The 72089-nt window shown below is 37.9% G+C and overlaps 3 protein-coding genes and 2 long non-coding RNA genes across 5 annotated transcripts; 2 read left to right on the forward strand and 3 right to left on the reverse strand.

Annotated features, from left to right (window-relative positions):
* The first annotated feature begins 20105 nt into the window (after positions 1–20105).
* Positions 20106–23782, forward strand: LOC136224853 (laccase-17). The gene is made up of 6 exons (XM_066013284.1): positions 20106–20273; positions 20376–20527; positions 21630–21874; positions 21968–22096; positions 22382–23335; positions 23415–23782. The coding sequence occupies exons 1-6, from the start codon at positions 20172–20174 to the stop codon at positions 23543–23545; spliced, it is 1713 nt and encodes a 570-aa protein (XP_065869356.1). The 5' UTR covers positions 20106–20171; the 3' UTR covers positions 23546–23782.
* Positions 23783–25405: 1623 nt separating this feature from the next.
* LOC136222007 (chitinase 2-like) lies at positions 25406–26308 on the forward strand. The gene has a single exon (XM_066009485.1). It carries the CDS (start codon positions 25406–25408, stop codon positions 26306–26308), a length of 903 nt encoding a protein of 300 aa, XP_065865557.1.
* Positions 26309–26908: 600 nt separating this feature from the next.
* Positions 26909–28769, reverse strand: LOC136222008 (uncharacterized). Its single transcript, XR_010685459.1, has 4 exons — positions 28468–28769; positions 28123–28357; positions 27404–28021; positions 26909–27318 (listed from the first exon to the last, which is right to left on the reverse strand). It is a non-coding gene; the product is annotated as an uncharacterized lncRNA (long non-coding RNA).
* Positions 28770–42578: 13809 nt separating this feature from the next.
* Positions 42579–45584, reverse strand: LOC136224581 (BTB/POZ domain-containing protein At5g60050). Its single transcript, XM_066012947.1, has 2 exons — positions 44786–45584; positions 42579–43735 (listed from the first exon to the last, which is right to left on the reverse strand). Exons 1-2 carry the CDS (start codon positions 45368–45370, stop codon positions 42794–42796), a joined length of 1527 nt encoding a protein of 508 aa, XP_065869019.1. The 5' UTR covers positions 45371–45584; the 3' UTR covers positions 42579–42793.
* A 19990-nt stretch (positions 45585–65574) lies between these two features.
* On the reverse strand, positions 65575–66300 carry LOC136222289 (uncharacterized). The gene is made up of 3 exons (XR_010685589.1): positions 66247–66300; positions 66071–66160; positions 65575–65762 (listed from the first exon to the last, which is right to left on the reverse strand). It is a non-coding gene; the product is annotated as an uncharacterized lncRNA (long non-coding RNA).
* Between the last annotated feature and the right edge of the window lie 5789 nt (positions 66301–72089).

Consider the following 72089-nt stretch of genomic DNA (forward strand, 5'->3'; position numbering starts at 1 on the left):
GTAAACGAGGAGGAAGTGTAAGTTTTGGAGACAACAAAAAGGGTAAGATAGTAGGGTCAGGAACCATCGGAGGTAATCCTACTATTGAGTCAGTCTCCCTAGTCAGCGGACTCAAATATAACTTACTCAGCGTAGCTCAGCTATGTGACAATGGGAGAAAAGTTATATTTGATGCTACTGGATGTAAAATATATGAGGGTAAATCAAATGAGTTAATTTTAACTGCCCCTCGCATAGATAATGTCTTTATGCTAGACTTAGAGAAAAAGTTTTCAAAAACTGTATGCTTAGTATCAAAGGAAGAAAATTTTTGGCTATGGCATAGGAGACTTGGTCATGTAAGCATGGACCTCCTGGACAAATTAGCAAGAAAGCAATTGGTTGAGGGACTGCCTGAACTTAAATTTGAAAAAGATCAATTATGCCACGCTTGCCAAGCTGGAAAACAAACCAAACAATCTTTTCATAGAAAAAATATTGTCTCAACTAAGCGTCCGTTAGAATTACTACACTTGGATCTCTTCAGTCCAGTCCAGCCGCTGAGTCTGGGTGGAAGAAGATTCTCCTTGGTCATTGTAGATGACTTCTCTCGGTACACTTGGGTCATCTTACTGAGTAGCAAGGATGAGACCTTTGAGACATTTTCAAATTTGGTTAGAAAAATTGAAAATGATAAAGACCTAAAATTGGCTCACATCCGAAGTGATAATGGTGGAGAATTCAAAAACTAAAAGTTTGTTGAATTCTGTGAAGCTAGCGGCATTGACCACAATTTTTCTGCTCCTAGAACACCTCAACAAAATGGGGTTGTTGTAAAGAAGAACAGAACTCTGGTTGAAATAGTCAGGACAATGCTGGATGAGCATAGGCTTCCACAGTATTTTTGGGGAGAGGCTGTTAACACAGCGTGCTATATTCTTAATAGGGCTCTAGTTAGACCTATATTAAAGAAAACCCCCTATGAACTTTGGAAAGGACAAAAGCCCAACATTGGATACTTTCGTGCCTTTGGCTGTAAATGTTTTATTTTGAATACCAAAGATAGCTTAGCAAAGCATACAGAGTTTTCAATAAACGAACTCAAGTTTTAGAAGAGTCAGTACATGTTGAGTTCGACGAGACTAACCCTGCAGGTAGATACCAGCCACTGACCGAGGATGATCCACACTCAGTAACCGCTGACCAAGAACCAGCTGCTGAGACATTCACTAAAAGGCTGACCAAGAGTAAGAGTGAACCTAAGATTACTTTCACTGACCAGTCTACTTCTGCAGAGATTGTTGAAACACAGACAGCACAAGACATTAATCTACCTAAAGAGATAAGGATTCCAAGAGGGCACTCAGAGAGTGCAATCCTTAATTCTACTGGGAATACCCTAATGATGAGGAATCAACTCAGGAGGTACCTCAGCAATGTAGCCTTCGTCTCAGTTCAGGAACCTAAGAACTTCGCTGATGCTGAGGAAGATGAATTCTGGATGAGCGCAATGCAAGAGGAACTTGACCAATTCAGAAGAAACGATGTATGGGAGCTAGTGCCACATCCAAGGAGTCAGAAGACCATTGGAACAAGATGGGTCTTCCGCAACAAACTGGATGAGCAAGGAAATGTAGTCAGGAACAAAGCAAGACTTGTAGCTCAGGGCTACAGTCAGCAAGAAGGTATTGACTACGGTGAGACCTTTGCCCCTGTGGCAAGGCTAGAAGCTATTAGGATCTTATGTGCATATGCATCTTACATGAACTTTAAATTATTCCAAATGGATGTTAAGAGTGCATTTCTTAATGGAGTTATAAACGAGGAAGTTTATGTTAATCAACCTCCAGGGTTTGAGGATCCTAAATTCCCAAACCACGTTTATAAGCTCAAAAAGGCTCTGTACGGCCTCAAGCAAGCACCACGTGCTTGGTATGAGAGGCTGACCAGTTTCCTGCTGGCTAGGAATTATGTCAGGGACAAAGCTGATACAACCTTATTCATTAAGAGAAAGGGTAAAGATACCCTGCTGGCTCAAATTTATGTTGATGATATAATATTTGGTGCAACTAACGAATCAATGTGCAAGGAATTTAGCAAACAAATGTAGACTGAGTTTGAAATGTCGATGATGGGAGAACTCAACTTCTTCCTCGGACTTCAAATAAAACAAGGAAAGAATGGCATCTTCATCAGTCAAGCTAAATATGCCAAGGAGATATTAAAGAAATATGACTTGGAAAATTGCAAGCCAATATCCACTCCTATAGGCACTGACACTGTCCTATGCGCTGACGAAAATGGTAAGTCAGTAGACAGCAAATTGTATCGAGGTATGATAGGCTCTCTACTTTACTTAACAACCAGTAGACCGGACATTCAGTTCTCAGTATGCTACTGTGCTAGATATCAATCTAACCCTAAGGAATCTCATTACATAGCTGTAAAAAGAATCCTTAGATACTTGCAAAGCTCAGTGAACGCAGGTTTATGGTATCCCAACATACATGGCTTTACACTCGTTGGATACACTGACACTGACTATGGTCGAGACAAGCTAGAACGAAAAAGCACCTCTGGAGGATGTCATTTCTTAGGAAGCTGTCTTGTATCTTGGTTCAGCAAGAAGCAGGCGTCAGTAGCCTTGTCTACCACTGAAGCTGAGTACATTGCTGCTAGTCATTGTGTTGCTCAAGTCCTATGGATTAAGCAACAGCTTGAAGACTATGGTGTTCAAACAAAGACAATTGAGGTCAAATGCGACAACAAAAGTGCAATTGATTTATCAAAGAACCCAATTCAGCACAGCAGAATGAAGCATGTCAGCATAAGGCATCACTTCATTAGAGACCATGTACTCAAAGGTGAGATAAAGCTGACCTACGTCCCAACGGATGAGCAGCTTGCGGATATCTTCACAAAGCCACTGGCTCGTGAACAGTTCAGCATACTGAGAGAAGCCATTGGTATGTTTAATCCTCTTTAGTAAATTCCTGTTCTAAAATGTAAATTTATGTTGAGTGAATTACTATGCTGAATGATTTATGCAATTGCATGCTGAGTGATTGTTATGTTGAGTACTTAAGACAAAATACACATCAATACTGAGTCAATATGCACACCGAGTAGTAATCTTAAACTGAGAAATCATCCTTTCATATACTACTGACCACTCAGAATCCAAATCGCTTAGTATTCTAAACGCTGAGTGTTAGATCCGTTGCATTAAATGCAAAAGCACGCGTATAGCCACCTAGGATGACGTATGCACCGAATGTGTCATAAAAGCTAGGATCCTTGTCGATTGACAATCCCAAGGCAAAACTGACACATGGATTCGATAAGATCCACACTTCACCGCTATAAATAATGGGTAAATCCCCATTCTTTATTTTCTTTACACCTACCGAATTCTAAGGCAAAGCTTTCTCTCTAAAAACTCTCAAAGCTTCCCAAACTTGTTCTGAACTATGACTAAAGTTTCCGTCAACATCTCCGGTGCCGGTCACCCTAAGGCCAGCTCCGATGAACCCTCCAGGCAAACTTCTGTGCCTAAAACTACCAAGGTCACTACGCCGAGTAAAGGAAAAACTAGGCAAGCTACCTCCTCTAAAGAAAAACCGACCAAAACCAGAACCTATACCAAGGTCTCTGGTAACATTAGCGAATGGAAGGTGGACTTCTCACGATGGGTCTCTGAGTCTTTCGTAACTTCCGAGCAACCCTTCTGCGAATGGATATCGCAAAATGGATGGACCGAGCTGTTTTCTATTAGGGATCACACGTATCTTGACCTAGTAAGGGAGTTCTACCACAATCTCCGTGTTGCTGATGACAACCAGGACTATCTGGCAACTGTGGTAAGAGAAAAGACCATTTTCATAAACCCTAACTATCTGGCAAACTTGCTGAAGTTGAAAAATAAAGGAGCAAAGCTGAGAAGATCTGGAGATCATGAAGGTACTGGGTATGATGTCACCTTCTGTAAACCTGAAGGCCACTCAGGAGAAGTCTCCAGTTCCTCTATGGGTCAGCATCAAAAGATGGCTCACTATCTGCTGCCCTACTTCATTTATCCGAAGATTAACTGCACAACCTCAGCAACGAACTTTGAGCAATGCTTCATATGGCATATGCTGACATATAAGCCGATCAACATGCCAGTATTCCTAATTGCTGGGTTCCTGAGGAGCACTGGAACTCTAAGGTTGGGCTCGCTCATCACCAGGATCCTCATTGATCATCAAATAGACCTAACTGATGAAGTTAAAGCTAGAGGATCTAAAATCACAGCAGCTTCGCTGAGGGCTTTGAAGTTCAATCAGCCTCTGAAGAAAGGAAAAACTGCTGCTGCTGGTGAACAACAAGCTGAGGAAACAGCTGTCCCGAAGAAAGGAAGAAGAACTAAGGCTCCAGCTGCCCGCAAGAGGAAAGTTGTTGAGACCACTTCAAAGAAAGCAGAGCCTAAGGCAAAGAAGCCTAAGTCAGTTGCTGAATCAGGTCAGGAGAGACCTAAGTCAGCTGAGAAAAGGAGCAGGCAAGATGAGCCTGAAATTGAGGAAAGACAAGATGCTGATGTGCAGCCTCAAAAGAAGCAGAAGTCTTCTTCACTGACTCCCATTGATGCTATCCCTACTGACGTCATTGTTCCTGGTGACTCTCACTACACACAGTGTTTAGGAACTGTAGCTGAGCATCAAGAAGATGAGGTGCATTTGGACGATCAGTTCATTGCACAAGTTGAGGAAGAGCTAGATGGTGACAGTTCAGAAGATGATGAAGAAGAAGAATAAGAGGCCAGCGGTCAGGATGACGCTGAGGACAATGAGGAAACAACCAGTGAGGTTGAAGCTGAGCAAGCCAATTCTGAGTTGGCTGCTGGAGAAGAATAAGAACATGACCAACACAATGTTGATCAGGTACAAGAACAAGCTGACCAGCTTAATGCTGATCAAGAAGAAACTTCTCCATCTCACTCAGGAGAGTCTATTCAAGCTGACCCTCCTCCTCCTCACAGAAGAAGATTGGTTAAGGCAAGTCAGAAGACAGTCAGTGACATTCCTGTTCAACCACCAACCCTTCCTGACTTTGTTATTCAGAAGCCAACCCAAGACCCTTCTAAACTCAAGCTGAAATTTTTCAAAAGACAACCAACTTCTACTACATCGGCTTCCATTGAAAAGCAAGCCTCTGTTTCTTCACCAAAGGAACACGCCGAATTGAATGCTTCCGCAAACTCAACAAGTCAAGTTGAGTCGATTCCTGTCAATGTTGTTACCACAAGCATTCCACTGACTCAGGACATTCCTGCTCAAATCAGCACTGACAGCATAAGAATTACCTCTTCTGCACTCAACATATCTACCGATCAATCAGTTCTACCAGAACCTCAAGTGCAAATTGGAAACACACTTCCAGTCACTAACCACGTCATTCCCTTGACTCCTTTTCCAACCGGTCATACTTATGTCACTGGACAACTTAATGAAGGCTCTCAAAGCTACATAAATGCCACTGAGTCTGGCAAAAGAATAATCGACTCAGTACAAGCATTGATCAAAGACCTTCAACAAACTACTCCTCCTGCTGCTGGGTCTTCCACTATTGAGATAACTCAGCTTTCCCAAGTCACTCAGCTTCTCAACGAAGTTAAGGGATTCAAGGATTTGCTGAATGTCATCATTACCTTTCAAGCACAGCAAGCTAAGCAGGATTCCATTACAAAGCTGGCTGAGATCCAGCTGACAACAGTTCAACATCTCAATGCTCTTCACGAACAAGTTCAGACTTTGTCAGCTGTGAACACACGCTATGCTACTTCTGATGAAGTTAAAATGCTCTTTGCTCAGCTTCACACCGAGCAAATCAAAACCAACGAGCAAATGGTCTCCTATTCTCAGTGCTCAGTAGAGCAAATTGGTGAGGCCGTTCGACTGCTGAATCTGAACAAGCAAGAGATGGATACTGATGCTATGAAGCAAAATGAAATGCTGTCTATCACCAGACAAACCTTCAACCACATATGTCACAGTAATGTTCAGCGTCAATACTATGACACATACTTACTCAAAACATTCCATCAAGTCATTGCTGGTCTGACCGATGCACTTACATGGATAGGCAAATCTTCAACCTTCACAGTCAGCATGATCAGCGCTCCTGAGCTTAAAATACCCACCGAGGTCTCAGATAATGGAGTGGCTATTTTTGATGGTGTCAATGAAAGCGCCGATAGACTTAAAGCGCTGTCCACAGAACTGACCAGAGCCGTCCTTACCGACGCCTTTAGGATACCTCCTCCCGATGCTGCCAAAACGGGGGAGAAAGAATAAGCGAGAACACAGCATGAGTCTAGTCAGTCCAAACAGAAGAGAAATAAATAGATATAGGCTAGCTCAATATAGGCTAAGTATGTAGTCTCTATGCATGTCTTCAACTTTTGTTTGTAAATGCTGACTACCTATATTAAATATCAATACTTGCATCTTCTATTCAAACCATGAGTTATGAATTGTTTTTTATGCGATGCTGTGTATTATGTCATTATGTATCTTCAATTGAAATCAGCTATGTTTAATGCTTATAAAATTTAATGATTGAACCCAATGTTGATAACCTATTTGACATTGACTTACATGCTTATATAATATTGTCTTATAAAACTCATTGAACAACAAATTACTCAGCGCTCTCTGAATGCTATAACTTCCGCTTAAACACTGAGTAAAGTAGAATATGTTCCATGAGCTGACCTATATCTGAAAACTGACCTTAGACTTACTCGATTAAACCTTTAAATGTTTAGAGTAAAACTAAGTCAGTAGCTCAACCCTTACGGGGGAGTTTGCTAAGTTATATTAGGTCAACTATCATGGGGGAGCTCAATACTGAGTTCATCGCTGAATAGTTTTGTCAACATCAAAATGGGGGAGTTTGTTGAAACACCTTTCCACATAATTTTGATTTGACAAAATTGTTTAAGTATAATTAAAAACATATTCTAAACACACTAAGTTTAAATGCTTTGATTTATTCTACTAATGTGTTTGTTCAATGTTGAGTTAAAAATTGCTTATAAGACATAAGGATTAAAAGGCCCAAGCTCAATACAAGAGTCAAAGCCCAAGTCAAACTGTTCAAGACAACTCCGCCCGTGAATGTCAAAACGTTATCGTTGTGGAAAAAAACGCAACTCAGCGGAAGAAGGATCTAGAAGACCTTCAGGGAACAACTTCGGAACGAAGCTGCTGAGTTGATTCGACAAAGCGTACAAGACAGCAGCTGGCTAAGGAAAACTTCCAAACAAAGTATTTCCACTTTGGATAAAGTTCAGACGACACAGTATGCTGTCTAGTTGACATTACCATAAATGGAGAGACACTCTGCCGAGCTGACCAAAAGTTGACCGAGGACAGAAGATACTCAAATCTGATTGGCCGAGAGCTCTAAGCAAGTCAGGATGACAACGACAGAAAGCCGTTTCCCTCCAACGGTTATTTCGAAATTCGAAATGACCGATGCCTCAAGACGTCTCTATAAATAGTGCCATCAGAAGCTTCATTCAACACAGAACTTGATCAAGCCATTACGCTGACCAAATTTCTACGCAAGTTCTGCAAGCAAAAAGCAAAGCAATCTTACACTAAATTTCATATCTTTTGTGTAAAAGTCTAGAGTGATTATTCAATCATCTAAGGTGTCTTAGCAATCATTGTTTAGGACAAAACACTTATCATTTCTAGAGATTAGAAAGGAGAGGCTGAGTACTCGGTTATAGTACTCAGCGAGAGATTAGGATTGAGTAGAGGTATAGAGGAAGGTACTCTTGTTATACTCAGTTGCTAAGATTGTAAAAGGTTTGAGGCTCTACCTTTAAAGAGCTCAGTAGAGGATTCGAAAGCTCGGAACGTGTTCCAAGGACAGGACGTAGGCTAAGAAGCCGAACCTAGATAAATCTGCTGAGTAACGTATTTCTTACCTTAAACTCCTTATATATATTGCTTGCTTAAATAACCAAAAACTGACCAAGTAAAGAGGTCAAGCTAAGTTGTGCGCATCAAACATCTGAGCTCAGGAATAGACTCTAAGTGATATCTCCTGACTCAAGTCAAGAAACTGACCTAGTCACCAGTTGACTAAGCCAGTATCTTGCTGTTTACTCAGCGCCGCTGTTAAAACCTTTTCTCTTAAGAAAAGAAGTCTGCCCTAAGTTTCAAAAAGTTTAAATAGTTCCTAACCCCCCCTTGGAACTATACTTGTAACGTTATAAGGGACCAACAGCATTGAGTGACAATCGATGTTAAAAAGTGTAAAGTTCAGTGACAACACCATTAAAAATTGAAGTTCAGCGACCATAATGTTAAAATGGGTAAAGTTCAATGACCATGGGTGTAATTTATCCAATTATTACAGAGCCCTCATTAACGTATCCATTAGTGAATGACTTAGGCTCTGTTTGGTAGATAAAGTTTAGATATTAGTTGATTACATTAACTGCTAACTGATTACTTTGTTGTTTAGCTGATTTGACTAGTTGTTTGTGTAAACTTGTTTGGTAAAATTTAACTGATTGTATAAAATAACAAATAAGGACGTTAATATTTTATGGCTAAACGCGGATTAATTTTTTTTTGCGGATTTTGATGGTAAATTGGTGGATTTTAGGTGTAATTTTTTTAAAACTCCAAATTAATGTGTTTTCATAATAATATTATTTATCTTACCTTACTTTAATAATACTTCATCCAAACAAAAGCTAAATAGATTAAGTATGGAAGCGATTCATACGAGTAACATTCTAATAATAAAAATAATTTATTAATTTGGATATGTATTACAAAACCTTCCTCTTATATTTGATCCCAAAAGGAGTGATCTCTTTATCACAAACATCATGACCATGCCATACATGTCTAGGCAAATAGCGACGGAAATAGAAATAATGAGAACTGAAATGAGAAGTTTCCAAAACTCTAACTTGTGCAAAACCTGGTCTCCAATCATCTTTCCCACCCAACTTCAGATATAAATAGCAAATTGGTGACTCTACACATTTGCCTGTCACTTGAAATTGATCAACCATGCATGCTTGGAAAGGTTTTCTAGGCACATCATCAAGAACTTGAGGCTGTAACGGATCTAATTGTCGTAGATGCTTCGAGTTTAGGTGTTTAACCACGACATCGTTTGATTTTTCGTCGCCAAATCTTAGACTAACATGATCTGAAGTTTCTGCTCCTTTTGTGCATGTTGTTTCTATTGTAATTGCATAGCTGCAATTTCTCTGTAACAATTTCATCATATTAATTTATGTTGTAATCTTGATCATGAATTACAAAACTAATCATTGATATTTTATTGCTAATATAATTTATTAAAGTAAAAAAAAAAATATAGGGGCGAAATGAGAAATTTTAAAACAATAGAAAGGATGAAATTCATTCTCTTGTCTCAATTAGATGAATATTTCAGTGAAATAGCAACTTAAAGTGGTATTTAATATAAATTGATATTATTACCTTGATAGTAGTTTGTCCTCCTACAAATAAAGCAAGCAAAAAGGAGCAACATATGAACATTAAACCTCTGCAACTCTCCATGATGTCTGTGTTATGTTTGCCTTCTCATTATATGCAATATTTTTATAGCATTGTGTGTAAAGTCATTCTTTCCTTTGCCATGCTGAAAAGTATCAATTCTAATGCAATATTTTACTCTAACTAATTTCTTTAATGTGGATCATTTTTTCATTATTAGAGTAAAGCATCTTTCTTCAATCTAATTACTTTCTTTCTTTTTGAGATAACAAATCTTATGCCCAAGATTAAATTTTTTATTTTTTATTTTTGTTTTTTGGAATTCTAACAATTTAAATTTCTAGTTACTAGAGTGTCATATTATTGGGCCGATTAAGTTGGCTGAATCATGGGCCAGGTCTAACAATATGGGCCGGCCTTTTATGATTGTGTTTCATAATAAAAAAAGAAACGGGAAATTTACATACAAATTCATTTTTAAAAAATTATCTACAATTTATATCAAGTCATACGATTTGAATTATATCAAACTAATAAAATCATTACTTTTAATCTATTCTAAGAATTAGAGTTTATGAATTGGGCATCTAGAATATATTGTCTAGGGTTTAGAATTTATAAATTTGAATTTAAATTTTTTTAAATTAGAAGTAAAAACATATTTTATTTATTATTTATGATATATTCAGAATGAAGTTTAATAAGCTGAGTTAGTTGTAATTTTATATTTAATTATGATATTCATGTAGGAAGCCCAAAAGAAATATGGAAATTTACATGAAAAACAGTTTTAAAAACTTATCTATAATTATATCAAATACTAATTTTGAATTATATCAAACTAAAAAAATCAATATTTTTAATATATTTTAAGGATTGAGTTTATAGATAAAGGATCTAAGATATATTTTCTAAGGTTTAAAATTTATGAATTGAAATTTAGAAATTTTAAATTAGACTATATTATATATAAAAAATAGTAACATGTTGAGAATTAATTTTAATAATATGATGTAATTGTAATTTTGTAACTAATTGTGATACTAATGTAGAAAATCGAAGATATACTTACCTATCGGCCAGTAGTAATCTGAAATAGTAAAATGCTAAACACAATAAAAATCTTCAAACTGACAAAAAAAACAAATGCATTCCTATCATACTAAAATTTCACATTTTCATCAACATTAATATATAGGAGTCAAGAAAAAATTAAATAAACATTTCAAAAATCCAAAACAAGAAAGATACACGAGAAATTATACTATGATATCCATAATAGAATCTCTTTGTTAAAATATTCTAAAATTAAATTCTTTAAGGCAAAGATTGTGCAAGCTTTTCTAGCTATTACAATTGAAAAAAAAGAATATTCTAAAATGAAATAAATCAACATAAAGGGAAAAAAAATCAAATCCCTAGCTGATATTGTATAAAACGAATCAGATATGTGGGATCTCAATAACCCTCGGATCTAATACCACGTGTCCCAATTTGGATTTCCAGATCAGTAAAGAAGCTTCTATTGAATGTTCCTTCTAAAGGAAATCCCCATGCGGCTAGGTCGAAAACTCCATGTTATAAAGGCTTCTCCTAAAGTCTGACTCCCAGAAAGAGAATGAGTCTTAATACTAAAAGGATTCCAAGATGATAAGGGGTTCGATCCGGTCTTATAAATAGACAGGTATAGTCATCCTACAGTACGTTAATACTACAACCTACAACTAGTCCTTACTCTTTAACTTTTCCTAAGCACCTACTGAAAAGGCATCGGAGAGGGGTGGCCGGACTTTGTCCCCTCTTTGACCTTTGATTCTATTTTACAAGTTAAACTTGAAAGACTTTCGGCAAGATATTGAGACTCTCCAATACAAATTCACATGCACAGATATCAGCAGCTCAGTTACATGCTTCAATCTCTATCTCTTTGCAGCTCAAAGTGCAACCAAAAAGATAAAATATCTTAGCACAGTTTGTTTGGTCTCAAATAGTTGATATTTTGCATAGCTTTTCTAAAATAAAACAATTTGCAATCAAAAGAAAAGAAAATAAGGAGGAATTTTTAAAAATGCTAATAGAAATCAACAAATTAATTACAACACATCTTAAGAATAAAAGTATAATTTATACTCATAAGAAACTCTTCATATTGAAATACAAAAAGAAAGTTAAAAAAAAAAGTTTCAATAATAATACTAGAAAAAAAAGTTTAATCTCAATTTCAAAATCATACGATAGCTTATTAGGAAAAAAAAAAAAAGAGTGTATAAGTTCTAAGTAGGCATTCTACTTGAAACTCCCAACCAATAAGAATACATTGTGTGAATCCCGCAATAAGATAAATGGACCCCCACACATAATTTTAAAATGTATTGCGAGATCCACATAAACAATGTATCATCATCCATTGAGAGTTCTAAATTTCTTTTATTTTTCGAGACCAAAACATTCATCACTAATTGATACGGTTGAATCTTAGTAGTTCTCTAACGATGGTTGGAATCCTTTCTACACCTAAGGTAAGCAGAAAAATGAATAAGACGGGGTCGTCGATCTCACACTGATGCTTAAGTTACTAGAGTTTAGGAAGATAGACACTAAACAAGGACGTTGTTAAACCCAGCCCCAAATTTCCACCCTCAGCCCCATGAAAGGACGAAAATGCCCTTTCATGGGTTATGGGGGTGAAAAAACTATTTTTTTTCCTTTCCACCACGCGGGCGTGTGGCTATCACGCCTCACCGCGTGGTCGAGCGTGATAGCCACACGCCTCACTGTGTGGTCGGACGTGATAGACACACGCCCGACCACATGGAAAGGCGTGTGGTTATCACGTCCGACCACACGGTGAGGCGTGATAGCCCCACGCCCGACCACGCGGTGAGGCGTGATAGCCACACGCCCATGTGGCGGAAAGGCAAAGAAAATAGACCATTAAACCCGTAAATAGGCTGTTAAACCCGTAACTACACAATTGTACTTAAAACCTATAAATACCATAAAATCAAAAACAATAATATAAGTTCATGAATAAATATTATTAATTACAACACATAAAACTAATATAATCTAGTCCAAGTCGCTCTCCTTTCAGCCTATAGATTGTCGAAGTGACGAACACTCGGATCACGAAATGTACGCCATTGGGTGGCAATGGGAGGCACTGGAAATCTAGGTCTTAAATAAAGACGTATGTAGTGTTCATAACTCCCCAAATGACAAATAACAATCTCTCGCTCTGGTGGTCTTCCATCGTCCGAACGCATCGGCAGTATAGTGCAACATCCTAACTGTTGTGTAGTAAAAAGGAATATTACTGCATTCAATACAGATGCAGCAGCATATAAGTCATCCGGACTCACCATCCAGTGGGACTCACCACAACCCGTTCCTGCCCATCTAATACGCGTGAAGGCAGCATCGAATCCGTTCCAGAACACTGGCGCATACAGATCACGGTGTGCCCGCATCTCATTCTTTATTAGCACTCTCATCAGCTTCCACTCCTCCTGGTTATAGGTGATGACATCGGCTAATACACGAAATCCACAGATACCATCTGCTACAACATCATGGTATCTAGTAATAAATGGTACGATGAGCCCTTGAACCCGATGTAGATGGTGGTAACCGGCGATATCCGCATGAAATCCGGCTAAAAATATTAATATATGAAATTCGTGAGCGATAATATATTTACTTTAACTTCAACATATATATTACTAAAATAAAATATACCCGGCATCTCGTTGTTATGCATAGATGAGGATGAGGATCGGCCTCGACTACGACTACTCCTCGAAGGAGAGGACCGTGCACGACCTTGTGGTGCCTGACTGTACTCCCATGCACTCGGATTCCGCTTCGTTGATGAATTCCCCTTTGGTTTACCCCTAACAGTGTCTTTGACCTCAAGTTCTTTGAAGCCACTTTGATCCGGGTTTATCTGATCATGAATCATCATCGATATGTTACGCACCATTGAAGGATCTAATTTTTCAACCTTTTCCACAAGAGAGTGAAAAAACCGATGATCCTCAGACCCGTCAGCATATTCGGGACCAGTAACTGGTATGTCACTCAAACCTTCAAACGCAGGAGATCTCCAAAAAGGATGGATGCGGTCAGCACGAACCGATGTGTCCGTGTCAATATACGTTTTAAGCTCACATGCACATGGAATGCCATGAGTCATGGGCAACACGCATCCACATTCACTTACCACATCCATACTCAATCCGCGCATACGCTTGAGCTCATCATTCAGTGCACGCAAGCAGTAATGTGAAACGTGTAAGTCGAGATACTGGAAAGGTTCTCTACTGTGAGCCACCGCAGATGTTCTTCTCGAGTCCTCGAGTGAGTATCTAATTATATACAGTAAAGGATTACAAAACTAATGTATTACAATTTAAAAGATTAAATTAAATAACAGAATAAATGTCTTACTTGATTGCATCGATCTGAGCCTCAATGTCCTTGTGCACCTTCGCCCACACTGTATCGAGTGCACCAGTAGATGAATTCAACCACTGTTTCAACTGTGCATGTGAACTCTCCACTCGGCAGGTTGTGGTGTTTCCTAAGTGTAACACCTTGTTCGTCCATGCTCGACAGAACTTCTTTTTATGCACTAGCCATGTGGTCTCCACGTACTCTATCACACGAGGCCAGTTGGTAGTAGTATTCTTCATGGCTACCACTGCCGCCTCATATTCGGCTACTGTCGGGGCTTCAATTATACTTTTCCATTTGGAATTCTTAAAAATTTCACCAAAAACCTTCAAGCCACACAACTTGCCTACTCTATCCTCCACATCTTTATTAATATGCCATGTGCACAATAAATGATGACTATGAGAAAATACCTCACGAACCGGTCTCATCAGTCCTAACTCCTGGTCCGTAGCAATGGCTGTCGGATGCACATCAGGTTGGAGCAAAAGCTTCAATTTTTGTAACACCCACATAGAACTTCCCTCAGTTTCATCCTTCATGATTGCGTAGGCGATCAAGAAGTTTTTGTTTGAAGGCCTCATTCTAATGATCTCAAAGAATGGCATCTTATACTTGTTTGTTTTATATGTTGAATCCATACCAACAAACAAGTAATAAGATCGGAACAGTGTGATCAATGTAGGATGTGCCATAAATAAGTGAGTCACAACATTGCTTCCCGGCACCACTTGCGTCCAATGTACGTATTCCTTATCTATAGCAAGCCGATAAAACTGATCGATTACATCCCGACCCTCAAAGCTCTCAGTCCTGATTTTCTGCCTGTAGTTATAAACATGTCTTTGTGTCGGGCAATCCTCCGGATGTTTTTCTTTGATTGCAGCAAAAATAGCACAAGGCTTAGCTTGAGCTGCACTCATTTGATGAACAAGTTTTTTGGAACCCGGGCTTAGTCCGCTCATCTGTCTGTAGCCCTGACGATATACAGCCAACTGATGACAGTGCTATCCTCTATCTCTAGTAATCCCATTCACCACCCAACCGCCTAATTCAGCGATTTTCAAAACCTTTATCTGGAATTGGCAACCACAGTACTTTGTTTTTGTATCCCTCCGTACTACTTCCTCCATATCCATATCCCTTTTCCTTCTATAATTCTTAATACCACGAGCACATTTAACCAATATCCATTTTGACTTGCCCCCTGTCTTGTGCGACGCTATGGTTAACTCGAAGCCGATCCCAATTGCCATCTGTTTTGCCCAGTTAACAGCTTCATGATATGTTTCAAACGTTTGTTTGGGAAAAAACTGCGAACTGTAATCAATGTCGTTTCCGCCAAAATCTTCAAACGAAACCTCCTACAAATGATAAATAACGAACATTACATTCCAACACGCGACATTTCTACAACGTTGCGGTGTCTAAACCCGAAAAAACACCCACAAATATGCCCGGGCGTGTGAGCATCACGCCCCACCATGTGGTGGGGCGTATGAGCATCACGTCTCACCTTGTGGTGGGGCGTATGAATATCATGCCCCACCACATGGTGGGGCGTATGCACACCACGCCTCACCTCATGGTGGGGCGTAATATTCAAACGCCCCACCACAAGGTGAGGCGTGATGCTCACACGCCCGAGGTCCGAACCAGCGATTGTTTTTTTCAAAAAATTTACAGAAATCAATGGAAGTTCAATCGAAAAAATACCTCAACTTCAGGGACAGCGTCATTCTCGTCTCTTCGCAGTGATAATGGATCGCTCTCCATCAAACGTGTTGTCTTTGATTTCGGAACAAAATGTATTTGGAAGAGTTTGAGAGAGTTTGGGAGGGTTTAGAATTTTCAATTTTTGGCTAAAGGGCGGTTACATCTTTTGTCGGGGCTGGAAGTGTGAAATTGGGGCTAGGTATAGTAATCCACCTAAACAATTGAGAATAAATTATAATAGATGTGTGTATGTACCTGGACTGCATGATGTTGTTTCTATTTATAGGTTTCTAGGGGAAAATCTGGTAGTTGGTTCAAGATGCTCCCTAGCTTCATTGGAGGATATGGGTCGATTCCTAATGGTGGATGTAATTTAGGCAGTAAGTAATATGTTCAAATTGTAATTTCTTAATCCTACGCGTGAATCAAGGGTCCTATTCCGGAGTGGATTCAGAATTTATCTTATCGGTCATGTGTCCTGGTGGTCCTCCATTCTTATTGTGGTTTGATCTAGAGGTCCTTATTGCTTCATATGTGTTTGCTAGTTTGAGATGAAGACACATGTATCTTTAGTATATTTATTTGAAATTAGATGTCCCACCTCTTCTGCTTTTTAAAGCTCTTTAGAGCTTCAGTCGTCGACTTGTGAAACCTTCTGCAACTTTTGAAAAAGGGTTCAGTTTTCTTTCAATATAAACATTTAAGCGCCCCCATTGGCATGATGTGGTGTTTCACATAATACTTGATCATTTCCCCCTTCTCAGTAGGTGTCACATCGCGTCATGTTCCCTCGTGATGGCATCACCCCAGTAGACATCATTTTCACCACTTCTTGAATCTATAGGATGTGCGACACGTGCCCATAGACGCCCTACCTAGAAGTAAATAAGAGAAAATAATTTATGATTCCCAAGAAGGATGTTTAAGGATCCTCATTGAAGGATGTTTAACCACTCATTCTACGAATTTTATAAAAGGGATATCAAAGCGACACATTTCCCTCTTTTTGGCATATACTTCCTCTCAACTCTTCATTTTTTCAAGAAATCCTTAAGTTTACTTCTTTCTTATTTTCCTTTTTGTTGTATGAAAGCTTTGAGAAGGAAGAATTCTCGCAACCTAGAGATGCCCGTCCTCGTTGATACATCAAATCTCTTTCAGCAACTCCAAGATCATGGCTCCCAAAAGACAAACTCGGAAGAGATGCGGTAAGGATAAAAAAAAGGTGATTATAAAGAAGAAACAAAACCCTACATCTTGCGCCAAGGATTCCTCTTTGACAGCGTCCCAACTGGTGGAATTTTTCCGACACTACCCATAACTTAGCAAGATGGAGATGCACCTACCTAATCATGGCCAGTGCATTAACGACAGCTACAAAAATGGCGAAGATGACTTTGTTGGAGTTTATATTCAATTATTTATTTACGGCTACTTTTCAGATGTAAAAGGCAAACAAGAGGTCCTAATCAAACACTTAAAACTCTCCCTTTTGAAGTAAAAACACAAACATAAGTATAAAAATGAGCAACCAAACAGCTCTATAGTCCTGTTACATAATTTTCATTAAATATGAAGTTGAATTTGAACCCGAAATGATATTTTCAAAATTCTAACAACAGACTCCCTTGTGCATCTTTTTTAAATTGGGTTTCGTTTAATTAATTCAAGTAGTTAATTTATAGTGTATTATGTTATATTCATCAAATTGAAATAGTGTTATTAGGTAGTTGATTGTAAAAGAATGAGCTTATTGGAGCATATATTTAAAAAAGTAAAGTTTTATTATTTGTTTCATAAACTACTGTTTGATGTATATTTTTCAATTAATGTTTAGAATGTATAATTGTATAAATATATGTAGATATTTTCAAAATAAGCTACAGCTATGTATTTGAAAGTTGTTGCAATGTAGCTATTGGTGACAAGTATTTATAACATCCTCATCTTTGCTAATTCTACCATCCTAAACTATATTATTGTTAACACCATTTCTTCATAATTGTCCTAATAATAGTTAGTAATATTTCACTCCTACCTTTACTTCTAAACTTAGCAATTATTTCTTACTTATAACATTATCAAATACCTGTCCTTTCTTCTTTTATTCCATACAAAAATTGAATTATATATAAGGGTAAATATATTTTGAACTCCGGTTCAATTTCGGTTGAATCTTAAATTTTTAGGGAAATTTACATACAAATCCACTTTTGAAAAACTATTTACAATTATGTCAAGTCATAATTTTGAATTATGTCAAACTAATAAAATTATTATTTTTAAAGATCAAAGTTTATAAATTAGGGGTCTAGAATATGTTGTCAGGAGTTTGAGATTTATGAATTGGAGTTTAAACTTTTTAAATTAGGTTGTAAAATCATATTTTATTTGATACATATATAGAAAAAAATGACATATTGAGAATTAATTTTGGTGATATGATTTAGTTGTAATTTTGTAGTCAATTATGATATTCATGTAAAATGCCCAAGTTTTTAATCTTTTGTCTTTACCGGTCCGATTTTGACCACCATGGTTATTTTATTAAAACAAAACAAACTTTTACGATGTTATTAAATAGGCTTAATATATCATTTACCTCCTGAATTTGTCTAAAAAACTTGATTGATCCCGAACTTTCAAAGTATCTTGATGGACTCCTGAACTTGCATAAAATGTTCAATTAGCTCCCTGAACTTGCGTAAAATGTAATAAATTAATCACTCAGTTGTAAAAAAAAAAAATTAAATACGAAATATGTATTGCACGCGTCTTAAAATGTCATTACATAATTCACAGAATAGATTAAAAATGAAGTTTTTACTTACTCAACTACAAAACTTGTCTTCTCTAAAACTAGAACCGCATACCCCGATCTTGATCGTTTTACTTTTTTTAAGACACGTCTAATACATCTTTTATATTTAACTTACTTTTTTACAACCGAGTAATCAATTGATTAGATTTTATGCAAGTTCAGAAGGCAAATTGAACATTTTATACAAGTTCAGAGGGTTATTGGGACAATTTGAAAGTTTAGGGGGCCAATCAAACTTTTCAGACAAGTTCAGAGGAGAAATGATGTATTAAACCTATTAAATAATTGGCCAAACATACAGTTAAATCCCCATCAGTGATGGCTATATCACTATTCTTCTTCTTCATTGACAACATTTAAAAATATCGTCATCTGGAGTTTTCTGTCAAATTAGTTTAGCTGAAAATTGATGGACTTCACTTACTTTGTCAAAAGTAGACGTAAAACTAAAATCTCAATCAGTAATTATTTTTTTATTATTAAACTAAAAAAAAAAAAAAAAGATTATGTTATGGTAGATAATAAACACTCTACAGTGACATATAAACAGTGCATGAAATAGATTGTATTTCTACATTGAAAACGAAATAATAAGAATTTGAATATATCCAAAATAAATAATTAATTAGAAATTTAACATACATATATGCATGAGATTCCCTAAAATATTAGTAAATCGACGAGAGAAAGAGACCAACTGTAGTGGGTGCAACTACAATTTCAGAAACCCATATTATCTAATTCCATATTTAACTAAATTCAAATTACACACATAAATATTCCTTTATAAATAAGTCTAAGATATATATATATATTATAATAATAATAATAAAAATGTTTGCTTGAGAGAAAATTGCGTCGAATGCACCTGTATGTTATTCATAGAACATCAAAACAGCTAACTGTGAAATGACTTGTTGACAGAAACCTTTCATATTTAATCTTGCTTTATCACCAAGAATTTTAATTTAACTAATATAATCTCAATTATGTTTTATCTCCCTAAATATCTTAGTTAATAATTCACTTCCAATATACAATACGTCAATTTAGTCCGATTTGATCCATAAACTATAAATTTTGTTAAAATTGTATATCTTAGTGGACAGTATTATCACATTTTAACATCTCATGCCTTAAAATATATATACATGTTATAACTGAAATTAACTTCATGGCCTATATCTAACCAAATAAAATTTAAGGTAAACATAAGAATTTAATCAAGTATAAAAGTAAGAAAAAGATATTCAAATAATTAATGTACTCAACTAAATTTCATTAAGATGGTATTTTTTTACTTAACATAAAAGTAAGATGCATAAAAAAAAAAAAAAAAATTACCTACACATGGCACTATTAATTTACTTCACCAAAAGAAAAAGAAAAAAAAAAGTGAAAATGCATGGAATTGAGTTAGAAAGAAAGAGGGTCAATAGGAATTGTCTTTGACTGCACTCCTAAGTAGTTCCAACAACTGAGGCAATTAATTAATTAATTAATTATTCTGATTATATGTAGAATTGATTTATTTAATATTTTACACAGTCATATTTCCTTCCTGTATATATAGATAGAATTAGAAGCCTATATCACACAGTCATATTTCTACTACTGAAGTTTCTTAAAGAACCCTTTTATTCTAAAAAGAAAAGAAAGAAGAAATGGCTTCTTCTTCGTTTCTTGGAGTTGTTTTGTTCACAATATTTATTATGATGACATGGTTTGAGCCTGCTCTTTGCATAACCAGACACTACAAATTTGAAGTATGTCATTTATGACCTATATATATATAACTTTGTATTAATTTAAAAAGGGAGAACATTTTATTAAAACTGATGATGTTATGTTTGAATTATTATTTGTAGATCAAAATGCAAAATGTGACTCGGTTATGCCACAGCAAAAGCATAGTGACAGTAAATGGAAAGTTTCCAGGACCTCGCATTATAGCTAGAGAGGGTGACAATCTTCTTATCAAAGTCGTCAACCATGTTCAACACAACATCTCCATCCATTGGTACGTACCCATTTCTTTACTCTCTTTTTATATGTTTTTTAAAATCTAGAATCACAACTTTATAGAAACTTTAACAATAATATTTTTACAATTTAGAACTAATTATAATATCAATTAACATAAGCATATATACTAAATCGATCGATACTGTATATACACACAGCCAGCCTTGGACTATCCGGGTGTAATACGGGCTGCACTTATGTGTATATCGTATATTTAGGATTGTAAATGGGACAGTGTGGGAGTTGGGATTGTTTCCTGTCTCCATCTCCGTCCCTGTCTAGATCGGATATCCTCATCCCTGAGAAAATATAATCACCATCCCACTTCCCATGGGATTAGGATGTCATAGTATCCTCATTCCCCATGTTTTAATTCTAACTAATATTTTCTTTAGTGAAATTTAAATTTTTTCCATATAATATAATCTATAAAACATTAGTATATTTATATAGTAAAAATTCACAAATCATAATACATTAATCTACTAAATATAAAAATAAATAAAAAGTTATCCAAATATTGACTAAACATCTAAAACTTTATACAAACTACAAATGAGAATGAGGATGGAGAAAGAGAGATTCACATCACCGTCTCATCGCCTATAATAATATTTTTTTATTCATTCCTACCCTGTGAAGAAATTACATGAGAATTCTCCATTTTCGTTGGGGTGAATCTCCGTATGGGACAAATGATCCCAACCACGTTTGCAACCCTCTAATATTAAAGTGATAGTTTGCTATTTTGTAATTAATTTATTATTTTTACTAGGTTTACTATTTCAATGTTTCCAAAACCTCAAAGATTTATGAAATTTAAACCTCTTTCACTCTTAAGGGTACAAATGTCAAATAAATACATAATCATGGTTAGCCTAAAATAACAACAGGAATATTCACATACATCTTAATAAGCAAGTGAATTTGGTCATTCACCGTTAGATATAAACTTATTAAATCTAAAAAGATGCTTTGAATCTCCACCTTAGGATTCTAATAAGCCTAGATCTAACGGTGAATGATCAAATTCTACGTGGTCATTAAGGTGCATGTGATCAAAACCGAAATAACAATCTAAAATTGAATTGAAACAGGCATGGAATAAGGCAGCTAAGAAGTGGATGGGCTGATGGGCCGGCATATATAACTCAATGCCCAATTCAAAGTGGGCAGAGCTATGTTTACAATTACACAATTATTGGCCAAAGAGGAACTCTTTGGTGGCATGCACATATTTCCTGGCTAAGATCAACTCTTTATGGCCCTATCATCATTCTCCCTAAACTTGGACTTCCTTACCCTTTTCCTAAACCTTACAAGCAAGTCCCAATCATCTTTGGTAAGTAATTTACCTAAAATTAACCACCAATTATTTTTTTCACTTTGCTAAATCCATAATTAGTTGCTTAACTATAATTACTTAAACTTGCAGGAGAATGGTTCAATACAGATACTGAGGCAATCATCAATCAAGCCCTACAAACTGGTGGAGGCCCAAATGTCTCTGATGCCTACACCATTAATGGGCTTCCAGGCCCATTGTATAACTGCTCTTCCAAAGGTACATAATTATTAGCTATTTGCAGCTCTAATCAAAATAGGGGTCACCAATGAGCCGTCCATCCCCAAAAATTTCGGTCACTAAATGTATAGTTTTTGTTGTATTTTCACTCTATTCATAGTTTCAAAAGGATTTGGCATTATGATGGAATTATCTGTCGTTGATGCCTAGTTCTATAAGATTCTGTAGTTTTTTAACATTTTTCGCCCATTGACCCTCCGAGTATTTATTGGTGGCTTTGATGACGGGATTTATAGCTGAAATTTGCATATTTTCTTGGTACAGATACATTCAAGTTGAAGGTGAAGGCAGGAAAGACTTATATGCTTCGCATAATCAACGCTGCACTCAACGACGAACTCTTCTTCGGCATAGCGAATCACACACTTACAATTGTAGATGTGGATGCAGTCTATGTGAAACCATTCGAAGCCGAGATTTTGATGATTGCACCAGGCCAAACCACAAATGTTCTCCTAAAAACCAAACCCAATTCCCCAAATGCCAAATTTTTCATGACTGCTAGACCCTATGTCACAGGACTAGGCACTTTTGACAACTCAACTGTGGCAGGAATTTTAGAATATGAATCATCATCATCATATAAAAATCTTCCACTCTTTAAACCTGTTCTTCCTGCTCTCAATGACACTGCATTTGCAACCAATTTCACTAACAAACTCCGTAGCTTAGCAAGTGCAAAATTCCCTGCCAATGTGCCACTCAATGTTGACAAGCAATTTTTCTTCACAGTAGGCCTAGGGACTAACCCTTGCCCAAAAAACCAAACATGTCAAGGACCATCAAACACAACAAAATTTGCTGCCTCGGTTAATAATGTGTCATTTATAATGCCAAATACTGCTCTCCTTCAGGCTCATTTTTCTGGCCAATCTAAGGGTGTTTATAGTCCGTTTTTTCCAATTAGTCCGTTGATACCTTTCAATTATACCGGTAACCCACCAAATAATACTATTGTTAGCAACGGAACCGAGCTTGTTGTACTTCCTTTTAACACTAGTGTGGAGCTAATTATGCAGGATACTAGCATTCTTGGTGCTGAAAGTCACCCTCTGCACTTGCATGGTTTCAATTTCTTCGTCGTTGGTCAAGGTTTTGGTAACTTTAATCCTAATAAGGACCGTGCAAAGTTCAATCTAGTTGACCCTGTTGAGAGGAACACCGTTGGAGTGCCTGTAGGGGGGTGGGTCGCTATCCGGTTTCTGGCCGATAATCCAGGTTAGTAGAATAGTTAGAAGTATTAGAATTGTGCTTATATATTAAGATTGAAATCAATATTTTGGTTGAATTTAAACAGGGGTATGGTTTATGCATTGTCATCTGGAAGTACATACAAGTTGGGGTTTGAAAATGGCATGGCTTGTGTTGAATGGAAATCTGCCTAATCAGAAGATACTTCCTCCACCAGCTGATCTTCCTAAGTGTTGAAAGTTGATGTTTCAGTTATGAATTCTGACTGAAATCTGCATATAATTTTCACCCTTTTGGTTTTTGAAATCTGCGGTTGTGTTAATTTTTTTATTATTCTTTGTTTGATCAAGTTATTGTTCAATAATTATGTAGCGCGAGTTGAGGTGAGGAAAGGAAAGGAAAAGTGCAGGACTTTTTGTAACACCAAGTGTAATTTCACATTTCTTAATAATATATGACACATTTCTTCGAGTCTCTACTTGTATACTCTTATCCTTACTCATTTATTATTTAAACTACATGTCGCATTAGTAACCTAAGAGATATGCATTCTAAATCCTAATCTCGTCCCACTTAACTCATGGGTACCCACAGATATCTTTACCCATAAAAATCAATCGATTAAGCATACAAATAAATAATAAATTTAACAAAACATATATAAATTTCATATTCCACCAACCATTCCCAAATTAACAAACAAAAATTTAAAATTCAAACACTTACAATTCTAAATAATATAATACTAATCATCAAAGACATTCTCATTTCTTCCCTCTATTCTTTAATATGCAAGTTAAAGATACAAATTATTAGCAAGTTACATTATAATATACTCTCTCCGTTTTTTTTTTAATTATATGTCATTTTGTATTACCAATATTTTCTCAAATTTGCTGAAGGAGGTTTAATATTACAAATAATTTTAATTAAGCCATAAAAATTAAAAAAAAAAGAATTTTTGTATAGAAATTAGATATTTAGTAGAGAAATATTAAGGATAAACTAGTTATTTTAATAATCTAACTAATATAGCATTGATTTTGATGAAAAACTTTAACGACATATAAAAAAAGAACGGAATGAGTATTGATATAATATAAAAATTAATTCAACAACACAAAATACACACACCTAAAATCCACTTAGCCAACAATAGATCGGTCTAATAAATTCTCAAATTTTTTCTTCACTTTCACTTGTAAAAAAAGAGAATGAGAAGAATCTTGAAATAAAAACAAAAACAGTATTTAAGTAGTTGTTTGACCGTCGGAACAACCCCTATTATGGATGATTTCGTCCCTCCTGCCATTGGAACTACCTATCATGTATTCGCCACTGCTTATCCATAGCCGTCATAGATAATTTTTTAAATCTCATTTTCTCTCAAACCCTTTTATATAAGGTTCATATATTTCCACTAGGGTAGTATCTGCAAAATTCATACCCGTTACCATCCATATGCATAATCCGAAAAGATTCTTTTAAAGGAAAAGAGAATTAGAAACTACAATTTAAATTATATAAAAAAAAATGAAAAATAATTAAGTTTGGGAAAGTGTTGATACTGGTAGGTAGAGTTGAGGAATAAAAAATAAACTAGAAATAGTGATTTGGTTTGATGTGGAATGTGTTTTTGGCCTTGACTTACAATGCAAACTTTTCTTGTTCGAAGCTTATGCTGGCTGACGCCTGACTACCTCCATTCACATAGTTTAATATGTTGTTCAAAGTCCATTCACATAGTTTCAATTTTATAACATAAATTATTTTCAGACATAATTGAAATAAGATTTTATGTACCTTGAGATTCCGCCGGCCGGAATGTCTTTTGTTCCTTGGCAATAGAATCTGCGTCAGATCATATGTCTTCTGGCTGCACAAACATTTAACAATAAGTCAAGAACATATCCTATGTCACCATGAACTTATCTGAATGTTCAAAATTCAAATGCATCCTTACGAATAAGTACAATAAAAGAATCTCTAAATCAGACAACTGCAGAGAAACAAAGTAGTTTGTAAGAAAATCATCATCAGCTCTAATATATATACCTTCATAGAAAGGTCCTTTCTGCTCAATCAATCTCTACAACAATGCATAAATTTGCTATCTTGCTTCTAGCTCTCTTTAGTATTTCATCAACACAATCAGCCCCAACAAACTCTAAGCTCTTTAGAGAGTACATTGGAGCTGAGGGCAATAATGTCAAATTTTCCGACGTACCGGTTAATTCCAACGTCGAAGTTCACTTCATTCTTTCCTTTGCCATTGACTACACATCATCTTCGCGTCCTTCCCCAACCAATGGATACTTCAGTGCATACTGGGACACGCAGAACCTTAATCCATCTGCTGTTTCCGACATCAGAACCCGTCATTCGAACGTCAAGGTAGCTATGAGTATCGGAGGTGACACCGTAGGGAACAATTTTCATGTATACTTCCAGCCTAAATCGGTCAATTCTTGGGTCAGCAATGCTATCCGTTCAATCTCGGAGATAGTAAGAAAGTACGACTTGGATGGAATTGATATCGACTATGAACATTTCCATGCAACTCCAGATATGTTTGCTGAATGCATAGGACGGCTTTTCTTTTATCTGAAACAACAAAGAATTGTATCATTTACTTCAATAGCACCGTATGATAATAATTCTGTGCAACCATATTACTTGGCCTTATGGAAGAAATATGGACACCTTATAGACTATGTTAACTTTCAATTCTATGCTTATCCTAGGGGGACAACGGTGCCCGAGTTTTTGAACTACTTTGAGACTCAAAACTCCAACTATAGAGGAGGTAAGATATTAGTGAGTTTTGGAACAGATAAAAGTGGGGGTTTGAAACCTCAGAATGGGTTCTTTAAGGCTTGCAGTAATCTTAGGCAGATGAACAAGCTTCATGGCATCTTTATATGGTCAGCAGATGACTCAAAAGAGGCTGGGTTTCCTTATGAGAAGCAGTCACAGAACTTTTTGGCTGGATCCAAATGAACCAACTCTTTTTTGCTTTCTCATGTTGTTGTACTTAGAGCTCTATTGAAGAAGATGTAGTTAGGGAATTACACAAATGTTATGTGTTTACCAATAATACAAAATCTAGAGATCCGTTTTCAACAAGAAATTCATCAGCTATACTTGTGATAATACACTTAGGAACATCAGAATATCACTATCTTAAGCATGCTTGGCCAAATATACGGAAACTTTCAACTTAATTCCGGGGCTGTAAGGTCAGTTTTTCAAACACAATTCTCATCCAATTTTATTATCTTGAAATATTTGATAGTCTAGATGCAACCAGCGCTCTCAGTTCATCAAATCTGAATCACTTAGAACCATTTACTTCAAAATCCAGCATGATGTGCATGTGTTCCAACCTATGCTTATGTAGACCCATTTTGATTAATATATTTCTCTAAAAGACACTAAGACAGCAATGCAATGCAGAAAAAAGAAATCCTCAATGCACTATACAATCAAAAAATCTTCATTTCTAGCCTATAAAGATGATGATTTAGTTCCAACATGCATAACAGCGCTACTACACAGTATTAGAAGCGATCTGGATCTTTTCGCGTTACAGGAGAAGGATTACCAGATTTTAAAGCAAATTGCAGTTGGCTAGTCCAGAAGTCACCTTCGGTTGTACAATTGGATTGCATTAGCCTCCAATCTCACCAGAGTCTCAGTCTTTGTTTCATAGCTAATGCAGATTTCCGAAATGCATAGGATCAACATTGAAGAAGCTTGTGCATCCTCTTCCAAAATTCGCTTAATTGCAGAACAGTGGCCATGATTTAATTTTCTTTCATATCTATGAAATACCATGTAGTATTGTCATCATTTTCTGGTAGATTACAAGTAAATTTGTACCTTAAAAGACTCCAAATACATATACTTCAATTCCTCGAGCGCATTGGAGAAAGTTAAACAACTTGTATGAGATTTCAATCTCTGGTGGCATGCAAGTTTCCCATCCATTTGTAGCATTTGCGACCCACCTTGACGGATGGACAGGATAGCATGTTAAGCAACACAAAAACATCTGTTGTTTATTATATATAAACAAGTAGTTTATAGTATAACCTTGAACCATGAAATGGAATTTAAGTTCGAGAATGTAACATCTACTTCAAACTTTACGCCAATACGGAAGCTTATTGACAAAGAAAGAAAACTCCAAGCTGATCCTTCATCAACTATTCATCGTTACTCCAACATGCACATGCAAATCTCAATAACATACAAACTTGAAGCAACTTCACATATATTAACAAAGTTTATCTGCAAACTAGAAAGTTATGCATCTCAGAAATACACCAAGGAAATAAGGGAAAGGATAGAATATCAATGATGAAAAATTACTCTTTAGAAGCATATTGCATCGAAGCTCCTGACTGAACCAACATGTTATATAAAGCATTTGGTCTAGTGCAGTTCAGACCAGATTCATCATAAAACATGTATTTCTCTACAGAATCTGATTTGATGCATTTCTGATCTTTCATGTGCTCTAGCTAAAGATACAAACGTCTCAGCAGTGAGATTCAAAACCAACATGGCTAACCTAAATACCAGTTTTCAAGTTAACATACCATGCTTCTGTCTAAAGCACTCCAAACTATTCTTTGATATATATTTTCAGAGTCGGATCTTGTGGGAAACTTTCTCCTGCAGCAGTAATTTTCAGATGGTCCAGTAGACCTGCTCAAAATAAACTTCCAATGGGATTATAAACTGTTGAACACCTAACAGAGAAAAGGGAAAGGAAAAGGAAGTCAATTCAAAAGCAGAAGAGAAGTTACCACAGGGAGCATAAGAGTTATTTCTTTTCAAAGATGAGCTAAATTTGGAAGTGTGTGGTTTCTTGAATGGAGAAATAGAAGCTCCTTCCAAACCTCTTTCTTTCATCATTATCAGAGTGTTCTATGATTTGTATATGTGCCAATAGAGTTTGAAATGCCAACCAAGATCCACAAGATGACCTTGGAAGAGGACTCTTGCTTGAATCCATGATATTTGCCAAGGAATTATCCTCTACTGTATCACATTGACAAGGCCCATAAGCTTAGGTTTAGAAAGTATAGAACTATTCAACCCGGAAATCTAGTCACATCAACTGCATCAAATTTCTTGATCAAGTTAATTACCAAAATAATATTTTTGAATTTGAGGATGACTGGTTTCGGTTTCCGTTGATCTAAGGAGGGTACGAAACTCTAATGAGAAAAGTTTTGCCCCCAATTGTCACTTGCATCAAAACGAATTCCCAGTATGTTGGAAATCTTGATAACAGCAGACATGATCATTTTCCTCCAATCCCAACAGCGCCTTGGCTCTAACAAGACCATCAGGAGATAAAACTAACTGATTTCTCAGATCCAGTTCAGAGAAAGGAGTTGGTAACCCCATTCACATTGTGTGTAGCAAGTTTTTCACCTATCAAACAACTTGAAGCTATGTAAAACAACATAGCGTTAATCAAATAGTTGCAATACAATGTGACATACAAAAACACAGCAGCCATATCTTGTTTTTGTAGTATTCTATTTCCGAGAAGGAAAACAATCAACCTGGAATTCACACACTGTCCAGCTTGATTAATCGCAGCCTTCATATTCTCAGTAAAAAGATAACATATGCTGCAGATTCAAAATAGAAATACAATGGCAACGGGAATAGGCTTCTCAAACTTAAAGATTTTAATACCAAGTTCATCTTTTTGGATGATTAAGTTGTTGTACTTCAAGCTCTTTTGACAAAGATGTATTTAGGGAATTACACGTATGTCTTCCATGAAGAAACAATTGCCCATACTACAAAATCTGGACATCCGTTTTCAACAAGAATTCATACAGCTACACTTGTGATATGTTATGAGCACAGGTTTGGGATCTTGTTACAGGACCTTGTACCTTTCTCTTAATTCAAGTCTCTTTGGGGATTTCCTTCCTCTGCCTATATTTCTAGAAAACCAGTTAGAACTGGTTAAGCGAGAGTCTACACCTCTTGACACACAATTTAGGAGAATTCAACTTAATACATTTATTGATAATCTTCACTTTGAATAGCCATCGCATAGGAGGCTTTAAAAGGTAAAAGGACTCTGTTGTCTTGTCCAACAAGGAATAGAAGACTACTAATGAAATTGTAAATAGAGATCTAACTAGGAATCAAATACAAGCTGAAAAATAAACAACCTAATCCTGATAGGAATGTTCTGCATCTTCCTACCGTGTGGAAGGCCCGAAGACATAAAGCTAAAAATGCACTTAGTAACATCAGAATTATACATGAATTCAGACACACAGTACATGAATGGGCATGCAACACATTTGACTAAGATATGATCATATCCATGAAACCTCACAATGTCAACTTGAGCATGCTTTTGCCACAAATATATAGAAACTTCCGACTTAATTCCAGGCCGTAAGCTCAAGTTTCCAAACACAATTCAGTGTTTATGAAAGAAATATCAACAAGAGAAGGTTGAAAACAACAATATAACTTCAATTGACAAAAGCAATAAGATTCGTCGAAAGTAGAATCAGGCACCAACCAATACCATATATCTAAATACAATAGTATAGCAAGCATTGAGTATTCAGAGGTTCCAGGCTTCTTTTGTAAACAAATCTTATAAACTATAACAACTTCTCTTAGGTCTGGCAATTGATTTTTATATTTCTGAGTCAATACAGCATCAAACGTGTCCATTTTCAAACTTCAAAACCTCACACAGAAAGATGGTTCCAAAATACTTCAGGCACTCTCTCAAGAATTCAGATTTCCAACTGTACACTCATTGAGAAAATGAAAGAGTCCAGTTTGGTACATATCAACATAGTGAGGAACACTTCAACTATCAAGAGCTAGGCCGATGCCTGTTTAATTGCATGTCTATTGAATGTGGCAGGCGGATGTTTATAGCAGATCTAACCTACATCTGGTAAGATCAAAGTTTTTCACTTTATGCATTTGAAAAACATTCATAATGTTTTATACCTTTGGCTGGTCAATTTTTAGAGCATGTAGTCCTACATCTTCTCTTAGTATGCATATGTAAAATAAGCCTTTTATGCTAAATTAGATATTCAAACATTCTGATGATTAACAGTGCAATTATTGTTATGCTAAACCAGCTCCAAGAACTGAAGTCATATTTTATATCATGAAAATTTCATTGTAATCAGTTACACATCAAATGCCCAAACATGGGAAAATAGTATCCTATAAATAATTGCCCAATGAAGGAACGGCATTACTTGCCTCAAAAAACAATACCTAATTCAAACTCTAATTTGAAAAGGCCACAACAACAAATCCCAAAATTACCGACCTTTAATCAATTAGCATCTTCTCCACCTCTTCTCCTCTTCTTCTTCTTACTCGGCTGCTCTTCTGATTCGTTCCAACTTCCATCTTCGACTTCTATATTCTTCCTCTTTTTCCTATGCTCTTTCTTTGGCTCCCCGATTTTCATTTTCAACCCATCCTCTTCATGCTCACCAATGTTATCTACTGTCTTCTCTTCTTCCTTGTTACCCCTTTTGTTCTCAACTTCTCCGTTTCCAATTCCAACACCATTTACCACCGAATCACCAAGATTATTTCCGCTTCTACTCTTCTTCTTGTGCTTCTTTCTCTCAGTTTCCTCTCCCAATTTATTCTCAGCATGAGTCTGCTCTTCTCTGATTTTAACTCCCACTGAACCCCCATCACTGTCACCACTTTTCTCCTTCTTATGCTTCTTTCTCTCAGTATCCTTCCCCAAACTACCTTCCCCTTGACTCTTCTCTCCCTCAACCTTGTTTACTGTTCGACCTTCGTCATCGAATATCTTCCCCTTTTTCCTTCCATTTTCAAATCCAGTTGTCGGCTCCTGACTCACCTCAATGCTTCGGGTGGGTATTTCGCCGTTAGTAATAGCAGCAGTAACAGCCGATGAATCTGATTTGAGTTTTTTATGCTTTTTACGATGGGATTTCGAGTGTAGACGAACTAACTCATCCAATGAGGCGGCGGCGCGTCCAAGGTACGCGTTGACGGCCTGGGAAGCCCCAGTCTCGGCGGACAAGAACTTGGAGAGAACAGATGCAGCTTTAGAGGTGGTAACTGGTGTAGAAGATCGGATTTCGATTGATACCGTCTTCATGATTTAATTTAGGATTAGTATTTTTCTTTGCAGGGTTTAAGAATAGCCCCAAAAAAGGGAGCGTTCGTTTAGGGTTTATGAATCCATTAATTACAAAAAGTTCCTCCAATTTTAACAAATATAACATAACAACCATAACATTTTAATTTATAACAAAGAGGTTACCAAACTTCAATATTTTCTCGTAAACAGTCCTTTTGTCGAGGGATGATGTCGAAATTTGACTCTATCATTTTTTGAAATTGGAGATTTACCTCCAACATATCAAATTATATAATTTTACCTTTACTGTTGCCAAACAATATGGATTTACTTATATCTAATAGAAAATTTGAACGGACGATTTGATAGTTATTCGATTATTATATTGGATCTTCCAAATAAGTTTATCCATAAACAGAAACAATTGCATGTATTTTGATAGTTTATTTATAATTGTTTTAATAATATAATAAACATTTTATGCAATTTTCGTGCGATTAAATTATATGTTGCTCACTTAAATATAGGCATTTTGGGCTTCCAAAAACCAATTTACCATTTGAATTTACATAGTGTTTCTTTAGCACTTTTCAAAACCAATGTTATCTGAACTGTGTAGGTTTTGTTTAAATGCTCGAAATCGAGAATCCATTCTTAATTTTCTCCAATTAGTCTCTTTTGGCTTTTTCTTCTTCTACCTCTAGTTGATTTTTAACCGTTTGGACTCTGTTTAGGTATAGCGACGCTATTATAATTCAGTTTTGAATATTATCGCATGGTTATTCCTGAATTGCGTTTATTATTTTTGAATATTTTGGTTTAATTGTGTTATCTACTTGTTTTCATGATATGGTTTAAGAGTTTAAAGACATTGTTTAATAACTTTTGGTCAATTATATTAACCGTGAATATTATATTTTATTTGTTTTAGTTGTTTCAATTATATTATTATTGAAATTTTGATGTTTACACATTTTTAAATATATATATTATAAAACATACGTGTTTTTAGATAATATAATATATGTTTCAAATGAATTTATAATATAATTTTGTTGATTTGCAAATAAAAAAAATAAAAATACAAATTTGGTTAATCTCCGACTAATCTTCAAGGGCTCTGTTCGGTGGACTAGCGCTTAGCAGTTTTGACAACCTTGCTCTTTAGTCATCTGAATTTGCTTAAAATTACATTATTAATCCATAAGTTACGTGGCAAGCAAGAAATGATTCGGACAAATTGATATGTATATGCTTTAAACAATTTCAAAAGACTAATAAATTATTGTAAGCAAGTTCAGAAAGTCAATAAGTCATTTTAAACAATTTCACGTGATCCATTGATCATTTTAAGAAGATTTAAGAGAAGAAGGATTAATAGAGAAATAGAAATAAATTGGTTTGTTTTGCATAATGAAAACAAAATTATATTTTTTCTGATATTAAATTTGACCTTTTATCCCCAGATTTTAAATTTTTACTCTTTAGAGCATCCACAATGGTTGGTTACAACCATTGTAGTTTTTGGAGAGATAGTCACAAGGTTTAGTAACAACCCACTAGAGGGGTTGTTACTTTTAAATTTTTAAAGAAAAGGCTTGTGATTGACTACAAGCCCCTCAATGGATTTCTAAGAGATGACAAATTCCCCCTTCCAATGATTAATTCCTTATTTGTCCATCTCAATGAAGCCCATATCTTTTCAAAATTTGATCTCAAAGCAGGTTTTTGGCAGCTTGGGATTCATCCAGAAGATCGTTACAAGACAGCATTTTGCATTCCTACAGCACAATATCAATGGAGAGTTATGCCTTTTGGGCTGAAAACAGCCCCATCTCTGTACCGAAGATTCGGATCATTATACCCATTTAGCATGTAGTACCTCTTCACCATTCTTTGATAATGAAAGTCTAGATCTTTTTTCTTCAAAGAGCAGCATTTCATATCAAAGAATTCTTGTTTCATCTGGTTGTGATATTTTTTAGGATCGCCGATGAACTGTTGATGGATTTCACCCAGAGCATGACTAGCAGTTGGAAGATTGAGAAAGGCGGCCATCTTGTATGGTCCAAGACTTTGGTACCATTCTCGAAGCGTGCCTGTAAACCGGGAGACAAATTCAGTTAGCACCTCCTTCATGGTGACATCTTGTTTAGTCATTTGCAAATCTATCCATGCTGCCATTTCATGGAGATGGTCTCTCCATCGATGAGGAGGGAGATGATCAAATGTGAACCAAGGACCAGATGTTGGCTTGGTAGTTTTAGGTTCTTCATAGAACATAAAATCTTCATCAACTGGTTCTTCAACTGTGGGTTCTGTCACACCAGGGGTTGGTGCAGAAGAATGTTGTTCATCAGCCATGAGTATCTGAGTAATATCAGTAATATCAGCATCAAGTTCTGAAGGAAGATCTTCAGATGTTCCTTCTGAGGAGTCTGTAGAATACTCCGGGACAGTGATCATGGAAGCCATATTGGAAAACATAGGTTGTTTGTCTTTTGAGGGCCTGTGATGTTTTGGCTTCGGAGAATCTTCTTCAAATGAGCCGGAAGAAGATAAAACTTTTGTGGGTGGAGCTTGAAGTTGTTCATGGATCATCTGAAAAGGAGTATATGTTTGTGCTGGAGGTGGAAAAGGTGAAAAATGATGAGGGGATCTGGAAAAGGGATCCACAAATTCTGGAGGAGAAGTTGAAGGTTGAGATTGAACATTTGCCAAGTCTGCTTCTACTTGAGCTAACTGATCTTTTAACCTCCTAATCTCAGCTTCTTTCTGGTTGAATTCTTGACCAAATCTTCGCTGAGAGATCAAAGTTCGAAGATTGTTGTCAACCTTTTGGATCTGCTGTGTCAGATCTTTCTGCGTTTTGAGTGCAAACTCTGTCAAAGAATCAACCTTTTGGGACATGTGTTTCTGGGAGGAAACCATATGCTCAAGCTTGTGATCAATCTTTTGAAGATAATTATTCTGGGCTATGGCATTGTCAGTCTGCCAGTTTAGCACAGACTCAAAGGGTTTAGGTTCTTCAAGATGGCCAGTGTGGGTAACAGTATGGGAAGGTATGTAAGGAAAGGATACTGTTTTAGACTGGGTGTTGGTTTGTTTTGTCAAAGGTGGGAAATCTTCTGGGGTAAAACTGGTGTTCATCATGCATGGTTGTACAAGAGGTGGTAGTTCTGGAGAATTAACAGGTGGAGAAGGATGACACCGTCTTTTTAATTTTGCAAGAAATTCAAGCTCCCTTTTGTAGATTGCAAGAGGCTTTAGATAAGCTGGGGTGACCTTAAATTGAGGGTCTGGAGTGATATCTTTTCTAGGATGGATACCGATCCAGGGCGCATCATCATCATCAGGCTTTGTCGGAGCTCTGGTTGAGGACGAGCGACATGCTCCTTTTTTGGATGGCTTTGTTGTTTTCTTGTGCGAGTAATTATCGCAAGAATCATCATCAGAATCAAGATCTCCTACACATGTGCACGATGGATCACACATCCTACTACCGGGAACATCCCAGATGAAATGACCATCTATGTGTGAAACATAGGTGTGTCGACCATCAGGCCCAAAACTATGGATGGGAATTTTCTTTTCTCTCGGAAAAGAGGCCGGAGAGATCATCATGGCTTGGTGAAAGGAGTGCCTTGGGGGCTGAAAAACTGTTTTTACCAGTCCATCTTCCCTGTTTTGAAAGGATGAAGAGGTGGTTTGGACGGGCTGAGAAATCTGGTGCAATTTCTCATATGCAGTGAGCCATTCAAGAGGCATCAACTGAGTAAGCTCTTCCCTGGAGATCTGGCGAGGGATTTGTACAATTGTTGGATTATCATCTTCCTCCGCAATTAAAAACAAGGCTTCAGATGAAGTACTCTGGGTTGGCATGTCAAGTGCATGATTCTGGAGCCGATAAATGAGTTGGTGGTGAATTGTTGCTGCAACAGCTGTTGAGATTTGTTCAGCACCAATTAGCTGTACTTGAATCTTAAAGGTGGAAGGAAGGTTTGGGTCGTGTAATGAAAGGTTGAAGTTTGGAAAAAATGTTAGAACAATACTACCGGCATTGAGTGTTTTTAAAACTGTGCCGATGACAGCATGTTCAAACTTAAGAAATCTAGTATCCAACATGCTTACTCGTGCTGTGACTGGAAGACCCTTCCTACCATGAAGAGTCAAAATAATACGTACTGCCCCAAGGTGGAAATGGGAGTATCCTTCTTGCCTCCATTTGGATATGAAAGAAGTAGGAATCTCTAAGGTTACATATTGTTCTGCACTGGTAGCCTTCAGAGAACATTGGTCCATTTTGGAAGTTTGGACATATTCTTTAGCATACGGTCGTCTGGTGGAGATCAAAGACCGGATACTGCGTGTGATAGAAGAATCACGCCTATAAATGTTGTAGGGATTGATCAAGGGTAAGTTGGTTGAGTGGATTTGAGCATCTTCTGGAACATAAGAGTATTCCACAAGATTTTCAATTTTTGAGGTTTTGGTTTGTCGAAAGGATGATGGGATAGAAAGAGAAGAAGAAAGTTGGATGGGATTAGAATTAGAAGTTGAAGGTAATTCCATGATTGAATGATCTTTCCTCTGTACTCCTTAATTTAATCAATCATACCTCTACCTTATGGCTCTGATACCAGCCGCTGGGAGCTCCTGCAATTCACACCGAAACGAAGGCCTCTTACACTTTTAATGGCCACGACATGGTTCTTTTATTGCAAGGAGACCAGAAACTAGGATCATTGTCTAAGATATGATATGATTATACTAAATTAAGAAAGTACTTTGGAAAGAGAGAAGGATTTAGAAAGCCATAACTTTTATTACACAAAGAGTATTTTACAATGGAAGCAAAGGATGATCTTACAAATGAGCTAAGGCTTCCTTATATAGGAAAAACCTTAGGAACAAGACAAAATAAAAAGATAAGAATAACATCTTATCTTATCTTACACACCACTCATCACACCATTATCTTTTTGAAAGATAAGATAAGAATCTTACCTTTCTTACACACCACACCATTATCTTTAAGAAAGATAAGAATCTTATCTTTCTTATTACACATCACATCACACTAGATTATTATTACAAGAAAAATACAAACTTGATACTTAAACCACAACTTTCTGGACAAGTGGCACTTATGTCTTCTGGATATTTTCATATGTAATGACTAGGAGAGAGATTGAAGTTCTTCCAGTCTTCATCATCCGAATCAATGTCGCCATACAGAGATTCGTACCATGGTCCTTTCCTTACCCGTGGGTCCGGATAAGGGTCTTGGGAATCTTGGAAGTAATGAGGTGGAACTTGAGGTTCTTGAGTTGGCACTTGAGTTGCTTGGGGTGGCATTTGAGGTGGCACTTGAGTTGCTTGAGGTGGCACTTGAGGTGGCACTTGAGTTGCTTGAGGTGGCACTTGAGGTGGTCTTGATCTGGAAGAAGATGCTTGTCCTGGTTCTGGTTGTTGTTGTGAAGCCATAAATGGAGTCCGATTTGACACTAAGTGAATGTTGACTGGCTTGGCAGGGTACAGTGTTGTACTAAGAATTTGGTTAGTATTGAGATCATAACCATTAAGGCAACAAAGATAATTTTTGAGTGCCATTTTTTCATTTCCTTTGGTTTCCTGTATTGGAGTTAAGAAAGTATTCCACTCATAAGCTTCATTTTGAGTCCAAAATTTCCCTTGCATGTCTTGGAAGTATGGCCTGTGGATGATAAAGACTGCACTGGTTGATAAATGGGACGTTGCACTATCCCAGAGCTTGAGTCTTTCAATTATTTTCTGGAGTTCCTTTCGCCACCACGAAAGGGGGGCATACCAGTCCATTAAAGTCCATAACAGAGAATCACATTGCTGTTCTTCATGGAGGTGATGAAACATTTCCAAGACTGGTATTTCAATGGCAATGGAATAGAGAACCGTTAAGCACCAAATGCACCATAATTCGGAAGAGAGGAGATCTTGTGTGGGTTTCAGACGGAAAAGGATAAGGAAAGGGCAATCTTGGTAAAATTCATCAGGTTTAGGGAGGTTCCTTGCAGTGAGGAAGTCTTTGAAGTGAACAAACAGGTGGGTTTTGGCATAGCACTGAATTTCAAAAATATTTTTGAAATTAGTCCTAGGAGGAAAGGGGCGAAGGGCTACAGGATTCTTAGGAGTAGAGGATGCCATGAAGATGAAAGGTAGGGAGGCTATAGAGGTAATAAGTGAAGGTTGTGGTCTGGAAAGCAAGTCTGGGATGAGGTTCTGATGTCCTTTTATATGCTCCACATGGAAGTCATATTTTGCAAACCAGTCCTTAAGTCTCAATAATTGTTGGCTAGGGAGAGACTTATTTTTGAATTCAAGGATTTTCGGAAAAGATGAATTATCCATTCTGACAGTGAAATGATGGCCGATGAGATGGAATTCAAATTTCTTTATACCATTTTTTACCGCAAGAATCTCTTTGATCGTGGTGTGATAATGTTGCTCTGCAGCTTTGAATTGTCCACTAGCATGTCCACAGTAATGAGAAGTTCCATCAACTTCTTCAATAAGCAATGCACCCCAATGTTCATCACTAGCATCTGTTTGTAAAACACGCTTTCCAGTGCCAGGTATCTTTAATGCTGGAGGATTTTGAGCCACAACTTTAAGTTGCTGAACAGCTTTAGTTTGGACATGACTCCACGATGGTGCATTCTTTTTCAGCATTTTTGATAATTGGCTAGTGTGCTCAGAGACATGAGGGATGAATTCCCGGATGTAATTGATGATTCCCAAGAATTGCTGAATTTGCTTTACAGAAAGATTCTCATCAGGGAATTTCAATAATTCTTGAGAAATGTGGGGTCCAGGCTGATATTGGCCATCATGGAATCTCATGCCTAAAAACTCCACTGAGTCCTGTCCAATAATGCTCTTCTTTTCAGAAAGCATTATGCCATGCTGGTCTACAACGTGCTGGAATTGGGCCAAAAGACTATTATGGGCCTGAACGTCTTTTGAGAAGAGTAAGATATCATCAATGTAGATAAGAGCACTATGAAGGATGGGCTCAAAAATCTTAATCATGGCCTTTTGGAACAGAGATGGGGCTGTTTTCAGCCCAAAAGGCATAACTCTCCATTGATATTGTGCTGTAGGAATGCAAAATGCTGTCTTGTAACGATCTTCTGGATGAATCCCAAGCTGCCAAAAACCTGCTTTGAGATCAAATTTTGAAAAGATATGGGCTTCATTGAGATGGACAAATAAGGAATTAATCCTTGGAAGGGGGAATTTGTCATCTCTTAGAAATCCATTGAGGGGCTTGTAGTCAATCACAAGCCTTTTCTTTGCACGAACTATTTCTGACCGCTTCTCGACATAAAATGCTTGACAAGCCCAAGGAGATGTGGTTGGCTCTATCAAGCCCTGTTGCAACAATTGAGCACATTCTTCTTTTGCCAGGAGAAGGTCAGCAGGTGTCATGCCCGGATGCGTTGCCTTTGTAGGATTGACATCTTCATTAAGCTTGAAAGGCAATTTGATGAAGAAATCTTTATTTTTCCAAAGTGGTGAGGGATGCGAGAATTGCGAGTGGGAATCAGCACATGACTTCAAGAGAAGTTTTGTAATTTGTTGAAAATCTGGTGAGACTTCAGCTAGGGAGTACATCTTAGGGACGCACGTGTACAATTTTAATTGTCGTTTGAAACGAATCCCTTCAGGAAGAATTTGTAACCCTTTAGCTTTCTGGTAGACATCAAAACCAACTAAGATGTCTTTGTCTGGAAGTGCCGATCCAAGGACTTTGACCCAAATGATACAGTTAGGGAAAAACTGAATCCCAATGGGTTTTTTGGATCTGAGTGTAGTGGAAAATACCTTGCCATCTGCAGCCTTGAAATACTCATAGTGGGTTTCCCATGAGGTATTAGGCAAAATTGATGGATTAACCATCGTCTTTTGAGCCCCAGTATCCATAAGACCAATAACAGAAATGGGTCTGTCATATTTGGACGGCAATAGATGAATATTTACCAGGGGATAAGTGGGAGTAAGACTCTCTGATGAGCATGATTGTAGGGAATAGATGGGAAGCAAATCATCAGAAACTGGAAAATCATCATCAGAATCTTCTGAAGAAGAAGAATCTGTATAATCTTCAAGGGCGAAGATGGTTTCTGGTGTTGCTTCATCTTGCTCTGAGTACAAGGATTCAACATCTGCATCTTCAAGACTGTAGGAAAGTTGTTGGACCAATTTTTGAGCCTTTTGTGGCTGATTTGGACATTTACGAGCGTAATGCCCCTTTTGACCACAAATGTAACACCGATCAGTCCGCTTATTCCTGTTGGTCTTTTTCTTGAAAAACTTGAATCGTTTTTGCCGTCTGGACCCTTGATATGAATTAGGGAATTTAGAGAATCTAGAGAGCTTCCTGTAGTGTTTCTTCTTTGAGGGACGACAGTCACATTTGCTATCCTTGCACTTGATATGTAGGTAAGATTTGTTGCAAAATTTCTGAGCAAGATTTCTTTGGGACATGATATTGCTGAAGAGGCGTTGTTGCTCACACAATTTCTCTAGAGCAAGAATAGTGAATTGGTGAATTTCCCCAATGCTGATGTCGGCGAAATTTCTGCCTGTAGCTGTGATGAGACGTTGTAACTCTGGTTGGAGTTCGGTTGGTAGAGAGGCAATGTAAGTGTACCGAAGATTCGGATCATTATACCCATTTAGCATGTAGTACCTCTTCACCATTCTTTGATAATGAAAGTCTAGATCTTTTTTCTTCAAAGAGCAGCATTTCATATCAAAGAATTCTTGTTTCATCTGGTTGTGATATTTTTTAGGATCGCCGATGAACTGTTGATGGATTTCACCCAGAGCATGACTAGCAGTTGGAAGATTGAGAAAGGCGGCCATCTTGTATGGTCCAAGACTTTGGTACCATTCTCGAAGCGTGCCTGTAAACCGGGAGACAAATTCAGTTAGCACCTCCTTCATGGTGACATCTTGTTTAGTCATTTGCAAATCTATCCATGCTGCCATTTCATGGAGATGGTCTCTCCATCGATGAGGAGGGAGATGATCAAATGTGAACCAAGGACCAGATGTTGGCTTGGTAGTTTTAGGTTCTTCATAGAACATAAAATCTTCATCAACTGGTTCTTCAACTGTGGGTTCTGTCACACCAGGGGTTGGTGCAGAAGAATGTTGTTCATCAGCCATGAGTATCTGAGTAATATCAGTAATATCAGCATCAAGTTCTGAAGGAAGATCTTCAGATGTTCCTTCTGAGGAGTCTGTAGAATACTCCGGGACAGTGATCATGGAAGCCATATTGGAAAACATAGGTTGTTTGTCTTTTGAGGGCCTGTGATGTTTTGGCTTCGGAGAATCTTCTTCAAATGAGCCGGAAGAAGATAAAACTTTTGTGGGTGGAGCTTGAAGTTGTTCATGGATCATCTGAAAAGGAGTATATGTTTGTGCTGGAGGTGGAAAAGGTGAAAAATGATGAGGGGATCTGGAAAAGGGATCCACAAATTCTGGAGGAGAAGTTGAAGGTTGAGATTGAACATTTGCCAAGTCTGCTTCTACTTGAGCTAACTGATCTTTTAACCTCCTAATCTCAGCTTCTTTCTGGTTGAATTCTTGACCAAATCTTCGCTGAGAGATCAAAGTTCGAAGATTGTTGTCAACCTTTTGGATCTGCTGTGTCAGATCTTTCTGCGTTTTGAGTGCAAACTCTGTAATTATATAAGGATTAAAACGTAAATTACTCACTTATTAAAAGCAACTTTAAAAGCTGCTGAGGGCGCCTGACGCGCCAGATTTGGCGCGTGTGAGCCACGCGCCAGATCTGACGCTTTTAGCACCCTCGGTGGCTTCAAATTATAAAATGTTTGGATTTTAGAGAATGTTGAAAGCTTGTTACCAAATGAAGTTACAAACTTTATGTGGTTATAACCTCTCTAGTGGTGGGTTATTACTCCACATGGGTAAGTTACAACCCAATTACCACCACTAGAGATGGTGTTAGATTCATTCGATTATTGGTTTCAGAACCATGGCGTGCATAAGGGCCAATTCGTCTTTGATCTTACCTAGTTCTGTCTTCACTATGATTAATTCAACAAAAGTCTTCTCGAACTTGTCTGCCTTCCTTCGACTACAGCAAGCTCCACTTTTGCCAATCTACTGTTAATATCCATCAAGGGCATTAATGGAACTTAATTGAGCCATTCTGCCCTTTCTTTGCTCCTCTCCATAGTCACATTAGTTTTCTCGCCTTTAATCAGACATTATGCAAAGACCAGTCTTTGATCTTTAATGCAAACTGTCACTGACACAATTCCCTTCCCACAAAGCTAAGAATAAGATAGTCACACACAATGAATGTGAGGAAGAACCTCTTTTGTTAATATTTACAAGTGTGGACCCTTTTATAAGCATTCCATTATATTTATGGTAACTTCTATTTATAGCCTTCCCATCACCGTAAAATACGACTAGGATGCATTCAATCCAAGGGTGGAGGTTACATCTTTAGAAAATTCTCACCCATTCAGAACTGCCTAGAAATATTGTAGGGACAATCAACTGAATGGTGCAGAGATGATTTCAAGAGTACATCTGCATTTCATGACAGCCGGTAGAAAGCGCAAGCTCATGTCTTGGCAATTCTGGCAACTTCTGGTATAATCTGATAGGCACCTCGCAGATAGTGTTGGCTGAGATATACTAATGTTTGATCTTTCCACGCCCAAACTTAGTAAGTCCATCCCAGGTTTGAATGAGGACAGATCTGTAGGCTATCTAATTGGACTTGTCGTAAAGAAATTATTACGGCTTGTGAATTATAGCAAGAACCGGGTCACAAGGATCCCATAGGGGAAACAACATGTGTCATTTTTGTTAGAAAAACAACACATGTCATTTCCCCCTAGGGACCGGGTTTCTTTCTTTCTTCGACGTCTGTGGTTCTCAATTCTTGTTGAGAATGATCCCAGTTTTTACCAAGATTAAACCTTTTGAGAAATTTGTATTCTGCTTGTCTGTTTTTGTCGGCATAATATGAGAAACAATCTAATTAACAAGATAGGTCAAACTGCTGAAATATATGAAGCACTGACAAAATTAAAAAGAAACAAAAAGAAATTGTTATTCTCAATCTTTCCTCGTCTGTTTTCAGCATTCTTTTTTGCCTCTCTTATACAAAGAGCATCTCAAATCAAGAGCAATAAGTGTGAAAGAATACAACACATATATCTCTGGGATGGGATATTTTAGTATTGGATATAAGGTAAAATATTACTAAATATGTACATGTTGTTTTGGAGTTTATGTACCTTTCAGTTTGGATAATCACAAACTGTAATTTGCAGTTGAGAATTCTCTTCAGCCACATATTGTCTAACAAAAGCTCTTCTCCACCAAACCTCAAATGCTCTCTGAATGTTAGGGCAGTCATCCCCCTTATTCAGGAATCGATCGAACCAATTTAGTAAAATATCTTGCTGTTGTAGCAATGGAAGTGTAAGAATCGTCCGCCCTAATCCCTCCTCGACTTGTTTCTTATCAACAGATTTGCAAGCCCTTCTGATCCATCCGAAGTCTTCATAAAGAGCTTCCAACCAGGTTGACAACAAACAAAATCTAGTTTCTTTTGGCACCAAGATTTGTCCTTTTCCAATGGCAATGCATAGTTGTGCAGTAATCTTACTGATTTCGTGTCGGTAGATTATGGGAACTTTTGAATGGAGAACTGCAAGCTCCGTCTGATCTGCCCATGCTTTCACAAACTCTTCTGCTGATTTTTTGTCTACTAGAATATCAACTATCCACTGCAAATTCTCAGCTTCTCGAGCTATTTCACTCATTACACCTCCTCGGCCATCAGTTACACTCGTAGCTTCAGATAAGCATAGAACAAGTGAACTAAGACATCCATGGCAGAGAGAGTAAAGTGTATCTTTAGAGACATCAAGCTGGTTATCATGATGAGATGAATGTTCTCTAAATAATCGAGAAACTACAGTCTTCATCTCTCGACGAGCTTTATCATCTTTAGCTTGTAGAACACCATTGAACAGTTTGAGGAAGATGTCATCGGCAGTTGTAGAAGTAGATTGCTCAGATGTTACTCTTTGGAGAACTCCAGTTGCTGAATCATGAAGCTGAAGTTCACTCAGATGAGAGATTATCTTTTCCTCTTCATCCTCTGACCATGGCACAGCTTCCAAGTATTCTAAGCATGACATAATCCCCGTATCAAACATGATATCTGCAGATACCTAGAGAACAGCACTGACAAATGAACAACTTGCAGGAAGAGAAACCAGAATGGACAAACACAACAGAGAAAAATCCATCATTTCCTATATTAAACGCATATAGGCGACATATTACTAATGAGATTCATCTGACTGAAATGTGCAGCCCTAAGTAAGCTCAATATTATAGCAAAATTACATAGGAAACAGACAATTCTAACACCAACGTTTTTCTTACCATTTCTCTCATTTTTTGAAATGACAAAACAAACGAAAACGAAAATACATCAACGAATAATCTGCACCTCTTTTGTTGCTCGAGGAAAATCTGGTATCGCAGGTTTATTTAACTTGGACTTTTCATTTTCTAGAACATAAAGGTTTGAGATTCTCAACTCGCTTCTTCATTAATTTAGCAACTAATCCCGTGCATTTTCTCATGAAAATAAAATCAGAATGCCTTTCATCACTGAAGTAATAGACCCCATAAAAGGCATGCTCTATCAAATTGCAATAATCAATCAAAACATAGCTTTTGGTCCCAGCCTTCAAAGGTGTTAATAATGCAATAACTTCTATGTTCATCCATTTGGGTGCAACTCAAAGACCCTAACTCCCGATTCACCTCTCATTCAATACTGGCTGTTTTCGCTCTTCATGTGACAACGGTCAGTTTATCCTTCTTATGTGCAAACCAAATTAGCAAAAATATCAAAATCAACAGCAATTTTCCTCCATATTCCACAATATTTTCAACAAGTTACACAATTAGGGGAGGTGAAACAGTATAATCATAGATTTGCAATACTTTACTCTAAAATCCTAAAACATCCAATACACTTAATCAAACCAACAATCTATTAAACAATAACTCCTAGAACATCATCTTCCAACTCCATTTCTTTCTCCTGTTCCCAAATCCCCACAGCCACCAAACTAAAGGCAAAACAAGTAAAAATAGCCAAAAGCACCAATAAGAAGAACAATTCAAGCAGACGATTAAAAGATCAAACCAACACAATGCAAGTCAAAAACAAGCTCAAACATAAATACAAAGAATTATGTTAATACCTTGAGGAATGCCAAAACTTTAATGACCTCCTCACCCATCAATCTCTTCTTGAGATCATCGGAATACATCAAAACCAGAGTCTCCAAATAAACCTCTACATCATCGCACTCACTAATCTCCACAGAATGCATAATTCCCTTTTCTCTCTCTCTCAATTTCTCCCTAAAAAATCCACTCTTCTCCGCCAAAACCTTTCTATGCACATCACATGAAATCTTGTGCCCATCTTTCCCAATCACGGTTATCCTCACATCACCGTCTCCCAACCCACAATTATTCAAATCATCAATTTCTTTTACTAGTTTAGAGATTTTCGATTGAGATTTGTGGCGATTCTGTTCAAAGGATTGTTCCTCAGACATCATTTGGAAGAGGGTCGGATGATGCCCGGGGCGATTTGGCGGGTGATTCGATTCGTTGGGGGTGAAATGGGGTGGGGGAGAATAAAGGGTTTTAGAATTAGGAGAACCCAAAACCCTAGACAGTACAGTTGTGGAAGAAGTTCTTGAAGGTGAATAAGCAAGTGTCGGGTCTGAGATAAACCCTTGTTTTATCATTGCTGAAACTTCCCTTGAGGTTGCCATTTGAATTCAATTCAATTCAATTCAAGAACCTCAGTCAAAGGAAATGAAGTTGAAGACCCCTTTATTGAATATTTGGGATATTTGGGCCGGGAAAAGCAGAGAAAGAGGTAGAATCCAAGAAAGAAAATCGAAAAGTTGAGAACTTTGGATCTGTAGTTGAATAATGAAAAATGAGAAAGGAGCTGCACAAAGTGAGAGTAATAATTATTTTGGCAATTTTTAAACTTTTTTATAAACCTGAATAAACGGTTGTTTTTCTTTTTCTAGAATGAGATGAAAGAATACATAATTTGTTTTCACGTGCGCTCACGTGACTTGTTTCCTCTAAATCATGAGAATTGGGATAAGAAATAGGCAATAACCAGTCTACAGTTTTTGTATTGTATGGATATTAATTACTCAATGAATTTATTTATTCACTATTAAATTTATTAATCTTAAAATATTTTTAATCTTCAACTTATAATTTTAATAAATTTAAAATTAATGATAAATGACTAAAATTCAAAAACCAGGAAGCACATTATGCTTTTTTTTTTGCCTAAGAAATATAAAAATCATCAATAATTCAAAGACAATTATTCCTCACATAACCTTCCAAATTTTATTTGCGCATTAAATCTAATAACTTTTTAAATGTTTTCACATCTTATTTAATAATAGTGGATGTAGTATTGTTAATGCATTTGTTTTGTAATTTAAAGTTGATTAATTATTCCATACCAAATATGCAATAATTGAGTGTGGGATCCTCATTTATTTAATCATTTAGCTAACTTATGTACTACAGTATATATTACTATTAATATTATCAATAGGACAGTTAGGAAATTTTCAGAAACTCATATAAAATATGATGTAACCATGATATATGTGACTAGGATTTTGATCACATGGACTTTTATAACCATGTAGTATTTGATTATTCACCGTTAAATTTAGACTTATTAAAATCTGAGGGTAGAGATTCAAAATATCCTTTTAAATTTAATAAGTTTATATTTTTTTTTAAATGTTAAATCTAATTGCGAATTAAAAAAAATATTTAGTCATTAAAATCCATAAGAACACTGATATATGCAACTAACCCTCCATCTCTCTCCCTCTACTAATTAACAATAATTCCATCTTTCAAAAAAAAATTAACAATAATTCTTTAATAGTATCTACAACATAAAATATAATTATCTTTGAGATAATTTCCAACATCTAAGATAATTTACATGATTCAGACTATAAATAGTTCACTCAATAGGCAGAAATTTATGATAGACCCAAACCTAGCGGAACCGCCGTCGGCGTCCTCCCCTACCTCACCCCCATGTCCTCCGCTAAGTGATGGCTCCGGCCAGTCTGCCCACCTCTCTCCGCCTCGGTCATACAGTGACATTGTTAGTATGGATTCTCAACGACCTGTGACAAGAACACATGTCGATCTATGGACCTTTGGCTTGGAAAAATCGAATATACGAATGGTAACCCCCTTCTCCCAAATATCACGATTGCCCCCCAACTGCTCGATGAATGGACTCAACCATGGTGTGATGCGTTAATTGTGAAGATTTTGGGTCGGAATGTAGGATTTATAGCACTGCAAAACCGTGCAATAAAGCTTTGGAAACCGAAAGGTAAAATGGATTTCATGGATTTGGGATTTGGATTCCACTTGGTGAAGTTTGAGCTTGCTGAAGACAAAGATAATGTGGTCTAGAATGGTCCATGGATGGTCCAAGGACACTATTTAACAGTCCATACATGGTCTCCCCAGTTTGTCCCCTCTACAGCCTCAGTTAGTTCGACCCTAGTTTGGGCTCACTTCCTAGAACTCATGCTGCACTTCTACAATGAAGACTGTCTCATGCTAATCGATAATTCCTTCGACAAAGCGATCAGGGTAGACAAAAATATTGTTGGTCCCTTATAACAGTGCAAGTATAGTTCCAAGGGGGGGTTAGGAACTATTTAAACTTTTTCTTAAGTTTGGGCAAACTTCTTTTCTTAAGAGAAAAGGTTTTAACAGCGGCGCTGAGTGATCAGTAAGATACTGGCTTAGTCAACTGGTGACTAGGTCAGTTTTTTGACTTGAGTCAGGAGATAGCACTTAAAGTCTATTCCTGAGCTCAGATGTTCGATGCGCACAACTCAGCTTGACCTTTTTACTTGGTCAGTTTTGGTTATTTAAGCAAGCAATATATATAAGGAGTTTAAGGTAAGAAATACGTTACTCAACAGATTTATCCAGGTTCGGCTTCTTCTAAGCCTATGTCCTGTCCCCGGAACACGTTCCGAGATTTCAAATCCTCTACTGAGCTTTTTAAAGGTAGAGCCTCAAACCTTTTACAATCTTAGCAACTGAGTATAACAAGAGTACCTTCCTCTATACCTCTACTCAATCCTAATCTCTTGCTGAGTACTATAACCGAGTACTCAGCCTCTCCTTTCTAATCTCTAGGAATGATAAGTGTTTGTCCTAAACAATGATTTGCTAAGACACCTTAGATGATTGAATAATCACTCTAGACTTTTACACAAAAGATATTGAATGTAGTGTAAGATTGCTTTGCTTTTTGCTTGCAGAACTTTGCGTAGATATTTGGTCAGCGTAATGGCTTGATCAAGTTCTATAAGTGTTGAAGCATCTGATGGCACTTTATTTATAGAGACGTCTGGGCATCGGTCATTTCGAATTTCGAAATAACCGTTGGAGGGAAACGGCTTTCTGTCGTTGTCATCCTGACTTGCTTAGAGCTCTCGGCCAATCAGATTTGTGTATCTTCTGTTCTCGGTCAGCTCAGCAGAATGTTTCTCCTTTTATGGTAAAGTCAACTGGACAGCATACTGTGTCATCTGAACTTTACCCAAAGTAGAAATACTTTGTCTGGAAGTTTTCCTTAGCCAGCTGCTGTCTTGTACGTTTGTCGAATCTACTCAGCAGCTTCATCTTAAAGTTGTTCCCGAAGGTCTTCTAGATCCTTCTTACGCTGAGTTGCGTTCTGTCCAAAGTGACAACGTTTTGGCAAACGCGGGCCGAGTAGTACTGAGTTGTTTGACTTGGGCTTTGACACTTGTATTGGGCTTGGGCCTTTTAATTCTTGTGTCTTATAAACAATTTAACTCAACATTGAACAAACACATTAGTAGAATAAATCAAAGCATTTAAACTTAGTGTGTTTAGAATATGTATTTCAATTATACTTAAACAATTTTGTCAAATCAAAATTATGTGGAAAGGTGTTTCAACAAACTCCCCCATTTTGATGTTGGCAAAACTATTCAGCGAGGAACTCAGTGTTGGGCTCCCCCATGATAGTTGACCTATTATTTTAGCAAACTCCCCCATCAGGGTTGAGCTACTGACTTAGTTTTACTCTAAACATTTAAAGGTTTAATCGAGTAAGTCTAAGGTCAGTTTTCAGAGATAGGTCGGCTTATGTAACATATTCTATTTACTCGGTATTAAGCGGAAGGTTTAAACATTTAGAGTGCGCTGAGTAATTTGTTGTTCAATGAGTTCTATAAGACAGTGTTATATAGGCATATAAGTCAATGTCAAACATGTTATCAGTATTGGGTTCAATCAATAAGTTTCATGAGTATTAAACGTAGCTGATTTAATTGAAGATACATAATGACATTATACACATCATCGTATACAAATAATTCATAACTCAGAGTTTTCAACGGAAGATGCAAGTGTTGATTTCAAAATAGATAGTCAGTGTTTACAATCAACAGTTCAAGGATAGGCAAAAAGAAATACAGACTACATACTTAGCCTATACTGAGCTAGCCTATTTCTTTTTCTTCTGTTGGGACTGACTTGACCCATGCTGTGTTCTTGCTGGTGTTCTCGCTTGTTCTTTCTCCCCCATTTTGTCAGCATCGGGAGGAGGAATCCTAAAGCTGTCGGTTAAGACAGCCCTGGTCAGTTCGTTGGACAACGCTTTAAGGCGGTCAGCGCTTTCATTTACACCATCAAAAATGGCAACACCCTGATTGGAGACTTCATCAGGTATATTGAGGTTGGCAGCGCTAATCATACTGACGATGAAATCTTCAGACTTACCAATCCATATAAGTGCATCAGTCAGTCCAGCAATGACTTGATGAAAGGTTTTGAGTAGGTAGGTGTCAAAGTACTAACGTTGAACATTTGTGTGACGGATGTGATTGAAGGTTTGCCTTGTGATAGACAACATCTCATTTTGTTTCATTTGGTCAGTGTCCATCTCCTGCTTGTTCAGATTTAGCAATCGAACAGCTTCACCAATTTGCTCCACTGAGCACTGAGAGTAAGAGACCATTTGCTCATTGGTCTTGAGTTGCTCGGTGTGAAGCTGAGCAAAGAGCATCTTGACCTCAACAGAGGTTGCATAGCCTTGGTTCGCAGCTGACAAGTTTTGAACCTGTTGTTGTAGAGAATTCAAGTGTTGAACGGTTGTCAGCTGGATCTCAGCCAGCTTGGCGATGGCGTCCTGCTTAGCTTGCTGTGTTTGATAAGTGATGATGACGTTCAGCAAGTCCTTGAATCCCTTAACTTCGTTGAGAAGCTGAGTGACCTGGGAAAGCTAAGTAGTCTCAATAGATGAAGATCCAGCAACAGGAGGAGTGGATTATTGAAGGTCTTTGATCAACGCTTGCACTGAGTCGATGATCCTTTTGCCGGACTCAGTGGCATTCAGATAGCTTTGAGAGCCTTCAGTGACATCAGTGTGACCGGTAGGAGGAGGAGTCAAAAGAATGACATGGTCAGTGACTGGAAGTGTTGTTCCAATCTGCACTTGAGATTCTGGTAGAACTGAGGCATCGGCAGATAGATCAGTTGGAGAAGTAGCAACGCGAATACTGTCAGTGCTGACGGGGGCGGATATGTTTGGAGTCAGCACCATGCTTGGAATAATAGCATTTACAGTAATCGGCTCAACTTGACTGGTTGAGTTTGCGGAAGCACTTAAGTCGGCATGTTCCTGTTGAGAAGAAACAGAGGCTTGCTTTTCGATGGATGTCGCAGGTTTTCTACCAACAAATTTGAGTTTTAGGGCAGAAGGGTCTTTCGTTGGTTGTTGAACGGCAAAGGTAGGAAAAGTTGATAGTTCAACGGGATTCTCACTGACTTCTTTCTGACTTGCCTTGATGAGTTTTCTTCTTCGAGGAGGAGTAGGAGGATTGTCAGCTTGAATAGACTCTCCTGAGTGAGAATGAGAGGTTTCTTCCTGATCATGATGAGGGAGATCAGTTTGCTCTTGGACTTGATCAACGTTGTGTTGGTCAAGTTCTTGCTCTTCTCCAGCAGCCAACCCAGTATTGGCGTGCTCAGCTTCGATTTCACTAGCTGTCTCCTCGGAGTCAGCATCATCGTTGTTCTCATCATCGTCATCAGAATCCCCATCCAATTCTTCCTCAACTTGTGCAATGAACTGGTCGTCTAAATGCACTCCTTCTTCTTCATACTCAGCCTCATTTCCTTGACATTGGGTGAAGTGAGAGTCACCAGGCACAATGATGTTAGTAGGAATAGCATCGAGGGGAGTCAGTGTAGAAGGCTTCTGCTTCTTCTGAGGTTGCTCATTAGTGTCCTCAGTTTCAGGCTCATCTTGCCTGCTCCTTTTCTCAGCTGACTTAGCAGCTGACTTCTGCCTCTTAGCTGGAGACTAAGCATCTTTTGAAGGAGTCCCAACAGCTTTTCTTTTCCGAAAAGCTGGGGCCTTAGTCCTTCTTCCTTTCTGTGGGACAGTAGTTCCCTCAGCAGCAGCTTTACCTTTCTTCAAAGGCTGACTGAACTTCAACGCTCTCAGCGAAGCCGCTGTGATCTCAGATCCTCTAGCTGTTTCTTCATCGGTCAGGTCTACCTGATGATCAATGAGGATCCTGGTGATGAGCGATCCTAGCCTCAGCGTGCCAGTACTGCGTTGGAAACCAGTGATAAGGAATACTGGCATGTTGATCGGTTTGTACGTCAGCATATGCCAGATAAACCATTGTTCGAAGTTCGTTGCTAAGGTAGTTCAGTTGATCTTCGGATAGATAAAGTAACTCAGTAGATAATGAGCCATCTTCTGGTGCTGACCCATAGATGAAGCTGAGACTTCTCCTGAGTGGCCCTCAGGTTTGCAGAAGTTGACCTCGTACCCAGTACCATCCTGATCTCCAGATCTCCTTAGCCTTGCTCCCTTAGTTTTTAACTTGAGCAAATTCCCTAGGTAGAGAGGGTTGATGAAGATGGTTTTCTTTTTCACCACGGTTACCAGGTAGTCCTGGTTATCATTAGCAATGCGAAGGTTGTGGTAAAACTCTTTTACCAGGTCAGGATAGGTGTGATCCCTAATTGAAAATAGGTCAGTCCATCCATTTTGGGAAATCCACTCACAGAAAGGTTGTTCGGATTGGACGAAAGCTTCAGATACCCATCTTGAGGGTTCAACCTTCCATTCTCGGACGTTTTCGAAGACCTTTGAGTAGGTCCTGACTTTTTCAGGCTTTCCCTTACCATAGGAGGTTTGGCCAGTTTTTCCTTTGCTCGGCGAGGTGACCTTGGTGGATTCCGGCACAGAGGTTTGCCTGGAAGTTTCATCGGAGCTGGGCTTAGAGTGGCCAGCACCGGAGATGTTGAAGGTAACTTTAGTCATAGTTTTGGAGAAGAAGGTATGGAAATCTTAGAGAGAGAGAGTGTTTAGTGAGAAAGCTTTCTTTGCCTTAGTGATTCGATAATCGTAAAGAATAAAAAATGGGGAATTACCCATTATTTATAGAGGTGAGGAGTGGTGTGGATTTTATCGAATCCATGTGTTAGTTTTGCCTTGGGATTGTCAACCGACAAAGATCTTGGCATTTATGACATATACGGCGTATACGTCATCCTAGAGGCTATACGCGTGCTATTGCATTTATTCTAACGGATCTAACACTCAGCATTTAGAATACTAAGCGTTTGATATTCTGAGTGGTCAGTATTGCATAAACGAATGATTTCTAAGTTTAAACTAACTTACTCAGTGTGCAAATTTACTCAGTATTTGCTGTTCAATTAATTTTAATGAGTACACAGCAAAAACAACCATTCAGCATAGTAATTTACTCAGCATGCATATTCATTTAGTTCAGGAATTTACTGAAGAGGATTAAACATACCAATAGCTTCTCTCAGTATGCTGAACTGCTCACGGGCCAGTGGCTTCGTGAAGATATCAGCAAGCTGCTCGTCCATTGGGACAAAGGTCAGCTTGATCTCACCTTTGAGTACATGGTCTCTAATGAAGTGATGTCTGATGCTGACATGCTTCATTCTGCTGTGTTGAATTGGGTTCTTTGAAAGATCAATTGCACTTTTGTTGTCACATTTGACGTCAATTGTCTTTATTTGAACACCATAGTCTTCAAGTTGTTGCTTAATCCATAGGACTTGAGCAACACAATGACCAGCAGCAATGTACTCAGCTTCAGTGGTAGACAAGGCTACTGACGCATGCTTTTTGCTGAACCAGGATACAAGACAGCTTCCTAAGAAGTGACATCCTCTAGAGGTGCTTTTACGTTCCAGCTTATCCCGTCCATAGTCAGCGTCAGTGTATCCGATGAGTGTGAAATCATGAGTATTGGGATACCATAAACCTGTGTTCACTGAGCTTTGCAAATATCTAAGGATTCTTTTTACAGCAATGTAATGAGATTCCTTAGGGTTAGATTGATATCTAGCACAGTAGCATACTGAGAATTGAATATCCGGTCTGCTTGCTGTTAAGTAAAGTAGAGAGCCTATCATACCTCGATATAATTTGCTATCTACTGACTTACCATTCTCGTCAGTGCATAGGACAGTGTCAGTGCCCATAGGAGTGGATATTGGCTTGCAATTTTCCAAATCATATTTCTTTAATATCTCCTTGGCATATTTGGCTTCACTGATGAAGATGCCGTTCTTTCCTTGTTTAATTTGAAGACCGAGGAAGAAGTTGAGTTCTCCCATCATGGACATTTCAAACTCAGTCTGCATTTGTTTGCTAAACTCCTTGCACATTGATTCGTTAGTTGCACCAAATATTATATCATCAACATAAATTTGGGCCAGCAGGGTATCTTTACCCTTTCTCTTAATGAATAAGGTTGTATCAGCTTTGCCCCTGACATAATTTCTAGTCAGCAGAAAACTGGTCAGCCTCTCATACCAAGCACGTGGTGCTTGCTTGAGGCCGTACAGAGCCTTTTTGAGTTTATAAACGTGGTTTGGGAATTTAGGGTCCTCAAAACCTGGAGGTTGATTAACATAAACCTCCTCGTTTATAACTCCATTAAGAAATGCACTTTTGACATCCATTTGGAATAATTTAAAGTTCATATAAGATGCATATACACATAAGATCCTAATAGCTTCTAGCCTTGCCACTGAGGCAAAGGTCTCACCGTAGTCAATACCTTCTTGCTGACTGTAGCCCTGAGCTACAAGTCTTGCTTTGTTCCTGACTACATTCCCTTGTTCATCCATCTTGTTCCTGAAGACCCATCTTGTTCTAATGGTCTTTTGACTCTTTGGATGAGGCACTAGCTCCCATACATCGTTTCTTCTGAATTGATCGAGCTCCTCTTGCATTGCGTTCATCCAGAATTCATCTTCCTCAGCATCAGCGAAGTTCTTAGGTTCCTGTACTGAGACGAAGGCTACATTGCTGAGGTACTTCCTGAGTTGATTCCTCGTCATCAGGGTATTCCCAGCAGAATCAAGGATTGCACTTTCTGAGTGCCCTATTGGAATCCTTATCTCTTTAGGTAGATTTATGTCTTGTGTTGTCTGTGTTTCAACAATCTCTGTAGAAGTAGATGGGTCAGTAAAAGTAATCTTAGGTTCACTCTTACTCTTGGTCAGCCTTTTCGTGAATGACTCAGTAGCTGGTTCTTGGTCAGCGATTACTGAGTGTGGATCATCTTCGGTCAGCGGCTGGTATCTACCTGCATGGTTAGTTTCGTCGAACTCCACATGTACTGACTCTTCTAGAACTTGAGTTCGCTTATTAAAAACTCTGTATGCTTTGCTGTTTGTTGAGTAGCCCAAAAAGATAGCCTCATCAGCTTTTGAGTCAAACTTTGCTAAGCTATCTTTGGTATTTAAAATAAAACATTTACAGCCAAAGGCACGAAAGTAGCCAATGTTGGGCTTTCGTGCTTTCCAAAGTTCATAGGGGGTTTTCTTTAATATAGGTCTAACTAGAGCCCTATTAAGAATATAGCACGTTGTGTTAACAGCCTCTCCCCAAAAATACTTTGGAAGCCTATGCTCATCCAGCATTGTCCTGGCTATTTCAACCAGAGTTCTGTTCTTCCTTTCAACAACCCCATTTTGTTGAGGTTTTCTAGGAGCAGAAAAATTATGGTCAATGCCGCTGGCTTCACAGAATTCAACAAACTTTTGGTTTTTGAATTCTCCACCATTATCGCTACGGATGTGAGCTAATTTTAGGTCTTTATCATTTTCAATTTTTCTAACCAAATTTGAAAATGTCTCAAAGGTCTCATCCTTGCTGGTCAGTAAGATAACCCACGTGTACCGAGAGAAGTCATCTACAATGACCAAGAAAAATCTTCTTCCACCCAGACTCAGCGGCTGGACTGGACCGAAGAGATACAAGTGTAGTAACTCTAACGGACGCTTAGTTGAGACAATATTTTTGCTGTGAAAAGATTGTTTGGTTTGTTTTCCAGCTTGGCAAGCGTGGCATAATTGATCTTTTTCAAATTTAAGTTCAGGCAATCCCTCAACCAATTGCTTTCTTGCTAGTTTGGCTAGGAGGTCCATGCTTACATGACCAAGTCTCCTGTGCCATAGCCAGGAATTCTCTTCCTTTGATACTAAGCACACAGTTTTTGAAAATTTTTTCTCTAAGTTTAGCATAAAGACATTATCTATGCGAGGGGCAGTTAAGATTAACTCATTTGTTTTACCCTCGTATATTTTACATCCAGAAGCATCAAATATAACTTTTCTCCCATTGTCACATAGCTGAGCTACGCTGAGTAAGTTATATTTGAGTCCGCTGACTAGGGAGACAGATTCAATAGTAGGATTACCTCCAATGGTTCCTGACCCTACTATCTTACCCTTCTTGTTGTCTCCAAAACTTACACTTCCTCCTCGTTTACGCTCAAACGTGATGAACTGAGTTTCATCACCAGTCATATGCCTCGAGCATGCGCTGTCAATATACCACATCTTTGACTTCTCGACACATCTCAGGCTTACCTGCATTGTAACTAGTTACTTTTAGGTACCCAATTCTTTTTGGGTCCTTGCTTGTTAGGTGCAACAGGTAAAACATCATATTTTATTTTATGGCGACATACTTGGACAGTATGGCCATTCTTTCCACAGAAGTCACAGCTGACCTTTTGTTTAGGATGTTTCACTGACTTGTCAACACCCCAGTGCTGAGCGTGCCAGCACACCTTAGTGGTGTGTCATTTCTTCCCACAAAAGTCACACTGGACTTTTCGCTGGGGATTCCATCTCTGCTGAGTACCTTGGTACTGAGTTCTCAGAGGAATGTTTCTTTTATTTGGAACCTTTAATTGGTTCTGGATAGTTATGACGTCCTTTCTCAGTTTCTTTGAAACTGATTGGACTTCAGAGACAGACTCGTGTATGATCTTCATATTATCATGCAGAGTTGAATTGTCCTGAAGAAGGAATCTGAGGTCACTCAGCTTGACCTCTTCCACTTCGTCACAACGCCTGCTGAGTGCTCTAACTTTCTTATTACACTTCTTGACAAGTGTGTAGAGATCACTCAGGGCATTAACCATATCATTTCTGAGCTGGGGAAGAGTAATTACCTCATTTGATTGCTCCTCATCATCTGATGCGACGGATAGGTCAGCATGCTCAGAGACACACGGCTCAGCAAGTTCGTCAGCCATGAAGCATATCTTCGCTGACTCGGTGGCCTCAGTTTCTGTAGATGAAGACTCATCACTGTCGCTCCATGTAGCCACCATTGCCTTTTTTCCGCTCTTCTTATCTTTCCTCAGTGTGGGGCAGCTTGACTTAATATGGCCGGTTTGATGGCACTCAAAGCATGTAATGGGCTTTGAGCTGTCCTTTTTGTATTTGCTGTCGCTTGAGTCAGCCTTATACTTATCAAACTTTCTGTAAGGCTTCTTAGAATATTTGTCATTCTTCCTGAATAGCCTTTTCATCTTCCTTGTGAACATAGTCATCTCCTCATCATCAGTTGAGCTCCCGTCAGTGGAGTCAGCTTTCATGACAAGAGATTTCTGCTTCTTGTCTTCAGATTTTTCCTTCACCTCGAAGTTTTTCATAGATATCTCATGGGTCAGCAACGAGCCGATGAGTTCGTCATATTTGTAGGTGGTTAAATCCTGAGCTTCCTCAACATCTGTCTTCTTTGCTTGCCAGTCTTTAGGAAGACTCCTGAGTATCTTTTTGACTTGTTCTTCCTCAGTGAAGATTTTCCCAAGTTTCTTGAGCTTATTAATGATGTTGGTAAACCTTGCATTCATGTCTGAGATGCCCTCATCATTGTTCATCTCGAACAGCTCGTACAGTCTCATCTGCTGATTCACCTTGGACTTCTTTACTTTATTGGTTCCCTCGTAGGTGACTTCCAGCTTTTTCCAGATCTCTTGCGCCAACTCACAACCTGAGATTTTATTATATTCTGCAGCATCGAGCGCACAGTGAAGCATATTGATAGCTGAAGCGTGATTTTGAAGCTTCTTAAGATCATCCTCTGTCCATTTGGCCTCAGCTTTTACAAATGTTTGGCCAGCCACAACTTCGACAGGTACAAATGGGCCTTGAACTATAGATAGCCAGGCACTCATATTTGTAGCCTGAATGAAATTTTTCATCCTATTCTTCCAGAAGGTATAGTTAGACCCGAAGAATAGGGGAGGCCGAGTGATGGACAGCCCCTCAAGCAGTATCTGAGTTGTTTGGTTTCCTGGGAGAAACCGAGTACTATTTTCGCCCATGGTAGGGATCAGCTTAAGGTTGTTAGACCTTTTACAGAGAGTTTTTAGGCTCTGATACAACTTGTTGGTCCCTTATAACAGTGCAAGTATAGTTCCAATGGGGGGTTAGGAACTATTTAAACTTTTTCTTAAGTTTGGGCAAACTTCTTTTCTTAAGAGAAAAGGTTTTAACAGCGGCGCTGAGTGATCAGTAAGATACTGGCTTAGTCAACTGGTGACTAGGTCAGTTTCTTGACTTGAGTCAGGAGATAGCACTTAAAGTCTATTCCTGAGCTCAGATGTTCGATGCGCACAACTCAGCTTGACCTTTTTACTTGGTCAGTATTGGTTATTTAAGCAAGCAATCTATATAAGGAGTTTAAGGTAAGAAATACGTTACTCAGCAGATTTATCCAGGTTCGGCTTCTTCTAAGCCTACGTCCTGTCCCCGAAACACGTTCCGAGATTTCAAATGCTCTACTGAGCTCTTTAAAGGTAGAGCCTCAAACCTTTTACAATCTTAGCAACTGAGTATAACAAGAGTACCTTCCTCTATACCTCTACTCAATCCTAATCTCTTGTTGAGTACTATAACCGAGTACTCAGCCTCTCCTTTCTAATCTCTATAAATGATAAGTGTTTGTCCTAAACAATGATTTGCTAAGACACCTTAGATGATTGAATAATCACTCTAGACTTTTACACAAAAGATATTGAATGTAGTGTAAGATTGTTTTGCTTTTTGCTTGCAGAACTTTGCGTAGATATTTGGTCAGCGTAATGGCTTGATCAAGTTCTGTAAGTGTTGAAGCATCTGATGGCACTCTATTTATAGAGACGTCTGGGCATCGGTCATTTCGAATTTCGAAATAACCGTTGGAGGGAAACGGCTTCCTGTCGTTGTCATCCTGACTTGCTCAGAGCTCTCGGCCAATCAGATTTGTGTATCTTCTGTTCTCGGTCAGCTCAGCAGAATGTTTCTCCTTTTATGGTAAAGTCAACTGGACAGCATACTGTGTCATCTGAACTTTACCCAAAGTAGAAATACTTTGTCTGGAAGTTTTCCTTAGCCAGCTGCTGTCTTGTACGTTTGTCGAATCTACTCAGCAGCTTCATCTTGAAGTTGTTCCCGAAGGTCTTCTAGATCCTTCTTACGCTGAGTTGCGTTCTGTCCAAAGTGACAACGTTTTGGCAAACGCGGGCCGAGTAGTACTGAGTTGTTTGACTTGGGCTTTGACACTTGTATTGGGCTTGGGCCTTTTAATTCTTGTGTCTTATAAACAATTTAACTCAACATTGAACAAACACATTAGTAGAATAAATCAAAGCATTTAAACTTAGTGTGTTTAGAATATGTATTTCAATTATACTTAAACAATTTTGTCAAATCAAAATTATGTGGAAATGTGTTTCAACAAACTCCCCCATTTTGATGTTGGCAAAACTATTCAGCGAGGAACTCAGTGTTGGGCTCCCCCATGATAGTTGACCTATTATCTTAGCAAACTCCCCCGTCAGGGTTGAGCTACTGACTTAGTTTTACTCTAAACATTTAAAGGTTTAATCGAGTAAGTCTAAGGTCAGTTTTCAGAGATAGGTCGGCTTATGTAACATATTCTATTTACTCGGTATTAAGCGGAAGGTTTAAACATTTAGAGTGCGCTGAGTAATTTGTTGTTCAATGAGTTCTATAAGACAGTGTTATATAGGCATATAAGTCAATGTCAAACATGTTATCAGTATTGGGTTCAATCAATAAGTTTCATGAGTATTAAACGTAGCTGATTTAATTGAAGATACATAATGACATTATACACATCATCGTATACAAATAATTCATAACTCAGAGTTTTCAACGGAAGATGCAAGTGTTGATTTCAAAATAGATAGTCAGTGTTTACAATCAACAGTTCAAGGATAGGCAAAAAGAAATACAGACTACATACTTAGCCTATACTGAGCTAGCCTATTTCTTTTTCTTCTGTTGGGACTGACTTGACCCATGCTGTGTTCTTGCTGGTGTTCTCGCTTGTTCTTTCTCCCCCGTTTTGTCAGCATCGGGAGGAGGAATCCTAAAGCTGTCGGTTAAGACAGCCCTGGTCAGTTCGTTGGACAGCGCTTTAAGGCGGTCAGCGCTTTCATTTACACCATCAAAAATGGCAACACCCTGATTGGAGACTTCATCAGGTATATTGAGGTTGGCAGCGCTAATCATACTGACGATGAAAGCTTCAGACTTACCAATCCATATAAGTGCATCAGTCAGTCCAGCAATGACTTGATGAAAGGTTTTGAGTAGGTAGGTGTCAAAGTACTAACGTTGAACATTTGTGTGACGGATGTGATTGAAGGTTTGCCTTGTGATAGACAGCATCTCGTTTTGTTTCATTTGGTCAGTGTCCATCTCCTGCTTGTTCAGATTTAGCAATCGAACAGCTTCACCAATTTGCTCCACTGAGCACTGAGAGTAAGAGACCATTTGCTCATTGGTCTTGAGTTGCTCGGTGTGAAGCTGAGCAAAGAGCATCTTAACCTCAACAGAGGTTGCATAGCCTTGGTTCGCAGCTGACAAGTTTTGAACCTGTTGTTGTAGAGAATTCAAGTGTTGAACGGTTGTCAGCTGGATCTCAGCCAGCTTGGCGATGGCGTCCTGCTTAGCTTGTTGTGTTTGATAAGTGATGATGACGTTCAGCAAGTCCTTGAATCCCTTAACTTTGTTGAGAAGCTGAGTGACCTGGGAAAGCTGAGTAGTCTCAATAGATGAAGATCCAGCAACAGGAGGAGTGGATTGTTGAAGGCCTTTGATCAACGCTTGCACTGAGTCGATGATCCTTTTGCCGGACTCAATGGCATTCAGATAGCTTTGAGAGCCTTCAGTGACATCAGTGTGACCGGTAGGAGGAGGAGTCAAAAGAATGACATGGTCAGTGACTGGAAGTGTTGTTCCAATCTGCACTTGAGATTCTGGTAGAACTGAGGCATCGGCAGATAGATGAGTTGGAGAAGTAGCAACGCGAATACTGTCAGTGCTGACGGGGGCGGATATGTTTGGAGTCAGCACCATGCTTGGAATAATAGCATTTACAGTAATCGGCTCAACTTGACTGGTTGAGTTTGCGGAAGCACTTAAGTCGGCATGTTCCTGTTGAGAAGAAACAGAGGCTTGCTTTTCTATGGATGCCGCAGGTTTTCTACCAACAAATTTGAGTTTTAGGAGCCGGTGGTAATGAGTTTCACCGGGCTCTTCATCATCTAATCTCTGCGTTTAAACCTGAAGCTCTTGTTCTGCTTGAACCTCGACTCCCATCAGCCCGAGCTAAAGAGTTGAGGAGGAAATTGAATTTCTCTAATGTTGAGGTGGTTGATACTGAAGGGTTAAGAGGTGGCATCTGGTTGTTCTGGAATGATGTTCATTTCACTATTCAGGTTATCTCAATGAATCGTCAATACCTTCACACTAGAATCACATGGCTTGGGGGTCGCTGGGACGACTTCTCTTTTTAGGCAACCTTTGTTTATGTATGTCCACAAATGAGTTTCAAGAGGGAGTTTTTCTCTGATATGCTAAGCCTTCACCCAACAGTCAAGGATGCTTAGGTGATCCTAGGGGACTTCAATTGCATAAAAAGTTCTGATGAGAAGCAGGGAGGGACTCCGAGTGTCCTGGATAGATGCACCATTTTTTCTCAATGGATTAACATTATACAACTTATTGACATGGGTTTCTCTGGCCCAAGCTTTACGTGGTCGCATGGGTCTACACATCGGACATGAATTGCGTGTCGCCTGGATCAGGCTCTCTGCAATCAGTAATTCAGAAATATCTTCTATAAGGAAACTTTATGTCACCTCCCCCATAACAGGTCTGACCATACTCCTATCATGCTATCTCTCCGACCTCATTATACTATCCAGGTGAATAAACCTTTTCGGTTTGAGGCGGTTTGGCTACAGCACTCGGATTTTCGTTAGTTTTTGGCTGTCGCATGGAACGGCTCGACGAATATTGCGAATGGACTTCAGAATCTGACTCCGATGCTACGCCATTGGAATGCAGAAGTGTTTGGTAATATTTACCATAAAAAACAATGCCTCTGAAAGCGTCAAAAGGGGGGTCCAGATGAGGCTCAGCCGCGGGTTCTCAAGGGGCTTATTCCGCCTTGAATCTAAATTGCTCAGCCAGCTTAATGAAGTGCTGCTCTAGGAAGAGACTCTCTGGTATCAGAAATCACATGTCAAGTGGCTTTGCTATGGTGACAGAAATACAGCTTTCTTCCACACTTCTACCCTTATCCGCCGACGTCGTAATAAGATTGAAGGGCTACGAGATAACTAGGGTGTTTGGATTTTGGACAGCTCGGAGGTCAAAACAATGGTCTTCAATTATTTTCTCTATTTATACACTGAGGATAGAACCGATCATCCAGTGCTAGTAACCAAGACGTGCTTCCCGTCACTTCGGACCCTAGTAATGAACAAATTGGTGATGCCTTTTTCCAGTGGAGAAATTTGAGGAGCGCTTTTCGACATGAGCCCGTTCAAGGCTCCTGGACCCGATGGCTATCAAACCTGTTTTTTTTTCAGGAAGTCTGGGATCAAGTCGGTACCCAGGTTTACAGTGTTGTACTAAATTGTCTAACTACAGATGTGATACCCCGAGGTTGGAACGACACATTACTTACAGTCATCCCTAAAGTCGATAATCCGGAATACATATCTCAATTCTATCCCATCAGCCTGTGCAATGTACTCTTGAGCCCGATGCAAAATAGCTTTTTACCAGGCATGCAAATAACGGACAATGTGATCCTCCTACAAGAAGCGATTCACTCGTTCAAGAAAAAGACGGGTCGGAAAGGTGCAATGATTCTGAAACTCGACTTGGAAAAAGCTTATGATAGCATCTCTTGGGAGGTCCTCCATGACACCCTATGTAGCATTGGCCTTGACACTGTGCTGATTGAGCTTATTATGGGGTGTCTCTCGGGTTCAAAGCTTAGTGCCCTCTGGAATGGAGATCAGCTTCCACAATTTAGCCCAACTCAGGGGCTCCGCCAGGGAGACCCACTCTTGAAGGAAAATAGGCAAACGTTTGGCAGCGGAAATATAAAATTTTCACCTATTTCCTATTCCCAAGATCCGTTAATCGTTATTTCATATAAGGAGGGATTGAACATAAATACCTTTATGACGATCAATCTACCGTTGCAAATGAAGTGCCCACAACTTCAAAAGAGATGGAAACTGTCTACCAATCTTCCCCTATCCGAAAATACCTTCCAGACCTCCGAACGATAATCCCAACGGTGGAAACGTGGAAGAATATGTCTAGAAGCTCCTTTCCAAAAATCGCGACGATCCGACGGTTCAATCTCCGGGAATCCGCGAAACCGTGAACTGACCTGATGTAGGAGAAGCAAAACGAATTTCTCCTTTTGTATGTCTTTTCTACATTCATGAACATAACAAGACATATAAGTAAACGATTAGAATTCAACCAAGTAATAGCAATCAAGATAAATTGCCTCTAATTAATCAACACAAGATCAAGGAGAAAAAGAAAGAGATGGAATCAATTGATTTGGAAGCAATCGGTGGAATTCCGTCCTCTACTGTAGTGGTCGAAATTCTCAGTCTGGGGAGAGACTAGTGTTAGCCGAAATTTACAGCTAAAGGGGGTTTATATAGCCTCTTCCATCTAAACCCTAGTCAGATGGAATTAGGTTACTGAATAAGAATTTAATTCGGAATCAAACTCTTATTGTTATTATCTGTAATTATATCTAAATATAAAGATAATAATAACTTATTAATAGGATAATAATAGAAGCAATTTAATCTCATTAAACCTCCTAACTTATTTATCCTATAATTAATTTAATTCACAATCATAATCTGATTATAATTGTTTAAAAAATAAATTAATTCCTTTATGTATTTAATACATAAATTCGCCCCCCCCCCCTCATGTTACTGGGCCTTAGTGGACTCAATTGGGCTTCCGTCAATTAATTGACATCTGTTTCTCTTTTGGGTTCCAAGTCTTATGTGTGACCCATTAGGTTCTTATTGCTTCTAGCCGTATACAACTATTAAATTAATTTTCTCAGAATTATATTTAATCTTTGTATAACGGAATGAGTACGCGAACTGTGATTGGCAGATTCGAAACGTTCCCCCAAAGCTATAAGAAGACAGGTTGATTCTGTCGTTGACCTTTCCATATTAGTTACAGTATAATTCGATCCTTCATCAACTACATCCTTGAACTGAATCTTATGACTATGGATAATGTTAAGTCACATATAGCGAGACATTCATTTTACTTGTACAGGCCGAGTTAACTCCAATTAGATAGGTTAAGTGAAATCTGCATTTCAAGTCTTAAGTTATCACCTTGCAAGGATTTAGAGTCAAGTCTTCCACAAGCGATCCTTGGACGTATCTCCCATTTATCAGGAGTGACAAATGCTCAATCCAATGTATAACTATCCTGCAATTACTTCCTGTGATACCCAACGTCTGCCGTTCACACCCCAGAGTCATCTCTGTTATGGATCGTGTTACAACAGGATCAAAGCATCACATTCCATAATCCAGAATCACTAATTAACATTCCTTTGAGTCTTAGGATTACTTATACCTATTAATACCAATGAGATGAACAGGTGACAAGGATAAATCTACCCATCCTGTTATCTCAAGTCGGGTCCCCAATCCTAATGAACTCCCTTTCATCGGATCCATGTAACTGTCTAGATATCTGCATATCTGAAGCTTGTGAGATCAGCTCTCTGTCTTGACAGAAGACATTGTTACATGCAAGTCTCAGCAGTGATATGTAAATCCTATTTCTAAACATATTACTTGACTTGGGGTGGTTTTAAATTTATTAGTTTATTATAAAGTTTCGCCTCACTTCATGCTTGTATGAACACTTTATAATTACTTTAAACAAACTTAGGGATTTCCTTTTATTAGACTTATTTAGTTCTTTAAAAGAGGTTGCCTTTATACAGTTATGAAACCATATCTTATTAAAACAAATGATATAAAGAACAATTCATTTACAGCCGGTTTATATCCTAGAACAATTGTCTATAGGACACTAAACCCCAACAACTCTCCCCATATCTCTTTGTTCTCTCCTTAGAACGCTTATCACACTTGATTATGGATGTTGTTGCAAATTCCTTATGGAAACCTGTTCGATTATCAAGGAGGGGCCCGTTGGTAACTCACATGTTCTTTGCTGATGACATTGTGCTCCTATCTGAAGCTTCCATGGAATAAGCGATTATAATCAGAGACATCCTACATAAATTCTGTGAAGCCTCTAGACAAAAGATTAGTCTTGCTAAATCTCAAGCCTTTTTTTCTTCTAATATATCGGACTTGAGGGGCAATGGCATCTGTGATATCCTTAGCTTTTCCCACACTTCTGATCTTGCACTAGTACAGAAATGCTTACTTGTGTCGCACTTTTTCATGTTGTTGTGTCGCACTTTTGTGCGACACAACAGGGGTGCGACACAAGAACTTTGCATCGCTCTTGAGAGCGATACAAGCTACTCATCTGTTGTGTCGCACTTGTCAAGCGCGTGATACAATAGAGCGATAACTCTTGTGACGCGCTTCTAGAGTGCGCGACACAACATATGATATTCTTGTGACGCGCTCCAAGGGTGCGCGACACAAGCTCCCTGATTAATCTGGTACACTTTGTATCGCTTCTTCCTCACGTGCGACGCAAAATATTGATATTTTTAAAATATATATATATATATATTTTTGGATTGAATGGAGCTTTAATATTGAACTATAATCAAGCATAAATATCACTAGTAATTACACGTACATTGTATTAACAATCATGGCTAGCTAGCATTTTTACTTTATTAGTCTCTTTTATATTCATTGAAAATTATTTAACAGTAAATACACACTCATAAGGGATAAGGTACCAAAATAGGCCTATGGTTTTTGTAGAAATAAATTTAGACCCATGTACAAAATAGTACCAATATAGGCTTAACGTTTAAAAAAATATCAATCTAGGTCTCAAGAACGGATTGGATACGTCATTCCTATTACTCCGTTAAGTTTTGACTTTCCCTCCACGTATAATTGATAAAACTTGACAGAGTAATATCAACATCGTGTCTCGTTCCGTTATCGAGGTCTAAATTGGTACATTTTTAAAACGTTAAACCTATATGTGTGCTATTTTGTTTTCAATTAAATGGACCGTTAATACATTGTAGAGAAAAGGAAATGAACACTAATAAGATAACAGACAACCTGGTAAGATTACATCATGTTGATTCTTTGAGCTTAAGATATCAACTTCCGGAGCAATTGATTCTTGTTGAATCCTCCATGTCCTTTCAACACCTTCAGGATCGAGATAGCCTCCAGGAATTGGCGGAAGCCACTGATTAGAAATATCACATATTAGAAAAGGAAAGAAAAAAGAATTCTACTTTTTATTTTATGGGAAGGATCAACAGTGTGGAGAGAAAAAATCTAGCAGTTACAGTACAATAACATGCCAGGATCTAAGAACAGAAAAACTAATTATCCTTCAAGAAAGAAACTATTTTGATATATTAACTAACGTTAATGAAACAAATTGAGAATCACTTTACAACACTCACCCTTTATACCTTCCAAAACCAGAGATGAAAAGAGAAGATACAAAATTAGAACAAACTATAAGATATAAAGTAGCAAGTAATTCACCTTCTCAGCCTTGGCAGCAGCTTGTGCAGATGTTCGATATAATCCTTCTCTATCAGAAAGTTGTCCCTTTAAATTTTTGTCTTTTAATACCTGCAAATAATTGAGAAATCAGAATGAGAGGGAAAATAATAAATAAATAACTCTGCCACTAGAAATCTCAATCACCAATCCCGCACCTCCAAATTAGCACCCTCTCCTCTAAGAAACTTTACTTCCGCATCCAACTCATGGGGTAACTCCTGCAAACAAGAAGCACAGTCCATTAATTTTACATCCACACAAATGTTTCGGGGTCACTTGCTATGGATTAAAAATGTGATCTAATGTGGTACCTGCTCCATAGGGGTTGCTTGATACCATCTTGCTTGACATCCATGTTTACAGGCTGCAGGGTTAATAAGAAAACAAATCCATTTAGTACTTCTGGCCAAATAGACGAAACTATTTTGATTTATGCATGTTACATAGTAGAGGGCACAACAAAACATAAATTATGCTTAAAGTATAGCAGTACTGAGTTATGATAATCAAGGAACTAATAAGGTTGAACAAAAATGAAGCTTCGAATTTATTCACTAGCTTGTCCAACTCACATGCATTCAAGTTCGTTAATGGAAAAAGCAATAAGTGCTGAAAGCTCAAGTGAATTAGAATTACTAGAAAAGAAACTACATTTCCCGAATAAAATTTAGTACATTTTCACTAGATTCGAGTTTAAGGGAAACAAATTCAATTTCAAATTTTAGAAGAACAACAAAAATAAAAGGACTATAAAATAATGGTGAGAAGACCGAGAATTCTTTGATGTAATTGTGTTGTTTCTTCTGAAAACTGCCACAGAAAACTAGAATTCTGAAATGGGTAAGTCTGAGAAATAAACCTGGGGATGATCATCAGTAAAACAAAAAAAAATATAGTTAATGAACCATATGAGATTCCCATAGAAGTATGGAAGGGTGCAGGAAATGTAAGAGTTTGTATGGTTTGTCCTCAGTAACAGAGTATAATAATTATAGATGTATCAAGCTCATGAGTCATACTATGAACTTGTATCAGGTGGTCACCGAACTAAGGTTGAGAAGTTGTTCTAAAGTGTGAGAATTAATTTGGCTTTATGAACAGAAGTTGACTATGGAAGCTATATTCCACAAAAGAAGTTTGGTGAAAATGTACAACTAGCCAAAATATGACCAACATATGGTTTCCATGGATCTTAAGAAAGCGTACGAGAGAGTCTCAAGAGAGGTTCTCTAGTTCAAATTGGAGAAGTGTACAACTAGCCAAAATATGACCAACATATGGTTTCCATGGACCTTGAGAAAGCTTATGATAGAGTATCAAGAGAGGTTCTCTAGTTCAAATTGGAGAAGTAGAAGATTCATGCCAAGAATATTCATGCAACTAAAGACATGTGTAATGAAGTGGTTATGGCTGTGAAGAACCTTGATAGGGGAATCAAGAGAAATTCCTATAATTGTTTAGTTAACAATCTTCTTTGAGTCCTTATCTTTTTACCTTAGTAATAGATAAGCTTAACCAAGCATATACAGAGGAGATCACCTGATGAGAGGGAGTAAATATTAAGTTGGAACTATGCGAAGTACACGAGAAGATGATGCAACGTAAATTTCAAAATAGTCAAAGCTAATATAGACGTTGAAGTATGTCTTGGAGGATGCCAGTACCTTTGTCTAAATGCCTCCTAAAATTAGGATTTATAACTCATGATACATAAAATATGGCAGAGGAATGATGTCAGACATAAGAGACTAACAAACAGATTGTATATTGATATTCAAAATGGAAGAGGCTAACAAACAGATTGTATAATCATCTGACCTTACAAAGATGGAAGAGACTAACAAACAGGGAAGAGACTAACAATATACTACTACCCTAACTAGACCAACCAAGCACTGCGGTAGAAAAATCCCAAATAACCACCACGAACAGAAATTTAACCTAGAAATTAATTCATCACAAACATGAATAATAGAAATTTAATCCAGAAATTTACTTACATCGCATGTGCGAGACGGAATAGAACGACGAGACGGAACAACACTGTGCAAGAAGGAACGACGAGACAGAACGACGCTGTGTGAGACGGTAGAGGAACGAGAGCGCTCGGAAGGGATGAACAGTGGAGGAAGCCACTCCTTGTTTCCGGCGCCTTAAGAAGTGGAATGACCGGCGGTGTGCGAGGTGACGGTGCAAGGTGGAGATGGCAGTGTGCAAGGTGGAGGTTGGCGGCTATGGAGAAAATAAAACCTAGAAATAAGGAAGCAGAGAAAGCATACGATAAAAGAGTTATGGTTTTATTAATTAGGTAAAATTCTTATATTTAAACGTTTTATATTTTTTATAATTAGTAAATGCTTGACAAGTAATACAATGGTTCAGATGGTTAAGACATTAGATAATAGTTTGATAGGTTAGAGCTTGGAACCTCTGTATTTACATTTTAGTTCATTTTATTTTTAATTAACTTATTGGGTTAAGTTTATAATCAGTGAGTGGTTGACAAGAAATACAATGGCTCAAATTGTTAAGATATTAGCTAATGTTTTGACAGGTTAGAGGTTCAAACCTTCGTATTTACATTTTAGTTCATTTTATTTTTAATTACATTCGATCCTTCATTTTTACACTTTAAGTATATATTTTTCAGTTCATTTTATTTTTAGTTAAATTATATGAGATAAGTTTTTAAGTTTATATATATATATATATATATATATATATATATATGTACAGGATATTTAATTTTCATCATTTTTGTAATTTTTTAGTTTTTTAAGAAATATGTAGAAACTAAGAAAAAAAATATGAAGAAAAAATATTTATATTTAAATAGTAGTTCGTATTAGTTGTGTCGCACTTTATAAAGGAGCGACTAAAAGATAACACACTACTTGTGTCGCTTTTATAAAAGCGTGTCACAAAGATAAAACACTCCTTGTGTCATTTTAGTAAAAGCGCGTCACAAGCTTACTCTTGTGTCGCACTAAAAGACAGGCGATACAAGAACTAACTCATTTGTGACGCACGCTCTCCAAGCGTGACACAAGTAATGACACAGAATACTTAGTTGTGTCGCGTTTAAAGAACGCGCGACACTAGTTGCTCTGTTGTGTCGCCTTCTCTTCAAGCGCGACACAAGAGGTGCGACACAAGTGACCATTTCTGTACTAGTGTTGGAAGGTATTTGGGTGTCCCTTTGCACCACTACCGAATCTCCAAAGCAACCTACTAATATGTTCTAGACAGAGTGTATAAGAAACTGGCAGGCTGGAAATCTTGTTGTCTTAATTTTGCTGGAAGAGTGACTCTTGCTAAATCAGTACTCAACGGAGTCCCGTCATACATTATGCAAACCACTCTTCTCCCGATTACGATTTGTAACCGATTGGACTCATGTAGTCGTTGTTTTATTTAGGCATCCACCGGAACAACCCGTAAGATTCACTTGGTAAATTAGGGAGTAGTGTGCCAGAAAAAACAGAATGGTGGCTTGGGCATCCGCATAGCGAGGCAAGCAAACCTTGCTATGATTACCAAACTCACCCGACAGGTCCTTACTTGAAGGGAGATGATTTGGGTCTATGTTCTTCATGAGAAGTATGGAGGGAGGTGTGAGGGGATGGAGATTTTTACATCTAATGCGTCTCAGTCCCTAACCTGGCAAAGTATTATAGCGGGAAGTTGTGTCTTATCTAAGGGCATCAGGAAGCTCATTTTTAATGGACGAACAACGCATTTCTGGACTGATGTATGGTGCGGGAATACTGAATTAGTTCATACTACTGTTACTCCGATTCCTCCAGACCACTTACCTCATATGGTGGATGACTATTGGAGGATTGACTCGGATAGCTAGGATTGGGATGCTATTCGATACCTGGTAAATGCAACTACCCTACTGAAAATTGCCTCCTTTGCAGTGTGCCCGTCTAGCGAAACGCCAGATACATGGTTCTGGTCTGCGAGTTCAAGTGGTGTCTATATGGTCAAAACTGGATATGAAGCTCTAATGAAGGAGAAAAGCGCCCCGTCCTTACCAATTTGGAACTTGATCTGAAATTTAAAGGCTCTAGAAAAAATTAAATTCTTCTTGTGGCTACCGGGACACGATAGCATCTTATGTAACGTAGTGCGGGTTAAGTGGAATCTATCGGCAACTAACACTGTATCAGATGCAGCAGAGTCGAATCGACAACTCACCTCTTTCGAGATTGTGAGCAGATCCGGAGGTTCTGGATGCAAGTAATTCCGCCTAGGATACACGGGGAGTTCTTTGGGGCCAACATCAGAGAGTGGGTTTTGAGGAACCTGTGCTTCAAAGGGAATTATGGAGTGATCCCATGGCCATTGTTTTTCACGTGTTGCCTTTGGTGGCTTTGGAGGTTTCGTAATGATCTTGTATTCAACGCCACGGAATTCCCTCAGAATGCTCTAGCTTTCATTAGACGTTATTTTTAGGAATTTATTGATGCGAATTCTGATCCATATGCGTCTGTTCGTGGAGCTCTAAGGACTATTTGGGTGGCATGGACACCGCCAGGCACGGGATGGGTGAAAGTTAACACGGACGGTGCGTGTAAGGGTAATCTTGGGCCTGCTTCTGTTGGGGGCCTTATTAGGGATGCACAGGGCCTTTGGTGTGGCGGTTTAGAAGCAAATATCGGCTATTGTACCTCGGTAGTTGCAGAATTATTGGTTCTTTATTTTGGTTTATATATTGCCTGGACCGAGGGATTTAAGCGAGTTATCTTTGAATTAGGCTTCCAAGTTGTGATTCGGTTTATGACTGGAGACGCGGAACCACATCATCCCTTTGCCTGGTTGATTAAGAGATGCTTAGATTATCGAGATAGGGCCTGGGAAATTTCCTTTATTCACAGCTACAGAGAAGGTAATAGGGCAATGGACTGGCTGGTGAACTATGCAGGTTCTTGTTCTTTGGATCACCATAAGTTTGGTGTGCCTCCTGCAAGCCTCTAGGGGATCTTGCTGATGACAGTAGAGGCTCCGTGTTAAGTAGAGTTGTCCACTTTTAGTTCCTTGTTGTTGCTTTTTCCTTTTTTCTTTTCTTTATCTGGGCGCGTGAGCCTTCCACTTTTACCAAAAAAAAAAAAGACTATACATAGTTTCTTATTTATTTCTATAAGGGTTGGTTTTTTTAGAGAGAGAAGCACATCATTTACTATGTTCTCTAACTTTGACATCAACGATTTATAGGAAGAAAATCATTCTCTCATTATAACTGGTTTTTTACATTTTTATCATGGTAAAGGAACATCAATCTTATGATTAATACCCTCATCGAAGGAATATCATGATTCATATCATCTTTAAAGGAACATCAACCACCACCCTAAAGTTGTTAATCTCATAGTTAATATTTTTATCAAAGGAAGTGGCGGAGCCAGGATTTGAGATTAGGGGGGCTAATTTTAGCCTAACATTGTCAAAAAAAAAAAAATCATGTGTACATATAAAAATTAAAGATAAAACTATATAGAAAATTAATTCTATTGTAGAAAGTAATCTTTACAGATACGATACCGATAAATATATATAACTATTTTTAAAAATAAATAAGCTACTGACAATCTATAATCTAGTGATAGTTGGCAATAGTGTTCTCTGAAACCGAATATTATGAAAACCCCTAATTTATGAACTCAATTCAAAATCACAAATTAAATCCCTAAATTTATATCACAAAACCTCTAATTTATAACACCATTTATAAACTCAATTCAAAATCATAACTTAAACTTCTAAATTTATATCAAAAGATCACTAAATTTATACCACAATACAAAACCCCTAATTTATAAACCCAATTAAAAGTCATAATTAAACTCCTAAATTTATCTCATAATTTAACCCTAAATTAGGAAATTCTCAATTAATCAAAATTTGCATTACTAAATTAAATGAAACCACACAAATAATACTAATAATTCATAAAAAAAACATCAAATTAGATATATAATAAGCTAAATTAGAA

Source organism: Euphorbia lathyris, chromosome 3 (assembly GCF_963576675.1).
Source record: "Euphorbia lathyris chromosome 3, ddEupLath1.1, whole genome shotgun sequence".
Classification (NCBI taxonomy): Eukaryota; Viridiplantae; Streptophyta; class Magnoliopsida; order Malpighiales; family Euphorbiaceae; genus Euphorbia; species Euphorbia lathyris.

Bases quoted from the DNA above. Each gene is read 5' to 3' on its own strand.
- LOC136224853 (XM_066013284.1), top strand. From the start codon at position 20,172: ATGGCTTCTTCTTCGTTTCTTGGAGTTGTTTTGTTCACAATATTTATT. The intron at 22,097-22,381 runs GTACATAATTAT...TTCTTGGTACAG, and splicing joins GTATAACTGCTCTTCCAAAG to ATACATTCAAGTTGAAGGTG. The intron at 23,336-23,414 runs GTTAGTAGAATA...GAATTTAAACAG, and splicing joins GTTTCTGGCCGATAATCCAG to GGGTATGGTTTATGCATTGT.
- LOC136222007 (XM_066009485.1), top strand. From the start codon at position 25,406: ATGCATAAATTTGCTATCTTGCTTCTAGCTCTCTTTAGTATTTCATCA.
- LOC136224581 (XM_066012947.1), bottom strand. From the start codon at position 45,370: ATGGCAACCTCAAGGGAAGTTTCAGCAATGATAAAACAAGGGTTTATC. The intron at 43,736-44,785 runs GTATTAACATAA...GCTGTTCTCTAG, and splicing joins AAGTTTTGGCATTCCTCAAG to GTATCTGCAGATATCATGTT.